General features: G+C 38.3%; 1 protein-coding gene and 1 pseudogene across 1 annotated transcript; both read right to left on the minus strand.

The window, feature by feature from the left end:
* Nucleotides 1-13,834: 13,834 nt before the first annotated feature.
* Nucleotides 13,835-13,985, minus strand: LOC116897565 (annotated as a pseudogene).
* A 21,279-nt stretch (nt 13,986-35,264) lies between these two features.
* On the minus strand, nt 35,265-37,400 carry LOC116895331 (HAUS augmin-like complex subunit 5). The gene has a single exon (XM_032896638.1). It carries the CDS (start codon nt 37,398-37,400, stop codon nt 35,493-35,495), a length of 1,908 nt encoding a protein of 635 aa, XP_032752529.1. The 3' UTR covers nt 35,265-35,492.
* Between the last annotated feature and the right edge of the window lie 34,689 nt (nt 37,401-72,089).

Below are 72,089 nucleotides of genomic sequence, written 5' to 3' on the forward strand. Positions count from 1 at the left end.
AACAACCTGACCCCACACTGCCCCCATTCCACCCCTGTGAGAACAATATTTCCAAATCTCCCACTGAACCCAGAACATTCCTGACATATCTCCAATGATGACATTGAAGATGAGTGTTATTATTTTTCTGTCCTGATTCACCAGATGAATGCTTTGTGAGCTGTGTATTGTTGGTTTTGGCTTTGTTTTGTAATTGTTCTTTTTTTTTTTTTTGTTCTTTTTTTAAGCTGGGGACCAACCCAGGCCTTAAGCTTTGTCCTAGGCAAGCGCTCTACCACTGGCTAAATCCCCAACCCCGTAATTGTTCATTTTTATTTGTTTGTTTACTTGTTTGTTTTTTAGTGGATTTTTCATAAGTAATAAAGCATGCAAGTCTAAATTACATCTTGTATACATGCGGTGAGGATGAATGGCTTGTGTCTAGGTATGAACGCAATATACATCTGGCTGTACAACATGCAGCATTTTCCTCGGGTGACTAGGAAAGTGATCAATGGGCAGGAGTAGTTTTAAACTTCTCTCTTTTTGAGTGTTGTTTCTCAAAAGGTGACATAACTACGTACTAAATCGTGTTAGGAACAGGTACCCAATATCCAGGTTACGTACCTGAAGCCCTTCTCATGTTAAAAGCAAAGGTACAAAGCTGGTCCTTTGTTTAATTCAATTTAGCATCACTGTGACAAAGACCCAAGTTAATCAACTCACAGAAAGGATTTATTGGGCTCATTGTTTCAGAGATTTAAGTCACTGATTAATGTCATTATTTTTGCCTGTGTATGTAGAGAAACATCCTGAAGGCAAGGTTTACATTGCAGATTCTTGTAAACTGTAGACAGAGCAGGAAGAAGGAGCCATCCAGGACAGTATATACCCTAAATAATTCATTTCCTCCAACTAGAACTCCCTTCCAAATACTCCGTAGACCTTATGCATTAGGATAGCACAAATTCAGCACCGAACTACATTCTGAGATTGACTCTTTCAAGTGAGGATATTTAGAGAAACTGATCATATGCAAACCAGTCTGTAATGGGGACCTGGTGTCAGCTGAGCTTACCCCAGGAAACAACTAATTGTCAGAAGAAAAAAACAAAACAAAACAAAACAAATAAAATAAAATAAAAAACAAAAACAAAATAAAACAAAACAAAACAAAAAAAACAAACAAGAATTCAAGAAAGACAGAGTGAACGTATCATTTTACTAAACCCTGTGCAGAACAGGATGAGACAAACAGATTAGGGAGTCCTCTGAAGGCCTCTGAGTTGGCCCTTATAGGACACAAAGGTCTTTCCATCTTATTTATGATCTCACCTACATGTTTGTTTCTGGCAGGTCTGTTCCCACCCTTCCCTGGAGAAAGGAAACATTGTCTTCTTAGGAAGCTTGTCTCTGCTCTGCATGACTACAAATTCCTTTTTGACTTGCTCTCAACTCTTTTTTATTTTTATTTTTTGTATGTTATTGTAGTTTTTCTGGGAAGTCAGTTCCATGAGTTTATATACTTACTCTCTGTTGCAAGCATATCATTTTGAGACACTTAAAATAGTTTAAATATAGATCTCAGAGTGCTGAGATAACACACTGAACATGGCAGAGTCCAAAAGCTCATGCTTCTTCTGAAGGACTAAAGTAGACTCTTTCCAGTCTTTTTCTATTTGATGAGACGCTTAATTCATATAACTAATTTATCAACTCATATACAACAGTATTAGAGGTACAAAACAAACATATCCACTTAGTAGAATGGATTGTTTTTAAGCAAGAACAATGCCTTGCAAAGAAAACACTAAATATTAAAACACCTGACCCAATACTTATGACATACTAGAGCTATGGAAACTCTCAGACCTTGGGCCACTCTGACTACTGTCTTATTTGTTGCATCATACATGGTCAAGCAGGACACCATTGCTTCCTATCCAAGCCTATTTATAATGAGCACTGTTCATTAGTCACTCATCTACCTCTCTGTGTACTCCATTACAATTTCTGTTTAAAGCACTCAACCTTACTACTTATCAGCCTGTCAGAAGCTGCTTGCAAAGCATCTAACCTATTATCCCAATGATCCCCTAGTAATCTGGGAGGAAGTTGTCTTAATATCATGTTTTTTTACACTATGCTTATTGGAAGACTATCATCACATAGATAATACCATCACATTTCCACATTTTATCTGAAGCTACTTGCATTGCATCAGCCTTGGAACATCTTAGTGGCTGAATGCTGGGTGACTTTGCTACTCTGTGTGCATCTCAGGGATTCTGCAGAAGAGGATTCTTCTTGGTAATGTATATGAAACCATTTTTTGTTTGTTTGTTTGTTTGTTTGTTTTCAGTTCTGTGTCTCTGAACCTTTGATGAGAATATGCCTGACTTGTGAGATGTCTTTCAGTCACACTTCAGATTGCCCAGTGCAAAGCATTTTATCAAGGTTAGTATGGGACCTTCTAGGGGCCACATCTGAGCATTGCAGCTTTCTCTAGCCTGCTCCTACAAATTCCTCTAAACTCTATCCATAAACGTATTGCAAAAGTTTCTCCAATATCAAGTATAGATGTGGTCAACAGGCTAACTTTTTCTTCTAATATTATGAGCTAATTTACTACAATTACAAAGAACTGTGAAATTAACTTATGTGGACACAGGATGGATACATAAACACACATGCGCGCACACACAAACACACACACAGATGTTTTGGTTTATGGCATCTAAGGGGATACAAGATGGCAATATTAAGGAGCACACAATAGTATGTAGTAGCTCATACTATGTAGTAGGATATGAAAAATTACATATTTACAGAGATAAGCTTAAATTATTGATTAACAGAAAAATTATTAAAAAGTATTATAATTGTTAAGCCCTATTTATTACCAAATGAAATTTTAAAAATCAAACTCTTAAAAAGTTCCAGTGGTTGCATGTAGATTATAGTAGTATATTGCTACCAAATTAAAATGCTGCAACATAGTGATGACACGATATTTAATAAGACTGGCAACAGTGAATGCCTTTTAAAAAATTATTTGCAAATTGTAGTTGATATTTTATTCAAGAAAAAACCCAAAGGCTAATTTTTTTCTATACTATATTTTCAAATATTTTATTAATTTAACTGGCAAAGAGGTAAACTGTAGCCCCATCTTCTCAGCCTTATTCAAGACTAGTAAGCCAACCTCATTGCATAATCTACTACAAAGAAAATGAAACAGATGTTTTGAAATGACTGCATATTTAAATCACTAATCATAAAGAGGCAGTCACCTTCATTTTCATGGTTATCATTGTAATATTACTTTTCCAAATGTCATTAGCAAGATCATCTGTCAAAGAGACAAAAAAAGCAAAAATCACATCTATTCCATCTGAATTCATTAGCATTTCAGTAAATGGTTGCTATGTACCACGGCTCAATTGTGCAGCTGACTTTCATCTAGAGAAATGGTGCCCATCTGTTTGGGCCTATTTGAAATAGGATCACTGAAGCAAAAGAATTTATAATTGCAAATATTAACTAAATTCAATATGAGTTTTCCACTACATTGATCAAATTAGAGAACTCTTATGCAAATGTGAATGTTCCTGTGCAGAGTTTTCCTTCTAGAGTAGATGTTGTGTAAATATACACTAACTTATTGGGAAACTAGAACAAAGATTAGATTTATTATGGTTAATTGGTCTTATATATGAATACAAATGTTGTGTCTATTCTATTTTCATTGGACATTTTATTTATTTACATTTCAAATTTATCCCTTTTTCCGGTTTCCTCTCTGGAGGGTCTTTCCTTCAGTCTTTGCTCCACATTTTGTCTCTGTATTTCCTCTTTTGAGTATTTTGTTCCCCCTTCTAAGAACTGGAGCATCCATACTTTAGTCATCCCATATCCTCTCCCCCTGCTTCTATGAGGGTGCTCCCCCACCCACAAACCCAGCCACTCCTGCCTCCCACCCTGGTGTTCCCCTAAACTAGGGTATTGATCCTTCATAGGACCAAGGGCTTTTCCTCCCATTGATGTCCAACAGGCCCATCCTCTGCTACATATGTGGCTGAAGCCATGGGTCCCTCCATGTGTACTCTTTCCTTGGTAGTTTAGTCCCTGAAAGCTCTCAGGAGGGGAGGCAGTCTGAATGGTTGATATTGTTGGTCCTTCTTATGGGGTTGCAACCCCCCTCAGGTCCTTCAATCCTTTCTCTAATTCCTCCATCGAGGACACTTTGCTCAGTCCAATGGTTGGCTGCAAGCATCCACCTCTGTATTTGTCAGACTCTAGCAGAGCCTCTCAAGGAGACAGTTGTACCAGGCTCCTGTGAGCAAGCAATTCTTGGCATCTGCTATAGAGTCTGGGTTTGGTATCTGTATATGGAATGGATCCCCAAGTGGGGCAGTCTTGGGAGGGTCTTTCCTTCAGACTTTGCTCCACATTTTGTCTCTGTATTTCTTCTTTTGAGTATTTTGTTCCCCCTTCTAAGAACTGGAGCATCCATACTTTAGTCTTCTCTCTTTGTGAGTTTTGCATGGTCTGTGAAATGTATCTTGGTTGTTCAATGAACAGTGATGGTTCAAATGGTGGTCAGCCTGTAGAAAAATGCAAATCGATCCATTCTTATATCCTTATACAAAGATCAAGTCCAAGTGGATCCACATAAAACCAGATACACTGAAACTAATAGAAAAGAAAGTGGGGAAGAGCCTCAAACACATGGGCACAGAAGAAAGTTTTCTGAACAGAACAACAATGGCTTATGCTCTAAGATCAACAATATACAAATGGGACATCATAAACTTGAAAAGCTTCTGTAAGGCAAACAATACTGTCAATAGGACATAACAACAACCAACAGATTGGGGGAAGTTCTTGACCAATCCTACATCTGATAGAAGGCTGGTATCCAATATATAGAAGGAACTCAAGAAGGTAAACTCCAGAGAACCAAATAACCCTATTAAAATGGGGTACAGAGCTAAACAAAGAATTCTCAACTGAGGAATCCTGAATGACTGAGAAGCACCTAAAGAAATGTCCAACATCCTTAGTTATCTGGGAAATGCAAATAAAAACAACCCTGAGATTCTCCCTCACTCCAGTCAGAATGGCTAAGATCAAAATCTCAGGTGACAGCAGATGCTGGCAAGGATGTGGAGAAAGAGGAACACTCCTCCATTGTTGGTGGGATTGCAAGCTGGTACCACCACTCTGGAAATTAGTCTGGAGGTTCCTCAGAAAATTGGACATAGTACTACCTAAGGACCCAGCTATACCAAGGACACATGTTCCACTTTGCTCATAGCAACCTTATTTATAATAGCCAGAAGCTAGAAGGAAGCCACATGTCCTTTAGTAGAGGAATGGATACAGAAAATGAGGTACATTTGCACAATGGAATACTACTCAGCTATTAAAAACAATGACTTCATGAAATTCTTAGGCAAATGGATGGATCTTGAAAATATCAACCTGAGTGAGGTAACCCAGTCACAAAAGAACACACATGGTGTGCACTCACTGATATTAGTCTAAAAGCTCGGAACACAAAAGATACAATTCACATGTCTATTCTTCTAAGTAGGTAATATTGTGATCAAGTTCATTTCACTTTCCTTAATGTTCTAATAACAAATCACATTGAAACTGTACGAAGCACAGTATTGGAGAACTTCCCAAGTTACAACGGGATGCTCTGAAATTCTAATAAAACAGTAACAGACATGCTTGCCTCTGTTTAATTTCACTTTTTATTTTAAATTAAAGTGTCAATATTGTTAAGGTTCAACGAAAAAGTATTAAAATATGAGCATTGTGTTTTGCATTTGTCTATCTTGTGTTTCACTTTGTGTTACTATATAGATGAATGCAGAAAGCCATGCTATAAGACACACATTAGCATTTGCTCACTATTCTTCAGTTCCACAGATATCTTAGTTAGGATTTCCCCTGAATTTTTCATGGCTTCACAATCTCAATGTTGCTCACCTTCACTGAACCCCTAAACAACTTTGAAATAAGGGACTATTGGGGGCCAGCCTCAGCAGTGAGCAGGTGCAGAGAGGATGAAAGGATAAGATGAGGGGAAGATTGAGCAGACACCAAGACATGGGTGCTTTGCAACTCAGACTGATTGGTAATCAAAAAAAATTCTCTATTTATACAGACTTCAAAAACATCCATGATTTTAAGAGGCAGAGATCATATCATTTTGTCCTGGGCATATTTTTTTTTCATATGCCCAGGGTTAAATCTTAAATATAGATTGAATACATTTTATTATCATTGAGCCCATTCCTAAAATTCTACAAATCACTTCAGCTTAAGCAAGCATATAGTACAGCAGCCTGTTTTTAGCTTTTTGCCTTCTCAGGCTTAGGAACCGTTGTAGCTGTCATTCAACTTTTATTGTATTTATGTTGTCGTAAGACTTTGTTTATTAAAAGAATTCCTTTGTTCCTAAATTAATTGCTATTATAGCAACCTGTTATAAACAAACCTTTCAAAGAATGAAAAATCCTAATACCATATTCTTCTTATATTCTTTAGAAATTGTTCTAATACCACCTATCCATGCTGTTAGAGTATCCCAATAATTTTAGCTTTCATTGATGCATTCTTACTAGGGCTTAGTGTGTACAGTCTTTTATATTTAGGTTATACTTTTAAGAAATTCTAAGTGTGCTATGGAAGGAGTTCGGTGCTTTGATCTGCTGTCATTTCTCCTGTCCTGCTGAACCTTGTCTGCCTCCACTGGGTTCATTCCACTCTAATTATTTTGCTTCATGAGTTTGCTTTGGGGCAGATAACAATCTTGAAGTCCCAGGTAGGGTCAACTGAGGTTACTTCCTTGAAAGCAAGAGGTAGTACATTCAGAACTTTCTCAGGGGAATACAGAAACATCTTTCTCCAAAAAGTCATGGGTGAATCATTATGTTAATAACACCCCAAGAATGTAACATGCAGACTCAGACTAGAAGTAGAGAGCATCAGGTCAATGATCAGAGCATGCGGTTCAGCTTGGCAGGTACTTTGTCAAATGTGCTGGCTTTTTGACTCTCACCGTTCCCCTAGGAAAAGGCTGTGCCAAGGAACCACACAAATATCTAAGACACATATTCAGTCATTAGAAATGGCAGGCTATAATGAAATCTATCCAAAGATTTTTTAAAACTAATGAATGTGATAAAAAAATAAATGAACTGCAGAAAGAAAATTTGTTGCAGGGTGAAATAAAGGAAAAGTCCAGGACTTAGATATTTTGTAAGAAATGTTATTGTTTTAGGGATTCTTTATTTTAGTTATCTTTTCCTGAGAATGTAGTCTAGAGAAACAACAGAGGTAAATATATATTCTGCCATTATATTTTTAGTTATTTTTAAAGATATAATTGTGTTTGTTTATTGATTGATTCATCTTATCCTTAGAGGGAGCACCATCAACCCAAATGCCGTGGCTTAATTCAGACCATATATTTATAAAGGGGTTATATGTATTATAGGGAAAGTTTCTGGTAAATAGTTAATAGTACAAATCATTGTGGCTTTCTTAGACATCAAAGTGGAACTTTGATGTTATTTTATCGATTGTCTGTATTCTTCTATATTTATCTTCCACCAGCTTCCTTAAAAAGTCCCCAGTTTCATAATCAAGTACTTCCCAGCTTCTTCTGTATTTCTGTACCTTGCCTTCCCTATAGAGTACACCCTTCTCATTTACCTGATCAGATCCCTTGGACCCTGTTAGTCTCTTCTTTATAGGTGCACAGTTCTTCTATTCTTACCTCTGTTCTCAAGCTCTCTTTCTGTATAGGCATATAATCAGGCATTGAATGTCCTGAAAAAAATCTTTGTTTATCAATTAATCCTTTTCTTTCCAACTGCAACCCAGTTCCATTTCTGTACTGCTTAACAAATTGGTTAATGTTCAGTGGTATAAATTGTGTCTCATATTTTATAATGTCTTTACCTGTTTGGACTCATTGAAGGCAGTACGTGAAATAACCCAGTCAGTGAAACTTTGATTGGTACATGTCATTTGTGTTTTGTGTTTTATTTCCTTTAGTAATTTAATGAATATAAAAGGAGAGAAGAGGAAAAGAGAAGGAAGTAGATGAGAAGACAAGAGTTCAAAGGTGCAGAAGATGAGAGAGTGATGACTCATTGCAATGAATATTTGCAAATGAAGATGTGTGGACAGAAGGATATACTGTGGGACACACCAGTACATAGTACAGAATCCATAATGAGATGTTATTTATGCTTTTGGGTTATTGTTGTTGGTGTTGGTGGTAGTGGTAGTCATTTGTGTTTTATTTTCGGGGGAAAATACAAGGGTGAAGGGTGGATATAAAGGGACTGGGAGATGATTGGGTCTGGAGTGCATGATGTAAAACTCACAGGAATCAACTAAAAGTTGAAAGAACAAAAAATACACAGTACTGAAAATAAATTATAGATAATACAATGTCTAAATATCTAATTCTTGTAAATTATAATTATAAGTATTTTTAAAATATTCACACTATCCAAAGCAATATGAGCATCTGATAGAATGCCAATAGGATTTTTAAGAGATGTAAAGAGAAAAAATATAAAATTTGATTGAACCACACAAAAGTCCTAATAGTTTAGTCCTTGTGGTAAGGGTATAAAAACAGAGACAGAAAGAGACATTATAACACCTGACTTTAAAGAACAGTGCAAAGCTCAAATGATAACAAATTGTGGTACTGGAATAAAGATTGCCACATAGACAAATGGAAAGGACTTTTAGTGTAGAAATTAATACAGACATACGCAGACATCTGACTAGTGACACAGATAGCATGAACAGGAACATTCTCTTCAATATGTAGGAGAGAGGAAATAATTTGTTCAATTGAGGAAACTGAATGTAGACATGATCCCTATGTCTACATATAAAATACACATAAAGATCTGATGAACATGGATGAGCTCATAAGGAAGCACAGGAAACCTTGAAAATAATAGTAAAATCATATTAGGGTGGGGTTGGCGACTCATTAAGGCTCCTTGAGACAGGAAATAATTTTTATTCAATTCCTCAAACCACAGCTAATCAAATCTACAGCTCTTTACCATAGTGCAAAAAGTTTCTAGCTAACAAACTAAACAAAAGATGCATAAAAGGCTGATGAGAAAGAGAGACCCATATTTCTGATTGAATTGAAAAAAAATGCTGATGTTGTAGAGAAAGTATAGGTTTCTTTGTGCTTTCCCTTGACTCTATGCCTACATCTACTGCAGCACTATTTACAGTGGCCACAGTGCAGAATCAACTGGGCTGTACATCAATATGAAATGAGTATGAAGTATTAGGAGTGTAGATAATGGAACCACGAAACTGTCGTCTATAATGACATACATTAAGTGAAATATACAAACACAGGAAGAAAAAACCACCTTTCCATTTGTGGAAGTTAAATCATGGATGGCATAGTATTAGAAAGCATAACCAGGGGTTGGGGATTTGGCTCAGTGGTAGAGCACAAGGGAAAAAGAGGAAATAAATAGATAGGAGCCATCAAACACTTGGGGATGGGTAGATCTTAACAGAACATTAGGATCATCATAGCCTACATCAATTAACTGTATATTTTATATTTCACTTTATGATTATGTATATGGAGCATGGTGTGCATGAGTTACATATCACATATGTAGCTGTCAGAGAATAATTTACAGTGTATATTCTCTTCTTCCAGCCTGTGAGTCCTGGGAACTAAAATCAGGTTCTTAGGTTTTACCCACTGAACAGTCTCTCTAGTTATATGCTAAAGGAATGCTGGTGAAGAAGAGAATAGTCTTCCACAGAGAGGTGAACACTAACTGGTTTATTTGATATCATAAACCTTCAAAAGGTATACACATGTAATATTGTATAGTTTGAGTGGGTTAGATTTATATATTTAGGAATACATATGTATATATCTGTATGTATATAATGACAATTAATGAAAATAGAGGCTCTGTATTTGGAAGAGAGCAAGAAGTGGTATATGGGAGGACTTGGTGGAAGGAAAGGGAAGGGAGAAAGTATGTAATTATATAATAATCTTAAAATTAAAATAACTAAGAAAATACAAGATATGAAAATATAACATAAACAAAACAAAAACAAAAAGAAACTAGAGAAGAATCTCAAGGTTCTCATCAGGGAGCACTCTTAACAATACAGGAGGCATTGACAAAAATTTCTCTGATTGTCCATGATACATTGTAAACATGTTTTTGACTTGCACCTATAAATAAGAATCAATATTATATGTCTATTAGAAATCAAACAAAACTAAACAAAAATAAACCACCACCAACAACAAAACAAACAAAACACAGAGGATCACGTGGTTAGCTGACTGGTAGACTACTTGCCAGCTTTTGGATTCAATACTAACATGAAGAAAAAGAAACAGAACAAGAGGCTGAAAAGCAATTCTTAAAATCACTTTTAGAGTATAACTGTTTCCTTATTTGTAAGGAAGTGAAAAGGAAGAGCTGCACTAGCACAAAGGTCATCATACTCAGGTATGGACATTTCATAAAGGAAATATTACTTGGAACAATTATTATAAACTGACAAAACTATAACCAAACAAACATGCTTAAGCAAATTGTAAAAGTCAAATGATACATATCCATTATAAATTTAAGACAAGTAAAGGGAAATATGAATCCCACAAGAACAGTGTTGTAAGGCAATCAACTTCTATAACAACTCCAGCTTAACTGGATCTGCCTGTGTGCCCATCCGTTGGGTCTTTGTCTAGGAGGTCAGCCTCAGGCACCTTGTTCCAGAGGCTACAGCTCAGGCCAGTAAGAATAAGCACCAACCAACTGTCCACAAGGCCTATGAGGTATGCCACGTCAGTCAAAACAAGGCCCCAGAGCTTTCCTCTAACAGTTATAAGTGTTATATGTACATATAACATACAGATAAGGAAACTAAAAAATTACATAGATTGAATTTTAAATGTTTAAAAAATAATTTATAAACACTTAATCATTAAACGCAGTGTTTCGTCTTTTTTTTTTTAGTATCTATGTAGGCTTTTATTTTTAACAAGATTTCTCTTTTGAGAAGAAAGGGGAGATGATTGTAAATATTTATAGCAACCATGGCCCTCTCAGGCATAACTAAGGTTGGTTTAGATTGTTTCTTTATGAAAAAAATTTTTCTTTCATGCTCAATATGGTTACTTCTCCCACATTGCAACTATGAATTTTCTTTCTCTTACTGCAGAATATTGGGATTCGTTATAAATCCTGGGTTTATAGCCAGAAGTTTAATGTCTCCATACACACAAAAGTAGAAACACATAATACATGTCACCCTAATTTACAAGCCCACCAGCAATTCTAACCATCTTCTTTCAGAAATTGGAGGGATTGACAGAACAGAGACGTACATTTCAGCCTTATCAGATTAAATAATCATTGTAGTAGGTTCTGGAAAATAGAAGCAGATTTCAATCTTGAAATTAAATTACCTTGCATTGATTTTATTGGATTGTATTCTGAGAGCTGACCTAGATTTCTGACAAAACAGCTACTAACTAATGCAGTACAGAACTGCTCTTCTTTTAACAAAATATTGAGTGTATTTACATAAAATATACTTTGGAAATGCAGTATGGGAAATATTTATTAAATATAACTCTCTTTAAAAGTTATTTATGCTTGTAGAAGTCAAATTATTTATTCATTTGTTTTAACTTTACTGGTTCTTTGTGAATTTCGCATTGCACACCCCAGTTCTGCTCATGTCCCCCTCCCCTTGTGCCCATCTTCTACCCTTGCAACCTCCAGTCAAACAGAGAGAAAGAAAGTTTCATTGTACGCCCTTTTTCTTACACTTTATTTGCAAATTTTCATTGCAACAACTTGGTCTAGTATGAGGCCTCTTGTTTCTGTGACTCTGTCAATACTGGATCCTCACTGGGACTCCTCTCTGATATCCTCCTGTCAGCTCTCCCAAGCTCATTCCCTCAGGGTTGACTTACCCATGTCCCTGCCATGAGGGTCAACTCTACTGTGATGTCCAAGTGAGGCAAAGGGTCTGCTCTCCCACGTACTGCCACAGGTGAGGGACAGAGGCAACCACCCAACTCTCCTGTCTACCACCAGTGCAAAGGGCAAAATGGATGGGAGGCCACTCTAACCAATGCCATTGTGGGTGAGACAAGTGGTTCGGCCAGCTCTCCTATACCCATACCCTCAGGGTTAAATTACCTACAAAGTCCATAACCAGGACCAACTCTACTATGCTTCCCAAAGAAGTGTAAGGCTCATTCTTCCAAATGCCACAGTAGGTAAGGGGCAGGGACAGCTCTCCTGCTTTGCTGACCTTGGGACCAACTCTTCTGCCTGCCATAGGTGGCAAGCGTTTAGCGAGTTGGACATCTTTCCTTCACTCTCTTTACCATAAGGCAAGCAAGTGTCAGGGCCAGATCCTTCTATGGTCATATCCTTGGGGCCACCTCACCCAGACTTGGTTCATGTGCAATTCCTACAAAGTGTGGGTCCTGCTGTCCTGAGTACTGCAGCTGCTTAGGGATAGGGTCTGCTCTCCTATTATGTCCACAGAGCCAGCTCTCCAAGGATGCTTAGATGAGGAGTGAGGGCAATTCTTCATAGCCCTCAGACATCAGCATATGCCTGGGCAGCAGCATAGACTAAAAACATCTGCCTGGCCTTTGATGGTTACAGACCCTGCTGCTGCAGTCTATGGACCATGATGACACCCAGTGGTAGCACAGGCCAAGATCCCACCATGGCCTTAGGTGTTATCACTGGCTACTCATGTCATTCTACTCCTCACTGCCTGTGAGTCTCCAGTTCTGCCTCTCTTCATCATGCCCCACCCTTCTCTTTCTCTTTCTTTTCCATTTCTCTGTCACATACTTGCTCTTCTCAGTGACTCCCAGGGTGGTTCCCAGGGTCTCTGAGTTTCTGGGGCCATATCAGGAATAGTCTGCACGAGCGTCATACCCAACTGTACATTATTACTCGGTGTCACCCCACATCCACTCTCCCTTCAGGATAGCCAGTCTTGCTGTGCACTGAGCTGGGCTGGAGAGAGGGAGGGAGGGATGCTTAACCAGGTGTGGGTGAGACCGTTTCAGTCATCGATGAGAGTGCAGGCAAACCTAGGGATAGCGTCCAAGAACTAGCATGGTTTATTTAGCAGAAAGGGGAATATTTATGTCCCTGGTGTGATGGCCAGGCTCTCTGAGGCAAGGTTTGTGTGATCATGTACCATTGGCCAGGGCAATGGTGTTGGAAAATGCTTCATCTGAATATTCAGGAACTGTAAGTTGGGGGAGGGGAGGAGGGGAAGCTTCTGAGGTCAAACATTGGATGATATCTGTCAAGGCAATCAATTCTTACTCAGCTTAGTAGGGTAGCCTGCTTTATGACACCAGGTTGGCTGAGGAGAGGGAATCGACTTCTCCCATCCTCATATTTGAGCCTTCCATCCTTCTTCCTTCATAATCCTGAGCCTTTATGGTCCCACAGCTCTGGACAGGGGTCACCTTGGGCATTGTTTCTCCCCAGGCCTTTGAAGCACCAGAGCAGACTGATGATCATCTGGGGCTTACTCCTTACTCAGGCTGCCTGCCTGACCCCAGGTCTGCCTTGGGCTCACTTCCTCCCACAGCCCATGGTACCAGGAGGGGTTCTGTAGTCTCCAGCTCTCTCTATACCCTGGGATCCTGTTCAGGCATGAGCAGCACTAGACTGGAGGTTGTCACAGGGTAGCTACGTGTTTGGGCCCCCTGTAGTGGTCTGGTGTTCCTCTCAGGCTTGCTTTTTCAGGAAAAGTTAGGCTGCTAAACATTCAGACGTTTACAGGTCAGAACACTGACGGTAGACATAGCCTTTCTCCTCTCTGCCACATACCGACTCATGTGACAGACATGAGACATGATCCAACACAGCAGCCACACTTGCAAAGCCTTTATGGGTAGGTCAGGTTATTTACTTTTAAATGGAGAACTTCATATATGCATACTAATGCATAGACTCACAATTGCATATAAAAAATTTCAAAATGACAAATATTGTTTCAATGCAATATCCATCGAAAGGAACAAAAGCAAGTGTTACCATTGTTTTTTTGACACAGGTGAACTCTTACGGGTCCCTATAAGAAAGTGAAAATATTTGTTCAGATAGGATGAATATAAATATGTATTTCTATTTTGTCTTTCAAATAGATGAAAAGCCTGAACCTTTTTACTGCAATGGTAAACTTTTCTTTATCTTTTGTGAAGTATAAGTTGGCACACAAATATGTCTAGGACTATAACATATTCAGAATGATGCAAGATATCTTATAAGTGATGGATGTTTCAGAACAAGTGACTTCTGACACTGCACAGTGTGTTTAGTGCAGGGGGATCAGAGTAGATGAGGGAAAATTGACAAGGAGAACAGAAAAGATGCTGGGAACAGCTGACTTGTGGAGTCAAATAAAATTCTAAATTTCTAAAAGTGGCTTGTAGCAGGACAGGTCACTGCTCTGAACAGTAGTTTTCATGTGATGCTCAGAAGCTGGGAGTGTGAATGCCCACTCTCCAGTGTTCTCCTAGATCATGGCATCAGTGTCTAGTGTCAGGGTCAAGAGAGCCATAGGACTGTAGGGAAAGGAAGGAAACTGTCTTATCAGTGATAGTGAAACCCTAGAGTTCATAGCATCAAACTCAATTAAACTCAAGTTCCATGGCTTAGTTCTATATGTAGACCTTTGGGACTAGCAAGCTCTAAGCCATGAGGTCTATTCCCAGCACTGCGTATAACCAGTCACTAATCACAGCACTGCATAGGTGAAAGCAGGGGACTAGAAGCTCATTTTAGGTTGGTACCTATATTTCCTTAGGTTTAGGTGTAGCTAATGCTACTAATTTGAGTACATATCAGTTCAAAAGATTGTATGTACATAGAATAATAAATAAATGGATGAAGCAATATGGAAAGCATTTTGGCAAAAAGTTAGGAGTTTTATTCAATATTGTATATACTTGGGTCTAATGACTTTGGTAACAATCATAATGGATAATTTGTCATGGAGGCACACTTTACTCAGTGATGTGTAAGGCTGTTTGCTTTATTTTGATAAACTTTCTAACATGTTAGCAAGCTCACGTTGACCTGAATGACACAGTCATAATACAAGACACTTCCTAAACATGAATATGAAAGTGCCAGTTTTGCTTTTAAAAATTGCATTTTAATAAGTTTGTGTGTGTGGGGGGGAGACACTGAGTATCTCTGCACATGTATGTGGAGGTCAGATGACAACATAAAAGAATTGATTCTCTCCTTAAACACGTGAGTACCAGTCATTAAACTAAGATCATCCGTCCTGGCCAAAAAGTGGAGCCACCTTTCTTATCACAGAAGGTATAATTTATAGACTTAATCAGTAACAGGGTATGTTTGGTTCTTGAAAGATTAAGGGCAACCTCATTCTCCATCATACAATAAGTTACCAAGTAAATGTAAACCCAAAGCCATCACATGAAAAGTAAAAAATGCTATAGTTAAGTCACTATGATTAGTAAGAACCACAGAACTCACATCTACTCTTTGTAAGACAGCCTGAGAAGCTTGGGGTTTATGTGCTCTTTAATAGGAAGGGATAAGCTATAAAATGGAGATTCTAAAGACAGAACATTACTAGCTGGAGAAGATGGCCTCTTCAGTTTCCATATTGCCAACAGCTGTGAGCCACCACTCAGGTCACTCGCTTTGATTCTTGGATGCCTCCCTTACCCAGTTTCTGTCTCATCCTGGAGATGCCCTTCACCTCTCCACCCCTGTCAGTTGCAGGTTTCTATTAATTCTCATGGCCACCTGGCCATCTCTCCTATCCCTCTCCACACCTGAGCCTGAATCCCCTCATTCCCCTCTCTATTCCCTCCCCCACCCAGTTCCCTCCCTCCATCTGTCTCTTATGACTATTTTATTCCCTCTCCTAAGTGAGATTCAAGCATCCTCTTTCATGCCTTCCTTCTTGTTTAGCTTCTTTGGGTCTGTGGAGTGCAGCGTGGGTATCCTGTATTTTTTGGCTAATATTCACTTATAAGTGAATACATACCATACATGTTCTCTTGGGACTGGTTACCTCACTCATAATAATGTTCTCAATTTCCACACATTTGCCTGCAAAATTCATGATGTCTTTCTTTTTAATAGCTGAACAGTGTTCCATTGTGTATGTACTTAGCATCCTGAGATGACTATTCAAAGGTTCACATAAGACGTGTGTAACACAGTTTTGTCAAAATGGGATAAGGACGATGCGTAAAGGTAAAAGCAGGAAGTTCTGGCTTAAAAGCAGTGGGTTTTAATTTTTTTGTGTTTTATAGTTTTTTTGTTAAATGTTATTTTACATTTATGTTTATTAGTCATGTACCATTGGCTCTCAATTGAGGGACATCTAGGTTGTTTCCAGTTTCTGGCAATTATAAATAAGTCTGTTATAAACATAGTTGAGCAAGTGTCTTTGTGGGATGGTAGGGCATCTTTTGGGTATATGACCAGGAGTGGTATGGGTGGGTCTTTAGATAAAACTATTCACAGTTTTCTGAGAAAACACCAAATTGATTTCCAAAGTTACCAGTCGGCACTCCCAACAGCAAAGAAGGAGTGTTCCTGTTGCTCCACATCTTCCCCAGCTGCTCTATCTCTTGAATTTGGGTATTTTTTGTTTGTTTTGTTTTGTTTCTATCTTCGCCATTCCAATGGCTGTAAGCTGGAACCTTGGAGTTGTTTTGATTTGCATTTTCTTGATGACTCATCATTTTGAACATTTTTTAAAGTTCTTCTTGGTCATTCAAGATTCTTCTGTTGGAAATTCTCTCTCTCTCTCTCTCTCTCTCTCTCTCTCTCTCTCGTCTTTTTTTGTAATTAGTCATTTTATTTGTTTACATTTCAAATGATATCTCCCTTCCAGATTACCCCTCCACAATCCCCCCATCCCATCTATCCTCTATCCCCTCCTCTTTGCCTCTGTGAGGGTGCTCCTCCACCCACTAATCCAATGCCACCTCACTACTCTAGCATCCCCCTATACTGGGGCAACAAGCCTTCACAGGACCTTTGATGTTAGATAAGGCCCATCCTCTGCTACATATGTATCTGGAGCCATGGGTCCCTCCATGTGTGCTGTTTGATTAGTGGTTTAGACTTTGGGAGCTCTGGGGGTCTGGTTTGTTGCTATTACTCTTCTTATGGGGTTGTAATCTCCTTGAGTTCCATCAATCCTTTCCCTAGCTCTGACACTGGTGTCACTGGGCTCAGTCTGATGGTTAGTTGCATCTGCAATTCTCTGTTTAGTTCTATACCCCATTTTTAATTGGTCTTTTTGACTTGTTGGTATTTAACTTTTTGAGATTTTTTTAAATAAATTTTGCATATTAGCTCTCTGACCAATGTATGGTTGGTGACCATCCTTTCCCAATAATGCAGGGATGGGGGATGGAGCAGAGACCAAGTGAATGGCCAAACAATAACCTGCTCAACTTGAGGCCCATCCCATGGACAAGCACCAATCCTACACTATTAATAACAGTATGCTATGTTTGCAGACAGGAGTCTATCATGGCTGTCCTCTGGGAGACTCCACCCAGCAGCTGACTCAGACAGATGCAGACAGCCACAGGCAAACACTGGATGGGGTTTGGGGACTCTTAGAACAATGGGAGGAAGGATTGTGGGTCCAAAGGGGATAAGAACTCTAAGAAGGCCAACAAAGTCAACTAACCTGGACATTTGGGGCTCTCAGAGACTGAATCACCAACCAAAGAACACAGGCAAACTAGACCTAAGGCCTCCTGCACATATACAGCAGACATGCAATTTGGTCTCCATGTGGGTCTCAGATAACTGGAGCAGAGGACTATCCTGAAAGCTTTTTTTATGTGGGCTATGCTCTTCTAGCTGGGCTGCTTTGTCTGGGCTTACAGAGACTTGATGTTCCAGGATGAGGCCTGGATGACCAGGGGCAGGTGGCACCTGTTCAGAGTAGAAGTGGAGGGTGAGAGGGCAAGGATTCTGGGAGGGGGTGACCAGGAGGGTGATCAGGAAGGGACCAGGAAGGGTGAGAAAGGATGTCAAATAAATAAGTAATAAATAAATAAATACTAAAACAGAAAAAATGGCACTTGTCCTAGATCAGCACTTGGGGATAAAGACACAGCTGTGTACCTCACAGGCAGATGTGAGAGTACTACCAAGAACTGTCACGCCATAACCCACCATAGCCACTCGTGAAAAAGTGAAGTAGACCTAACTCTTTAAAGTATAAATAGAGCTTTTTCTCTAAACTGTAAGAAAAGTCTCACTCTATCCCTAAGGGATATCTTTCTTTATGTAAGTTTATTTTAAAAAAAAAATCCTAGAAGCCAGAAGAAAGTGAAAGCCATTTACAAATAAAAACCAAACACAGAAGCACTCAGCTCAGAATGGTGTGCTATTCAGAATGTGTGAGAACAGACTTCAGCAAGGCTCAGCAAGGCACTCCCACTCAAGGGAAAACAGAATTTGTCATTTGGCAACTGTCTTTCAGAAAGACTGCAGGAAGTGACCTGAATGAGAAGGTAAGACAGAAGGAATTGAAGCAGCAGTAAGAAAGTAGTATCCCATAGAGCAAACATATGAACAAATAGTAATGTGGTCTATTTTCAATTTTTTATAATTTAAAACATTCTATTGAAAATCATTGTAATGTAACAGTGAATGTGTTGGCAGGTGTGTTTACGACATTGCACAATTATATTAAAACAGGACATTCTAAACGGTTGTGAGGAAAGGAGAGGCCGGGATTCAGCACCTCACTTGTAGTGGCGGGTGACTGCAGCAAGGAGCACGTTGGGTGCGAGGGGTCGGCCATGTTGTCAGCCATGTTTTTATGTACAGCTTCCTAATCACACACACAGCGGACTGTCTATGTAACACATCAAAGAGCAGGAAAGGAGGAAAGTTTAAAACAGTTAAAAAAAATTGAAAACAGTTAAAAAAGGAAATAAGGGAAGTAAGCATTACCATCCATATGAGATTAACGCAAGGATAACAAAAGACTGGAGCTGGCAATAAGATCCTAAACAAGTCAATTACATACTATTTATAAAAACATTCATTTAAAACACGATATAAAGAGGTTCTAAGTTTCAGAACGGTTTGTAGCATAAATATGAATGAAACTCATGCTTGCAACGTGATATAAAGTAGACATAAGGAAAACAAAATTTGCAGTAGAGACGAAGGTTAAAAGGTGGAAAACAGTGAGCGAGTGAGCAAGAGAGAGAGAGAGAGAAGAGAGAGAGAGAGAGAGAGAGAGAGAAAGAGAGGAGGAGAGGGAGGAGGGGGGGAGGGGGAGGGAGGGAGACCAGACTGGATGAACCGTGTACAGGGATAGACGAGCAGTGCATATGTCCGGTGTCAGCGGTACCATTCGTTCTTCTTCTCCCTCAGCAGCCTGTGCTTTGCATCCGAATAAAAGTTCATCAGTAGAGAGTTCCCTGGTTTTCTCAACATTTATTTCTCTATGTTGTGCAGATGAAGCATGTAGTGTCTTCAGCAACAAGGATTTGACTATATGGTTATGCGAGGCAAGCAAGAGTAATGGTAACAGACTGACTTGTTATTCGAGTCTCCGGAGCCACCCTTACCAATAACTCACAGCGCAGTAAAAATTGACAGCATAAAAACCTGAACTCCATTACGGTATATGTTCTCATATTGTAATTCACATAAAATAAAAGGCAGTGTCAGAAGCTTGAAGGCTGGTTACAAATAAATAGACTCTTATTAATTTTGTTGTAGTATTGATCGTATACTTGAATGTGTCCTTAATGGGGATGGGATAATGCTGAACCAGTGCTTAAGAGCACTGCTTTCTTTTCCAGAGAACCTGGGTTCATCGTCCCTGGGACTCACAGGCCTGCTCACTGCCCCTCAGTATCTCCAGTCCAAGGAGGATCTGCTGCCCTCCTCTGGCCAGTATGAGCACTGCAGACAAAGTAAGATGTACATGCAGCCCAAACACCCCATACACACAAATAAATAAATAAAATTGTCTTAAAATTTAAAATATTAAAAGTATATACTTGGCATCCTGAGATGACTATTCAAAAGTTCACATATGACGTTGTGTGTAAGGCAGTTTTGTCAAAATGGGATGAGGACGATGCATAAAGGTAAAAGCACAAAGTTCTGGCTTAAAATCGGTACATTTTAATTTTTTGTGTTTTATGGTTTTTTCTTCTAGAGTTTTAAATGTTCTTCTACATTTAAATTGCCACCCCTTTCTGTTTTCCCCTACGGGTCCTCCCATGTACCTCCCACATTACTTTTGAAGTGATTACCTCTTTTATTTATTAGTGTGTGTGTGTGTGTGTGTGTGTGTGTGTGTGTGTTGCACAAAGACATGGCAAGAAGAGAATCTTGCATGTACATATGTGTGTGAAAGGAACCTTTATTTGCCTGATGTAATTGTCATCTCAGAGGCGCGTTGACTTTGTCTGCTAACCTAGGCCCGGTTCTGGAAGCTTCTCACCTCTGTACAATCTTACCTAGGCCTAGAATGTTTTCAGCCTCTGAGACTTGTTGCTTAATAGGCTTTCTAGTTCTTTCTGAACTCTGGCTGGCTGATTCAACTCAGCTGTTCTGCTCAACCTCCTCTCCAAGGTAACTAATTCAACCTGGCTCTTCTTAGCTTCTCCTGAACGGCCCTGCTTAGCCTCATACTAATTTTGGCAATGTTTTCTAATATTCTGGCCCCTCATTCTCTGGCTTGTTCTGTGTCTAGTTTGTACTCTCTCTGCAACCTGTCTGTGTAAAACTGTCCCCTGTTCTTTGTACTGCTGTCTCTTAAGTCACCTCTATTTCCTCACTGTTCTCTTGAGAGTTGGGCGTATCCTATTCTGTCAAATCTTTCTCCATTTTATCCATTTGGTCACTGACCTCACTTTCAAATATTGCCACAAACTAACAACTGTTTGGGATTAAAGGTGTGTACTAAGAGTGTGCTTGTATTCCAGCCAGAGGGATTAAAGGTGTTTGCTAAGGACTGAGCCGCAACTAGAAAGAGGGGCCTTCAGTAAATAACACAATTTTGGGGTTCGTGGTTTGATCATGTAACATGGGTGAGTGCATAGCTTCAGAAGTGAGACTTCCAGGGAAATGTTACAAAGTAACATCATACAACTAGAACGTGCCAGGGAGCAAACATACAGGAATACAGAAATGGAGCTATTCACCAAAAGTGTGTAATATTTAAACAACCTAAGAACTATAACACATGCAAAGAATTAAAAATTTCGGGAGACGACATCATTATCCTCATGAGTGTTGCCCTGACATTTTGCCTGCTCTGCTTCACATTCTGTATGTGACAAAGATTCCCTTGGGGGAAGAGAAATCAGTGAGAATTCTCTTCCCATCACGCATTTATATTTTCCTGATATGGTGGCAGAACACATTTTTACAGGAAAGCCACCCGAGGGCTGGGATGGCAGCTGTCACCACCATACTTTGCACGTTGCCTATGGAAGGTACACAGTGCCCTGGAAATCAGCAGCTCTGCCCTTTCCCTTTGGGAAAATGTCCTTCACACCGATAGATGTGTACTAGAAAAACAAACTCTGTACACTGGTACACAGGAGCCCAGCCTCTGACTGTGTGAATGAAAACATGGAAGGCCATTGTAAACTAATGAAAATGGTATCAGCATCAGTGTTCGTTCCAAACAAACCATGCTTGGAATTTTATCCAATTTATACTTTCTATGCTATGTGAGCAAAATTGAAGTGAAAATTGAAAAATTAAAATGATTAATTTGATATACCTAAAGAGGACTATTTCGTTTTTGTTTTCTGAACAGGAGACTTTTCAGATAAGCACTCTTTTCTAAAGACTAAGTGTCTAGTAGTTTGTTGGTAAATGTAAATTGTGTAAATAAAATGATTTCTTTTAAACTTTACAGTAAAACAAGACAGTTCAGCTTTCATCACCAGTAAGAAGGGGAAAATTTGTACTGCAATGCATGTAAGCTTCGGAAACTAAGCTCGGGATATATTAATAAAACAATTCTATTATCAGGCTTTGTCCTCTGCATTATTAATTCATAGCCAAATGTGACATTTATCTGAATATGTGTGTTTTTACAAATAAAATGGTCTTTACACGGTATCATACCATGATCTGAAGTCTTGGTCTAGAATTTGCAGTCTGTATTGAAGATATTGGCTAACATGACAAAATGTGGTTTCTGTATTATTTATGTCCGTATATTTTAATATATTTCTGTATTATTTGTAGTTTATTACTCAAATTTTTTGTTTTATTTAGATGGCAAAGGACAAATGTCATAAGGCAAAGGACTTTGATGGAGAATTTGCTTTATGTGATACTGCACTTTTAAAGTTCTAGGACATGTGTTGTTCTCCCTGAATCTAAGAGTATATGATATTTGAGCTACCCAATTAGAGAAAAAACATGCTCACAGCATTTGAGTAGCATTAGTGTTGAACAGGAAGTAAATTGCAGTTTGCTGTGTGCTCTTCACCATCTGGATAAGCAGTGGTGACCAAGGTTACAAAGCCAAGCTTTGAAGGTAATGTCAGTGTTACAAGTGCCTTAACTCATCAACAAATAAATCCGTCAACATATACTTATATTTTGGCAATTCCATAAGGATAAACAGTTATTTTTGTATATTCTTCCACAGACTCTTTGTCCTGTGCTTTATGGGTATATTTGGAAACCCATTTGTTTTGTTATAAAGATTAGGAAAATTATGAATACAGGGAGACTATAAATTATTATTATAGCAGTATAAAGAGCTGCAAAGAAGTTTTCCTGGAACTCTGTATAAATTAGATCTTATGAATATATATTTCTGAAATAGAAGAAAATGTAAATGGCTTAATGAAAATATAAATAATACAACTATAATTGTCCAAACTACATGTCACCCATGGCAGTTTGAAACTGTGTCTGCCTGTGTAAGTAAATACAATTCTAGTGTGAATCATTAGGCTTCTAGATTTTTGTACTTTTATTGTTCTGGTGTAGTGGAGCTTTGATATTAGTCATCGGCAAATATTGATTCTACTTTAAATAATTTTATCCTGTGCTTGATACTTCCTCAACCATATGACTAGCCATTAAAACTTTTACAGTGTCATACTAGTGCGATGAACACCAATGTTGCATTGTGTCTCATTTTGATATGTTCAAGTCTCTTTTACTTCCCAGTTACTGACAACAGAAGGTCTTCTGAATCATGAGTGTTGAACAATGCATCAAATTTTTATGTAAGGGCTTGAAAAATTGTTACTAAAACTACATTCCGTACACAGAATAGGACTCTAGGTTACATATGTCTTAACTCATTAATAGTAATAACATTCTTTGAGATCATACCTAAACTTAGCTTAATTATTTAAGATCATATAGTTATTTTTGTATAAATTCATTTTCAGAGTCTTTATGGTGGTAATGTGTATGATACTATTCTGGAATGCAAATATGAATCATGGCAAACATTTTGTAATAGTATAGCCAGTAAATTTAAAATCTATTAATTCAAGTAAAATATAGTTTTTAAAACAGTGAAAAAAATGACTAATATGTTATTCGCCATTGCTGATATATTTTTGTCATAAATTAAAATAATAGACTTTAATGTGATATGTTAGTTGCGAAGGTGCTACTTCTGTAATTCCAGCACTCTGGATGCTGAGTCAGGAGAATTGCCACAAGTAAGTTCCAGCCATCCTGCCGTGCTCATTCAAACTCTGTCTCAAACAGCCATGAGAAACCCATCTATAGAACATTTTTTAAAGGTGGAAGAGAATAAAGGTCTTGCATGACAATCATGACAGCATCTCCTGAAACACTAAGTGAAGCGGCTTCACTGTCAAACACGATGAGATGCTCAATGTAATAATTCTAGAGAGAGATAGCCAAGCAAGCCATCTCTGCTCCGAGAGCCTTTCCGAAGGCTGTGAGCCTGGGCTCCAAGCATCTCTGGCTGCTGTCTCGTCCACAGGCTGCCAAGGTGCATTTCCAGGACTTAACTGCGATCTACAAAGAAGCTATCTGTATTTCTGAGAAGACCTGAGCTATGTATCTGTTCATTTGGCATGGAAGATTTCGAAATTTATAGAATGCTGCCCAACCATTTCTTGGTTGTGTTGAATTTGTCAGTGGCTACAGAATAGGAAACTGCCTGTTTCCCCTCCTCCTATGAGGTTTGTTTGTTTTGATTCCGATGATATAAATGTGAGAAAGACAGATGAGCAGGAGAGAACATCACATCTATAACCCGCACTGGTTAGGCAGAAACAGGTAGATCACACTCTTGCTGACCAGTCAGACTAACCTCCTGGTAAGCTCTAGGATCTCTTAGAAACTGCCTCAAAATGTAAAGTTGGGAAATTAGACACAGTGTAGGATGCTACATCAACATAGAATAAACGTAATAGAACTCGACAACTTGACCTTTGGTCTGTAGATACTTATGTGCATGGACATGTGTACCTGTGTGTACACACTTAGACACACACACACATTCACTCACTCACATGCACACATATGCTTGCGACAACATGTTAGTGGGCTGCTTCTGTTTTTAAACTGCATTTTGCTTGGATAAATAAATTTGTATATTTACCCAATATGTGTGGGATTAAGTCTGTGGTCAAGGTGGTCAGTTCTGAAAGCTGAAAAACTTGATACTAGTTTTTTTAATATAAATGATGTCATAATGTCTTTCATGTACTGGTATTAGGGGGGATATTTATTGATTAAGATAATTTAGAATAAAGCAGTTATAAAGAGATACTTTATGTCCAAAGGAAAGCCATTTAATAACTGGATAATGCTAATATTTCAAAGTAGAATACCTAAGAACAAGCTGAAACTGACGTGTGGTAATGAACGACTGACGACAAAGTGGATATTGGAGGTAGAAATGTAGATACTGATTGTGAATTATTCAAAAATGTTTTATTTTTAAATAAAAGTGAATTTATTCTATTGGAGAATGTCAGGTAAAATGTAATTATTTTAGTTATGGATGAGAGATTTATGGAAGCTCTCTGCTACTGTTGCCCTTCTCGCCCTCTATCACAGAGGGTGGCAGTTTCTTTCACATCCAGTTGAAAATGGACTTGAGGGTACTTCTGGCGCCACTGCTCACATCACACACATTTGCTAGTCGCGCTTTTTCTGGAGACACACATTCCGCACACAGCTCTAATCTGCTTTAGGACTAACGGGTGAGAAGGTGAAGTTTTAAGGACGTGGTTTTTTATTAGGTGTTCTTAAAAAAAATTCACTGTGGAAAGAGAGAAAGAAAATCTTCTGAAAAGAGATTCTTCAGTCAAAATGATTCTGATTCTAAGATTTTCTCCAAATTTCTACAACTTAGAGATTTGCAGTTAGGTGACAATCATTCCTAGCTTTTAGATAGGAGATAATTACTTCAATTTTAAAATACAATGGCTCTCCAGGGGTAGAAAATTATTTGCTTCCAGCCAGACAGAGGCCAAGAAGAAACCAGTGAAGTACAAGGGCAGAGAAGAGAATCAGAAAAGCCGAGTTTATAACTGTACATAATTAGTGTTATAACAGATTTTTATTTATACATTATTAGTAGTTTTCTGGCAGATTGACTATGACATTTTAACCATAGAGTTCACTTTATTTGTCCTGAACAAGAACATTAATTGCTGTGACAGCTTTATTTTCTTAGGTATTAATTTGACTTTTCCCCCTAAAGATCAAATTCCATTCAATTATTCTATTCTATCATGGCCTAACCACCTTTCTAAACTTTTCATTTCTAAAACGAAAAAACTGTGACTTTCCTTTTTTTTATTGACTCACATTTAAAATCCACCCTCAGGTGTGCTATTTTACTAATTATAGTCATTAGCGTTCTTTCCAGTGCTCTATCAATCACCCTTTAATAGGATTTCCCCCTCATTTTGCCTGCTACCTCCTGTTCTTCCATTAGGCAGATACAGTAACAAAAATATTGCTGACACAGGAACAACTTGAGCTACAATTATCCTGCCCAGTTCTCCTGGGGAAAAGACCACTCAGGCTCCTTTTACTTATTTTTTTATTTTCTATTTTTTTAAATTGAAAATGTTTTTTTTCACAATATATTACGATTATATTTTTTCCCCTGTCAAAAATCCTCTGAGATCCTCCAAACCTTTCATCTGAATCCTCACCTTTTCTGTCCCTCCTTAAGGGAGAAAAATACTAACAGGGATCTAAAGAATAACTCCAAAACAAAATTAGATAAAACGACAAAAAATCAGAATAGGGGGAAAAACTAGATGGCAAGGTAGAAAGAAAATCCACAAGGAACACTTATGAATACAGAGACACAGACATTTCCACACACAGGAATCAAAAGAAAAATGCAGAAAACCACAAGAAGCCATAGTATGCAAAAGACTTACAATGTTTACAAAAATAGGCAAATAAATAAATAGATCGATGGACAAATGGACGGACAGACAGACTATGGACAGATGAATGCTCTTTCTAACATTCTGAGTTAAGGAACCTCAAAAGAGGCCATAGAGTTTGTTTTGTGTTGGCCACCTTTGGTTGGGCGTTGGGCATGTGGCCTGCCATTAAGAGTAGTTTGTATCGATTTGCATTCTTCTACATGCTGACCTCCAGTTGAACCAGCACCATTTGCTGAAAATGCTATCTTTTTTCCATTGGATGCTTTTGGCTCCTTTGTCAAAAATCAAGTGCCCATAGGTGTGTGGGTTCATTTCTGGGTCTTCAATTCTGTTCCATTGGTCTATCTGTCTGTCTCTGTACCAATACCATGCAGTTTTTATCACTATTGCTCTGTAATACTGCTTGAGTTCAGGGATAGTGATTCCCCTGGAGGTCCTTTTATTGTTGAGGATAGTTTTAGCTATCCTGGGTTTTTTGTTATTCCAGATGAATTTGCAAATTGTTCTGTCTAACTCTTTGAAGAATTGGGTTGGGATTTTGATGGGGATTGCATTGAATCTGTAGATCACTTTTGGTAAATGGCCATTTTTACTATGTTAATCCTGCCAATCCATGAGCATGGGAGATCTTTCCATCTTCTGAGATCTTCTTCAATTTCTTTCTTCAGAGGCTTGAAGTTCTTATGCATAGGTAGCAATGAATAGCCTAGTAAGAGCACCAGTGGAAGGGGAAGCCCTTGGTCCTGCCAAGACTGAACCCCCAGTGAACATGATTTTTGGGGGGAAGGCGGTAATGGGGGGGAGGATGGGGAGGGGAACACCCATATAGAAGGGGAGGGGGAGGGGTTAGAGGGATGTTGTCCTGGAAACCGGGAAAGGGAATAACAATTGAAATGTAAATTAGAAATACCCAAGTTAATAAAGATGGGGGAAAAAAAATAAAGATGAATCTCTAACAATCAAAAAAAAAAAAAAGAGTAGTTTGTATCTTCATTGTATCTCCCTCAAGGAAAACTAATTTTTCATTTGTAAGTGGTTATCAGTTGGAGATAGCTTCTGGTTTAAGGACAAGAGGGTTCTGCCTACTGCCCTTCTCAAGGCTAGGACCCCATTGGCACACGCCTGTGCGGGCTCTATGCATGCTGACACAGTCTCGGTGAGTTAATATGAGTGACAGTCCGACCACGTTTACAATTCTTTGCTTCCGAGGTATTCTCCATTCCTTCTGGCTCTTTAAGACTCTCTGCCTTCTCTTCCCCAAGGTTCTGTAATCCATGAGAGGAGAAAAACGATAGAAACGAGCCAGTTAGGATTGAGCGTTCCTAGCTCTCCCACGTGGTCTGGCAGTGAGTCTCCGTCTCTGTTCCCATCTACTGAAGGAGGAAGCTTCAGGATGGCGGCCGAGCGAGGCACTGACCTATACCTACAGCAGAATGTCAATACGAGTCATCTTCTGGCTATTTTCCTTCAGCAAAGCAGTATTATTTGGTTCTCTCCTAGGTCCCTGGCCTATTTAGTTTTGTGTTCTTGAGCACCAAGCAGTGTCAAAGATGGGTTTTAACCATGGACTGGGCCTTAAATGTTACATATTTATAATAGGTCACCTTTGAAGACCAATTTGGAGCAGTGTTGGTGTTTGCCTTTCTGCTGCGGTAGAATACAGAGTATATTCCAGTACAAGAAGATTGCCATGTGTCATGTTCACCCTTCTTTAAACACATTCAATATTTTTTCTACTTTTTGCAAATTCTCTTTGATATTATGCATTTTAATTCTTATTAAGAATACTCTGGAAATAAACTCAGATAACATTCAGAAATTTAAAGAAACTATAAATGATATGAATGATAATTGTGGAAGGAAAAGAAGCCCAGGCCATAAGGCCATTAAATATCTTCAAAAATAAAATCAGAGAAGATAATTTCCACAAATTAGAGAAAGGATATCTATCAAATCAAATATAGAAAACAAAAACATAGAGCCAGAAAAGAAATGCCTCGTGTCAGATAATGTTTTAAATAATAAATCTTCAGAAAAAAAAGGATATTGAATGGTGTGAGTCAGAAAGACCAAGTAACATATAAATTCTGAGAATTTCAAAGGCCACAGCGGCCTGGATAAATGTTCCACAAGGTCTGAAAGGCCACAGAAGCTATTCTGTACCATTATATGTAACAAAGGTACCAGCCCTGATCAATTGAGAAATAGAGTGTCCATGAGAAAAGTAAGTTGTATTTTCCACTAAGTCAGATCTACAGAGATTACGGGAAAGAATACTTTGGTTTGAAAAGACCCAAGTTACTAAAATCGAACTCTAATAACCAACTCACTTACTGCTGATAGGTCAGAAGATTGTCTGTCACTGTGGAAATCTGTAACTATTTTTTAAAAGCACCCATAAATAGATCTACCACGAGCTCAGCTGTGTCAGTCTTGGCATGCATGCAAAGAGCTCCATGCCTACTATCCTATAGTAATACAGTGACAACTTACTATCCTATAGTAATACAGTGACAACTTAACCTATGCTTATTGCTGCTTAGTCACGAGAGCCAAGGGACAGAAACAGGTCATCTATCCATTAATCAATGAAAAGTAATGAAAATGTGGTATGCCTGTATATAATGTCCTAGTTAGTAAAGAAAGGAACTCTGAAGGCCACTGCTAAATGTGTCACTGTACCCAATCCTAAGAGTGAAGAAATTGAGATACAGTCAGGTAAGCATCGTGTCTTCATTCATTTATTCTAGCTTTCACTCTTTAGTTTTGATGTCTCGTTTGGAATACAGCCCCCGCTCACACTGTTAGGAATTCCACAAGAAAATCAAGCCACACAACCATAACACACATACAGAGGGCCTAAGTAAGTCCTATGCAGTTCAATCTCTAGGAGCCCTTATAGGCCCAGGCTAGTTGAATATGTAATTTTTCTTGTGGTGTTCCCACCGGTTCCTTCAATTTTCCCCCCTTGTCCTCTGCAGGAGTCTGACCTTTGGCTAATGTTTGGCTTTGTGTCTCTGCATCTGTTTCCATCAGTTGCTGGATAGAAAACGATTCCTAATGACATTCTCCTACACTCATAGATTGGTGTCTAGCCCAATTGTCATCAGGCAGGGACCTGTTAAAGGGTGTGTGTGTGTGTGTGTGTGTGTGTGTGTGTGTGTGTGTGTGTGTGTGCAGCACTTGGAAACTCATCCAATTCCAGTGACAGCAGAAATGTGCTGCACCTGATGGTGGTAGGTGATGATGTAAGCTGCTGGCACTTTGTCACCGAAGGGCAAGCTGGTGGAACACTGGGTTATAATATGTCTGGAGTAGATTTGAAAGGCATCTCAAGCACATCAAAGGATAAAACACTGTGGATATCAACCCAGAGAGGAAAGGTGATGTGTGTCGTTCGTTTGCCTGTGTGTGTATAAAGTGAATGCCTGCCACTTTGTCCATGTAGAGAAGAGATGGCAATATGAAGGAGACCCAAAGGAACAAAGAGACTCAAGGCCTCTCTTTCCAGGAACATGTGATGTTTACTTTCTGCGTTTTTCACTACTTAAAATGTTTATTTGATAACAACATGAAGAAAACACTCTAGTATAAAAGCCAATCCTATATTGTCATGTAAATTAATTCTAGTAGTATCGTGTGATAGGATCTCAACTCCTTTACTTGGAAGTTCCATCCTATAATAGCTGTGACAATGGGCGTGTATACATTGGCGCGAAAATAGAGTTAGTCCTTACTTAAAAATTGGAAGAGCGAAAAAAAAAATCTTTTTGTTTTTTCGGTCTTAATGTTCTCCTTTATTTTTTATTGGGTATTTTATTTACTTACATTTCAAATATTATCCCCTTTCCTAGTTTCCCCCCTGGAAACTGCCTATCCCATCCTCCATCCCCCTGCTTCTGTAAGGGTGCACCCACTCCCACCTACTCACTCCCACCTCCCAGGCCTAAAACTCCCCTACACTGGGGCATCAAGCCTTTCCAAGACCAAGGGCTTCTCCTCGCATTGATGTCCTACAAGGCCATCCTCTCCAACATATGTAGTTGGAGCCATTGGGTTCCTCAATGTGTACTCTTTGGTTGGTGATTTAGTCCCTGGAAGTTCTGGGGGTTCCGGTGGGTTGGTATTGTTGTTCGTCCTATGGGGTTGCAAACCCTTTTCAGCTCATTTAGTCCTTTCTTCAACTCCTCCATTGGGGTCCCATGCTCAGTCCAATGGTTGGCTGCAAGCATCTACCTCTGTATTTAAAATCGGGAGTTACCCTGGGATTTAGTTTTGAAAGATAAATGCAGGCTCTTTATCTCTCACTCTCATTGTAAAAATGAAAAATAAAAATGAAAAAAACAATGAAAACACAACAAAAATCAGAAGTTGAGTATGTACTAGGGAAGTGGGAAGGATCTGGGAAATCTAGGGGAGGGGATAGACTATGACCCGAATGCATTAGATGAAAATATTTTCAAATAAATGATAATATTTAATCAAGATGAAACCATCCAGGTATATTTTATCTAGTGATTAGTCATTGTGAATATCTTATTCAGTAAGATAAATGTAATTTATCACTGTAGAAGAGATATTTTATTATATTACCTGAAAGGAATAACAATGCATGTAAAATAAACAATAACCATGTATATGTAAGCACTTATGTTTATATATTTATGAAAAAAATCATAGGTTGAAAAATAAGTCATCTGTTTTACCCAGCACGAGCCTTTGTTTTAGTAACTGACTTACTGAGTAAAGGGTAGCGTCCATGTTCATTAATATCCCCACGAGGTCGGCGGATTACATAAACTCATAACATCAAATTCTTGATGGTCGGAATCATCTGCAGTATGTCAATTGCTTTGATTTTTTAATTATGTTTGTAATATTTGGTTTTTAAGTTATGCAAGTCTCAAATACTGACAGGCACAGTAGGGAAAACACAAATGAGTTTAAAAGGCTGTATTTACCTACGCATGTGGCTGTGTGTGGGGCAAGTCCCTTTTGAGACAGGAACTGGGAGGTTTTATCATCCTTCAGCAAAATGAAATACAATGTGAAGATGTTGAGCTGTGACGTAGCTCTTTCAAATACATTTTATGATTTGTAAAATATTTTATAGGGAACTGTATACTTGTTACTAAAATATTAACAAATCCTGAATATGTATCCTAGATAAAATGTTGATTGTGAAAACCTGTTTATTATGTAGAAACAATCAAGTTGAAAGTTTTTCAACTTGTCTAGTACAAGAGTCTACTCCACACTGTATCAACAAACTTCCCCACTGAGATCAAGGAATTCACTGCATTGAACTTTAGGACTAGAAAACCGGTGTCAGTAAGGAATGATCAAGCTCGGTAGTATTCCCTGCAGCTCTCGAAATTCTACTAACACATGGCAGTATAATTAATTATATTCATTAAGTTCCCCCAAAGGATGCTTGGGTTTCTTTAAATTTAAGTACTACTAATGTGAGGTGGAATCTCAGGGTTGTTTTGATTTGCATTTCCCTCATGACTAAAGATGTTGAACATTTCTTTAGGTGTTTCTCAGCCATTCGGCATTCCTCAGCTGTGAATTCTTTGTTTAACTCTGAACCCCATTTTTAATAGGGTTATTTGTCTCCCTGCGGTCTAACTCCGTGAGTTCTTTGTATATTTTGGATATAAGCCCTCTGTCAGTTGTAGGATTGGTAAAGATCTTTTCCCAATCTGTTGGTTGCTGTTTTGTCCTAACCACAGTGTCCTTTGCCTTACAGAAGCTTTGCAGTTTTATGAGATCCCATTTGTCGATTCTTGATCTTAGAGCATAAGCCATTGGTGTTTTGTTCAGGAAATTTTTTCCAGTGCCCATGTGTTCCAGATGCTTCCCTAGTTTTTCTTCTATTAGTTTGAGTGTATCTGGTTTGATGTGGAGGTCCTTGATCCACTTGGACTTAAGCTTTGTACAGGGTGATAAGCATGGATCGATCTGCATTCTTCTACATGTTGACCTCCAGTTGAACCAGCACCATTTGCTGAAAATGCTATCTTTTTTCCATTGGATGGTTTTTGCTGTTTTTCAAAAAAATCAAATAAAAATAGGTACGTGGGTTCATTTCTGGATCTTGAATTCTGTTCCATTTGTCTATCTGTCTTTCTCTGTACCCATACCATACAGTTTTTATCACTATTGCTCTGTAATACTGCTTGAGTTCAGGGATAGTGATTGCCCCGGAAGTCCTTTTATTGTTGAGGATAGTTTTAGCTATCCTGGGTTTTTTGTTACTCCAGATGAATTTGCAAATTTTTCTGTCTAACTCTCTGAAGAATTGGATTGGTATTTTGATGGTGATTGCATTGAATCTGTAGATCGCTTTTGGTAAAATGGCCATTGTTACTATGTTAATCCTGCCAATCCATGAACATGGGAGATCTTTCCATCTTCTGAAGGTCTTAAATTTCTTTCTTCAGTGTCTTGAAGTTCTTATCATACAGATCTTTTACTTGCTTGGTTAAAATCACACAGATGTATTTTATATTATTTGGGACTATTTTATAGGGTGTCTTTTCCCTAATTTCTTTCTCGGCTTGTTTCTCTTTTGTGTAGAGGAAGGCTACTGATTTATTTGAGTTAATTTTATATCAAAACAACCCTGAAATTCCACCTCACACTAGTAAGAATGGCTAAGATCAAAAACACCGGAACAGCAGATGCTGGGGAGGATGTGGAGAAAGAGGAACAATCCTCCATTGTTGGTGGGATTGCAGACTAGTACAGCCATTCTGGAAATCAATCTGGAGGTTCTGCAGAAAATTGGACATTGAACTACCTGAGGACCCAGCTATACATCTCTTGGGCATATACCTAAAAGATGCCCCAACATACTACAAAGAGACATGCTCTACTATATTCATAGCAGCCTTATTTATAATAGCCAGAAGCTGGAAAAAACTCAGATGCCTTTCAACAGAGGAATGAATACAGAAAACATGGTACATCTACACAATGGAATACTACTCAGCTATCAAAAACAATGACTTTATGAAATTCATAGGCAAATGGATGGAACTGGAAAATATCATCCTGAGTGAGGTAACCCAATTCCAGAAAAACACACATGGTATGCATCCATTGATAAGTAGATATTAGCCTAAATGCTCAAATTACCCTAAATTCACAGAACACATGAAACTCAAGAAGGATGACCAAAATGTGAAGGAACACCCATTCAGAACCTGTCCCACATGTGGCCCATACATATACAGCCACGAAACTAGATAAGATGAAGCAAAGAAGTGCGGGCTGACAGGAACTGGATATAGATGTCTCCTGAGAGACACAGCCAGAATAAGGCCAATACATAGGAGAATGCCAGCAGCAAACCACTGAACTGAGAACAGGACCCCAATTGAAGGATTCAGAGAAAGGACTGAAAGAGCTTGAAGGGGCTTGAGACCCCATATGTACAACAATGCCAAACAACCAGAGCTTCCAGGGACTAAGTCACTATCCAAAGACTATACTTGGACTGACCCTGGGCTCCAACTGCATAGGTAGCAATGAATACCCTAGTAAGAGCACCAGTCGAAGGGGAAGGCTTTGGTCCTGCCAAGACCGAAGCCCCAGTGAACGAGATTGTTGGGGGGAGGACGGTAATGGAGGGAGGATGGGGAAGGGAACACCCATAAATAAGGGGAGGGGGAGGAGCTAGGGGGATGTTGGCCTGGAAACCAGGAAGGGGAATAACAATTGAAATGTAAATAAGAAATACCCAAGTTAAAAAAGATGGAGGGGAAAAAAAGTACTACTAATACAATGCAACTTTTCTTAAATTTCTCGATATTTATCTATGATTATTTGAATGAGATGTCCCTATGGTGGTTAGGATAAGAATGCACCCCCCCCAAGTTTGTATATTTGAATGCTCAGGAAGTGGCATCATTTGAAACAATTAGGAGATATGGCCTTGTTGGAGGAAATGTGTCATTGGGCACGGGCTTTAGTGGCCCTCTGCTTCTGCTGTCTGTGGATCTGGATGTACAATTCTCTGCTTTCCCTCCAGCCCTGTATCTTCCTGCTGATTTGGTTACCTGCTACCATGTTTCCTGTTATGCCGATAATGGATTAGCCTTTGAGAGGGTAAGCAATTCCTAATTAAATGCTTTCCTTCTTAACAGTTTCCCTGGTCCTGGTGTCTCTTCACAGCAATAGAATATTGACTAAGACAGTTCCTCATAGTTTCAGCTATTTCCCAGGGTATGTCATATTGTTGGAGAAAGTGCATTTCTGGGAACAGACTTTGTTGTTCAAAATCCAGATGTCATTCCCAGTTTGTTTTCTATTTCAGGATGTGGTTCAACATGTGAGTTCTGAGGTCTTAGCTTCCATCTCTAGATTTTATGACTCTCTGTCACCACGTGTCCCTGACTTGAAGATAGTGGACTCTTATCTCTCTGGAACAAATAACTCAAAATTAATTCTTTCTTCTGTTAGGTGCCTTGGTAATGGGTTATTTCATGATACCAATAAAAATAACTAAAAATATCTCTGACAGATGATTACACTGTATTTAGCAAACCATTTCATGACTTTCACTTTACAGAATAAAAAGGCATGGTGTACTTTCCAAATACCCTTACACTTTCAATATTTTCATTAACTAACTTAAAAAATAGCAAATCTTTGAGGTAATTAAGACAGTTTTTAAATAAGGTGCAATCTCACCACTTAGAATTTTAGATACCAACACTTTTTAGCATTGTTATTCATTTTTTTTCTTTCAAATACTTTATTGAGGGAAGTGAAGTTTGGGAGTTAAATACTATCTATTTTTGAAATAGGGTCTCACTATGTAGCCTAGGCTGTCTTGGAACTTGCTGTGTAGCCCAGGCTGGTTTGGAAATCAACAGCAGTCCTTGTCCCTCAGTCTCCTGAGTTAGAGACAGTAGGTGCACAGCACGGAGCTAAATTGCAAGTCTTGACTCTGCTCCTAGCTGCTTCTTCATTTGTATGGCTGTTGCAGCGCTACCTGGGCCTTCGCCCAGCGCTGCTGCCACTGGGACAGGGACAGGCCCTGACGGAGCTCCTCAGAGAGGGCTGCTTGGCCAGGCTGCTCCCACCAGTCCTCAACGATCCCCTGTAGCTCAGGGATTTGCTCCAGTGCCTGCTTCAGCAGGTTCAACAGCTTCTTCAGGGTCTGCCCCATGTTTTCATTCTGTTCCTTTTCCTGGGACTCCTGGATCTGCAGCAGCTCCTGGGTGGATGGTCCCGGAGGCAGACTGGTCTTCACACTGAGATTTCCTCCTCGGAGACCCCACTGGTCTTGGAGAAACAGAAGATCTTGTCGGAGAGAGGCCGCCCTTGGAAGCAGTAGTTCGGGCGCTTTCCCTACAGGCAGTCCCAGGGTGTGACTCAGCAATAGGAGGCTGGAGCCCCTTGGGGTAGTGGGGTGCAGCTGATGGATAGATGGTAGAATCCTGGATAGCGGCTTCAACCCTTTGACTTGGTATGGTGGGAGGGGGCCCAGGATAATGTGGGGCAGGTGTTTGGCTTCTTCCTTCAAGCATCGAAGCAGTTCTTGGCTCTGCGGTGCCACAGCCTCAGAGGTGGGAACAAGCTTCTGCCGAATCAGGGCTAGCACCTCCTCTGGACCCCGGCTCAGGGGAGTCTTGCTAGCTGAGTTTCCCTTGATGAGCAGACGGATCCGTTCCTGCCTCTCCTCCACCAGCTGCCGCCACAGTAGGATCCTCTTGGCCTGCAGCTCCCGCAGCAGAAGCTGCCGGTGCCCAACTGCGCTCTCCAGTTCCTGGCTCTGGGCATGAAGAGCCTTGAGCTCTGCCCACAGGCTACTGCGCCTAAGCTCCAGCAGCAGGACTTTCCTCTCATTGGATCCCAGTGAGAGTCTCTCCATCTCCTCAACTAGGCCCTGGAGGCGGCCAGTCAGAACTTGTCTCTCACTCAGGAGTGCACTCCTCTGGGTAACTAACGCACCTACAGCCTGCCAGCCCTCCTGGATGAGATGAACAGTGGACGGCAGGACCTGGCTGGAGCCTGAAGAGTCCGGTGCCTGGGGCCTGGACAGCACCTCTTCTTTGAGCCCCTCTTCTTTGAGCCCCTCCCCATAACACAGGGACCGGATCTCTGACTCCCGCTCTGCAGCCAGGTACTCCAAGGCAGCCAGGATGTGGCCTGCAGGGTGGTTCGTCAGCAGTGACTCAACTGAGGTCAGCCACTGCTGATAGGATGTTCCGACATGGTCATCACAAGGGCTTAGGATGCTGCCTCCCCTGGCCTGGGGAGTCAGAAGGTTCTGCAGGAATTGAGTTCGGAGGGAGCAGGCTGCTCGGACATCACTCAACACCTCAGGCTCTAGGGCCGGGGCTGCTGACACCACAGGTCCAAAGGTCACATCCACTTTGGCTTTCCTCTGCATGTCCTGCAGACGCTTGAGTTGATTCTGCAGCCGCTGCATGGGGTCTTGCAACCGGCGGTGCTGTCTTCGTACAGCCCCAGCCAGGGCCTGGAGGAGAAGAGTTTGGCGCTGGGTGTCTTTCAGGCTCTGCAGTGCCTGCGTCATGGCGATATCCTGAGCCTCAGTCTCTTGATCCATCAGCTCCAGGCTCTGGTCTAGCTCTTGGTTCTCTGCCCGAAGGCGGGCCACAGTGGCTTCCAGCTCCAACTTCCGAAGGATCTTTGGATTGTCCTGGTGGCCATACCAGAGGAGGTTTCCCTGGATCGTCTTGATACTCCTCTCACTACGCACATGCTGCATGATGTAGGCCCAGATGTCAGCACCCTGACCCAGACATAGCCTGCGCAGCGTCGACTCCCGGGGGCGGGCTGCTAGGGGCACTCCCATCTCTTCAGCAGCCCAGTGACTGAGTTCCCGCTCTTCCTGCGTTAGTTCCATGGCTGTCCTTGTTATTCATTTTTAATTAAGAAATACGACTATATTTTAATAACTGCTCTTGGATTTTATTAGTTTTCAAGTTATTAAAATTAATTTTCATTAGCATACTTCAAAATTTTTCAGCCAGACTTGTGGATTCATAATTATAATTCCAGTTCCTTGAGAGATTGAGGCAAGATCACATGAGTTCAGAAGTATTGAGCTGCCTTGTACCAAGCTGATCTCTTGACCATACTAGTTTGAGCATTATTATGGTAGTGATCTCTGTATGATTAGGAAAAACCATGCTGCCTTAAGTGAGGTAAACAGTTCCAGGTTAAAAAATATCTTTATAGATGAGTATAGAGGAAAAAATCTAAACAATGTACAGCTGAATTCTTTGCGCCAAAAGACATATAATTTGCGCAATCAAATAAAATATATCTGGTACAGAAACAGCAACCCGAGTCTTGATTTGATATCAACTTATATTCCTGAAATTTGAATGGGCCAAAGAGAAGAATGAATGGAAATGTGCTGGCAGCAACTCGCATGGCATTTTCAAGTTCTCGCTTACAGCATTAAAGTTTATATTTCTACTAGCTTGTAAGCGAATCTATCCCAATTCTACATTCTGAGATTGGGGAATTAGTCATAGATGTGTGTCAAGAAACCACTCTTCTAACTGTGAGTCAGAATGGCATCAAGTTCTATTAATAATCTGACACAAATAAGTCCCTACAGTGAATGGAGAGCCACATGCTATTTGGAGATCTGTGGAATCAAACCAATTCAATATCAGTTTCTGATGAGATCCCAAAGCTCTGAAGCTCCCTTTCCACGTGGAGTCATCCTTGCAATAGAATATAGATCGCTTTGAAAACAAGAGGGAAAACCTCAGTGAGGTAGGAGAGGGCTATCACTATGAAACATGGTCTCTCCTTCATTCGACAGGTGCTGGGTTCATAAACTGTCATAAATTTGGACATTCTTGAGGAAATTCTAGAATTTTGTCTTCATTACTCTGAAATTTTTCAGGGCCTGTCTTTTCACAGCCTCCAAGTAACACATCTTATTATCAATGGTACAGACTCTTTTAAGCTTAAAAATGGGAAAAAGGAAGGAAAGTAAATGAAATTAGAAAATAAAAAGCAAGTACATGTATGCTAATCTTTAGAAAAGTAGACATCAAGACAAAACTACTAAGTGATGATGAGGAATGCTTCATATAGAGAAATCTATCAGAATGATATTAGAATTCTGCACATGTACATACCATGCACAGGTGGACTTAAATCATAAAAGAGATGCTGTTAAGTACTATTTAATCTAAAACCATAAATTAATCTCAATACAACAATACTAGGTACACACACACACACACACACACACACACACACATCTGGACAAAAATAGAGAAGCACTGGAGTTAAATGACACTATAAATAAAATGTGTGTGGCAGATATTTATAGAACATTTCACCCAAGTGTTAAAAAAAGCACACATTGTACCTAGACCATAGAACTTTTGCTCCAAAGGACCTCATATTAGAATGCAAAGCAACTCTCAAACATAAAAAGTAATTTAAATAACATCATGTATTCTACTTGAGCACAATGCAATAAAGTCAGATATTAACCACAGTAGAAGGTATAGAAGTGCAAAAACCCATGCAAACTAGGTGACTAGGTGATAATTGGATCAAGGAAGCAACATCCAGGAGGAAAATCATGTAAAACTTTTTCATCTATTAAAATTATCATGTGCATTTTGTCTTTGTTACTTATAGGATTTATTGCATTTTTATGTATGTAAGTTAAACAAATCCTGCATTTCCAGGATAAAATTAACTTTATCATGGAGGATGATCTTGACACATATTTACTTTGCTATTATTTTGGTGTTAATAAGGATATTGTGTTAATGTTTATCATTTGTAGGGTTACTTTTAAACATTATTTTTAATACTAATTTTTTGTTTGTGTGCTTTCCTTGAGTGTTAAAGTAATACTGATTTAGTACAATGGGTTTGGAAGTGATCCTGCTATTTATAATTTTTGGAAGACTTTATGAAAGTTTTTTTTTGTAGTTCTTGGGAAGTCTGGTACAATTCTGCGAATCCATCTGTCTGAACATTTTTTAGTGAGAAAGCTTTTTATTATTGTTTCAATGTCCTATTTTGTTATAAATCTCTTTAAATTGTTGGTCTCTTCTTAGTTTGGGAGTTAGGATGAATTAAGAAATTCATCTATATCTTTTAGATTTTCCAACAGGCTTTTAAAATATTCCCTTATAATATTATATTCTATATTTCTTTGGTGTCTGTTTCCTAGATAATTTGAGTCTGTTTTTACTCTATTAACTGGAAACAAAACATTCAAATATATGAGCCTATGGAGGCTTTGTCTTTTAAACCACCATAGTATGTGTGTACGTGATTCAGTGTAGAAAACTTCCCTGTGTTTCTGAGTCAAATGTACATACTTTGGCATTTAGGTAGAATGTTCTGTAGATAACGGTTCTGTTCATTTGATATAAATACCACTTAATTTTGAGGTTTTTATATGTAATTTTGTCCAGAAGACTTTTCTATTGTAAAGGAAGAAAGTGCATGTTGAAATATCTTACTATTATTGGGTTTATGTTCATCTGTATGACTTTAACACAGCTAATTTTTCTTATGAAATTGGTTGCAGCTGCATTTGGTGAATATATATTTAGCATTGTCACATTTTCAAGATTAACCCATCCTTTGTTTAGAATGACGTGCCCATTCCATCTCTTCTGACTACTTTTTCTTTTATGTTTATGTGGTCACATATTAAGAAGGCATTGCCTTCTTGCTGCCACTGAAATAATGAGGTTGCTTAGAATGTTATAGCAAGAAACATGTAACTTGAAAACTTAAGAGAGGAGGGAAGAAGAAAGCAACAGAAACATCTGCAACTATAAGTGGGTAAAAGAAAAAATTTCCACAGTTTAGTGCATCGCAGGAAGGGAGCGATTGGCCATGACAAATAATACAGAAAGGACAAAGCAGGTGACTCATCAGAACTGGCAGATGGAGTAATAGTACAGAGGTCATTGACAGCTACCAACGGAACAGTGTGTGTGGAAAGATGGAAATGCTTATATAAAAGGCAGTGACAAGCAGAAAGGACCTGAGTATTCAAATAGGTCAAGTGTCATGTAGGAATCACGCAGATGTCACTGATATAATAAACCTGAAACTCAGCAGACATAGGAATTGACTCAAGACATTCTTCATCCAGACAGAGTAAGAATGCTCTAAGGGAAGTCAGAGAGATTTGTAAAATGACAGAGATCCAACCGGCCAGCACATGCTGAAGCGTCATGGGATTTATAGGCAATACCAAATGATCAAATTCAGTTCAAAATTTGACTGATCTGAATGGTGTTACTAAACTTATGAAGACCAGTGGATAAGTGCATGGAGTCACATACATGCTCTTTGAAGAGACTCAAGATCTGTCTCACAGATCCCCTCAATCTTTGCAGTGTGATCCTTCACAGTTTAAGGGCACGGTTGCCCCTCAGCTATACCATGGAAGCAAAAACTGAAAATCCCTACCAAAAAGGCAGGTGCACCTCACATGCGTCTGATTAAGGAAATGCCATTAGACACCAAAGATGCACACAATTTTAAGTTGCTTGGTATCAGCAGAATCACTGCTAGATTACGATGACATGCTGAGAAAAGTTAATAAAAGTCATCAAAAAGGACTCTGTAGTAAATCCGGCATATTTATGTAGAGTTACAAATATATAACTTGTCTCCCTTGATAGGGATGAACAGCCCTAAAATTATCAACATGAGTTATTGTTCATAAAAGCAGTAGTGTATTAAGGATTAACTCACATAACTTAGAACAAACAAACCAGAACACATCCTGTTGTATTTATAAAAGATATATAACGAAAGAGGGGATATGTTCTGTGGAAGTGTAGTCAGGTATGGGGAAAGGAGGTGCCTCAACAGGCCCATGCTGAGACATCCCTTCCCTCGGAGGGACCAGCCACAGGAGGGTATAGTATAGAATAGTTTATTCAGGGCATGGGGAGGGGAGTTAAGAGGGGAGTGGACAGAGACAGAGAGAGAGAGACAGAGAGAGAGAGAGACAGAGAGAGAGAGAGAGAGAGAGAGAGAGAGACAGAGAGAGAGAGTAGAGAAATAGAAGAGAAGAGGAGGAGAGGAGAAGAGTAGAGGCCATCCATGAGCACATGGAGAGAAGGGGGAAGGGGAATGGGGAGAGAAGGGACCAAGGAGCAAGGGAGAGCAAGAGGAAGAAGGACAAGAGAGTGAGGAGGGGCAAGCAGCCCCTTTTACAGTGTCAGGCATACCTGGCTATTGCTAGGTAAGTGGGGTGGAACCTACCTGGCTCTTGCTAGGTTACTATGAGGTGGAGCTTAGACAGAATGCTAACATTTCCTGAAACCAATGAAATGCCAAGAATATAAAGGCACCTGTATCAAAGCAAAACATGCTTAGGGTAGCGTTGAATGCAGTCTCTCAGTGGGATTGACTTTCTCTTTCTTCTCTCCTTAGATGTCTACAGCAGATGGCAATCAACCACTGACATCTGAGGACTCTGTAGTGCTTCTGCTTTTTTTTTTAATGAATTTACTTATTTATTTATTCATTTTAAAATGTATATGTGTCCTATTTGCATGCAAAATGTATATCCTGCGTGTCTTGGTGCACACACAGGCAAGAAAAAAAAAGTACCAGATCCACTGGAATTGGAGTTCAGATGGTCGTGAACCACCATGTTGGTACTAGGATTTGGACTCATGTCCGCCACAAAAGCTAGAAGCACTTTAAACCACTAAGCCACCTCTCCAGGCCCTTCAGAGATTTTCACAGGAAATAATGCTGCATTTGCTGATGCTGCCTCTGAATGTTAAAGTTGTTAGGTGTTAAACGTTTCTGAGGATTTGCTTCCTCACTCAGTTTTAACTTTCCTTTCCCATGAATAAGGAAAATAGGAACTTCCTGTAGCTCAACACCTGCATAGCAGAAAACTAGATTAATATTTACTGAAATGTTTAGTTGTCTTAAAATATCACCATTTTTCTTTGCCAATATTGATTTTGAAAAACAAAGGTCAGAGTCAGTAGAAAGAAGGGTGGTTTTTTTGCTTGTTTGTTTGTTTTGGTTTTGGTTTTGGAATTATTTGTTCACTACATTGCATAAAACAAAGTATTGTGACACCTGTAAAATGGAGCATCAGACAGTAAATTAAAGTGAGAACATTGAAAGAAACACTCTGCCATGTTTTCTTTTCCTAATAATCCTTACCAGGAGAAGCAGGGCTTCAAGAAGGCTTTATAATCCTAAGTAAAAGCAGGACTTTCCTCCTGCATCCCTCTTCCCCTCCTCCATCGTCTGCAGTCACCCTTTCTCCTGCTTCTCAGTTTATCTTTTCCACTTTCCTTCTTCTGTGGCATCTCTGTGGAGTGTTGAGACTAATTCTTTAAAACGTGAAAATGCATAGCATCTTTGTGTGAATGAATAAAATCGAGAAAGAAAACATATTTGAAAACCATAATAATTAGATTTAAAAGGAACATTGTAAACACAAATGTTTGTGGTACTTCTTTAATGCCAACCCCTAAATCTGGATCTTAATGTATTAAATGAAAACTGGTGCCAAACGGCCCCCAGGCGAAGGATGGGGCCACCCACCCACCTCAAAGTTTTCAACCCAGAAGGAAAGACAGGGACAAAATGGAACAGAGACTGAGGATGGGCCATCTGGTGAGTGCCCCACCTGGGGATCCATTCTGTCTGCAGACACCGAACACTGTTGCTGTTGCCAAGAGGTGCTTGCTGACAGGAACCTGATGTGGCTGTTCCTTCGGAGGTTCTGCCAGCAACTGACCAATGCAGATGTGGATGTTTGGAGCCAACCATCAGACTGAGCTCAGGGACACCCGATGCGGGACCTGGAAGAGCGAAGTGGGGGATGGCAACTCCATAGGAAGGACAATATCGGCTGGCCAGACCACCCAGTATTCCAAAGGACTAGACCACCAACCATGGAGTGTATAGGGAAGGATCCATGGATCCAGATACATATATGTAACAGAGGATTGCCTTGTCTGATATCAATGGGAGGGTAGGTCCTTGGTCCTGTGGAGGTTTGATACCCCAGTATTGAATGATGTTCAAGGGGTGGGGCAGGAGAGGGTGGGTAGGTGAGGGAGGACCCTCATAGAGGCAAAGGAAAGGGGGGAGAGGGAGGATGTGGGGTGGGGATTTTCGGGAGGAGTAACTGGGAAGGGGGATATTATTTGAGATGTAAACTAATGGAATGATTAATAAAAAAAAGTGGTGCCAAACCTTCCACTAAAATATACGTTTATGAAGAGTATTCATTATAGGCTGCACTGTATTAATGTTTTGTCTTGTAATGGCCTTGACCTGTATCCTTGTAGAATTTACTCCATTTCTCATACTTGCACTTCTTTACGGATCAAGCATGTATCAGTGCACTGTCTGAATAGTTAGGCATTACTTTGTTATTTTCCTTTTCTACACTTATAGTGTGGGTGGCTTTGCATCCAGAAGGACCCAGCATAATCTAAATATGTAGAAGTATAAGTTTACCCAGGAGCATACTGAGACATGCTGAGTCATAGGCGACACAGAGGGATATAGGAGACACACAGGACTTAGCAGACACACTGAGATAGGTGTCGCAGCCCTAGGACTCTCGGAGAGTTAATACACTGAAGACATTGAGCGTAGGGTACTCGTGTCATCTTACATAAGTTGCTACTTACTGAGAGGGTGCTGAGTTATTTCATGTTCTCTACTATTTTTACATGGGGCCTCAGAGAAGTTTCTTTTAGAAGTTACTGTAGAGCCCAGAATTCCTTGGTTTCCTGATCTACTATAATTATAAGCAAATGACACTAGGTTTGATTTGCACGTATTCTTAAATTCTAATTTTCTACTGCATATATTCCAAATAGTATTTCTGTATTATTTATTAAGGCAAGGTATTTGTTTTAATGTATTTCCATATTCATTATAATGCATTTCCTATATATTATTTATTTTATTAGCATAGCAATAAATTGTATGAGTTGAACACTAAAAACACATAACATTAAAGTTATTTTTAAAGCAGAAAAAGGAGTAAATTTAAGAGTTGTTTTATAGAAATTTAAGAGGAAATTTTAATACACATTCAAGTGGTGCCTCTCCTATCACATAATTACATGAATACTGATAGCATCCCTGTCTTGTCACAGTGGCACACTCTGCCCAGTTCTGTATAGCTTCACAGAAGTGGCTCTTCTAGCAAAGTCATAGCACACGTTCATAATTTAATGGCAATGGTATATAATAATATTTAGTAGTGTTTAAGAATCAATCTATCACCATAGTGCTAGATTTTATACCACACAGGACATATACATTATCAAGTCCGGTAGTGGTCTCAAAGATTAAAGCTCTGTACCTCTTTTTTTTTATAATGAGAGATCATGGAATAAGCAAAAATCGGGTCACCAATTATTAGAAAGGAATATTTTCACAGGTTTATGAAATGAATCATCTAAACATCTTCTTCACCCATCTCTTAATCATATCAGCAAATTGGATGCTGTGTTTTATAGTTAATGCAAAGTTACTGACTTTGTTTGTTTGTTGCATGAACTCTGGACATTTAAAACAGTTGCAAAGTTTTAACCTTTGAGAACTCTTCTGATTTCATAATACACATGTAATGTCTGATACAAAATCTAGCACTGGGAGGACAGACTGACTTGGTCAGGTTGTGAATGAACAGAGGATTTAACACATCACAGCTCCACAGCCTTCTCAGTTACCAGAGGAAAAAAAATGAATATTTTCAACAAATTTTGCTATCAAGAATATTTTTATCAATAATAACTAAAATGTGGTATATAAACCAATCTTACCTGCTAAATCCAATGTATTTCTTTTAGTTTGTTTATTGGAAAGGCTGAAAAGAAATCACTCGAGCTGCACAGAGATTTCTATCTATAAGGCTATGGTAAAGACCCATAAATTCTCTGACAGTGGCATCTGGAAGAGTTCAAGACAAAACCTTGTGTAATATAAAATTCGTATGGCGCTCTCTTGGAAATAAGACTTCAGGTGGAATCAGAATATATTCCACCTGTTCATGCAAAGAGTACTCAATTAATCTTCCTCAAACCCTAATGGTATATAGAAGCTAGAGGAAAAATGTATGCAGTTTCTTATGCTTTCGTATTTAATCACTCTCATCTGTCTTTTCTTCTATATTATACTCATATTTTAATGCGCAACACAAACTTTATATCCACTAAATTTTACATTCTATCCTTCACAGAGTCATTCATTATTTTTGTGAATTAACTATAGTAGGTTAAAAATATTGGAAACTTGGAATGCTGGAGATCTTTATTGTTTATTTTATTTTTAATGATCAGATTATCTGAGATCCTAGGAAAAATACAGTGAGACACAAACAAACACAGATAAATAGCCAGGCATATTCATATATGTATATTTACTATATGTAATAAAATAAAACAACTTAGATTTTATATACTTGTAAATACATGAAGCTTGACAATGTACATTTGTGGAATAAATGTAATATTATGGAAGATATTAAGATAAATAAATGTAATATTATGGAACATTATACTTAATTGTGGACATCATAAAAATTGCTTCATATAAAACAACAAGGATATTACCTGTCATCTTTGCCATGCAGTTTGTGACTTTTACTAACTATGTTACTTAACTTCATGGCCTATTCAGACAATCAATTATTAGTTTAAAATAAACATAAAATAAACTTATTATGTAATATTTAACAAATTGTTTCTAAATGTAGATCATTTAATAACTCACTCCATTCTCAGTTTAGTTTTATTAAATTTATCAGACCATAAATATGTGAAGCAAATGATAGGACTCATCATTAAATAATCTGTTCAAATCTACTCAGGCAAAAATATATATGAAAAACATAAAATATTTCCAGATTATTCTACAAGGTTCTAAAATGTACACTTGAAGAGCAGTACAATTTATTTGAAAGAAAATAAAATGTATTTTGTTGCAATTTACTAAATACATTTTAAGAAATGAATGCAATAGAAACATATTGGGAGGTAAGAAAACTGTGACGCTTACAACTATATAAATTATAGGAACAAGTTACTATTAGAGCAAGCCAAACCAAATTGGCCATAACTGTTAGAGCAGAGGAATGAATATACAAGAAAAGTTAAAAAAAAAATCCAAAGCTTTTGTTCTAGAAAAGTCCATAGGTACATTTCAAAGTGGTGGTATGTCTCCTCTCCCCTCCCTGAAGAAGAGACTTTGGACTTTTATAGAGTTTACCAAATCAATTCCATTTGAACCTGTAAAGATGGTTTAGCACTTAATGAGGATCTGGTTTGAGTTCCCACACCCACATGGAAGTTTACAGCATAAGGATAGCCTTGTCTAGCTCCTGAGAGACACTGACAAACATGCAGAAAGACATTTGTACATACACAAAATTGAAAATAATTTTAACATATACCGATATACACGTAGGAAAAATCTTTGCACAAATTTCTAAAACAATTTTAACAGTCTTATTTACTTACTAAAGTCAACCAATTGAGAGTGTTGAGAAAACGTATATTAATTTGCCTAGTATGGAAATTTTAAGATTATTCAACTTTTCCAGTCCATTAATAACCACTTTAATGAATTGTGTCTCTATATTTAATCAATCTCCCATGAGTTTGGTGTTGTACATATTCAATTTCTTTGGTTTAGTCAACTCTTAAACATCTTATTAAAAATTATAAGGATATTTTCCTAATTTTATCTTATGAACAGACAATTTTTCTTTGTAAAAGTGATGACGGTTTCTTTGTATCGATTTTGCTGTCTTATTTTCACTGCATTGTTTTCATAATTTCAGCCCTTTGGAGACTTTAAAGCACACCTCTGTCCACAACTAGAAACTGCCAGATCTTCCCTACGTGGATGTTCCTGGTTCCCTTTCCTTATCTAATAGTTATGATAGGAAATTTCTTTTATTAAAAAAGATTTATTTTCATTAGTCTTTTTAATGTGTGTGCCTCTGTGTGAAATAATGCCCACAGAGTCTTGAAAAATGCATCATGTCTTCTGGATGTGAACCCATAGATATGGGTACCTCTGTACGGACAGCTGTAGAAGCTAGAAACTTAACCAAAGTTCTCTTAGGGAGTGGCAAGTGCTCATGACTATTGAATCACCCTTCCTGCTTTAAGAAACAGCTTCTCTTTAGGGAAACTCTATTATTAACTTTTCTTCAACTCATGGGTTTTATTTGTCATAATAAAAAAGTTTATGTAAAATTAGAAACTGATAAATTCTTTGACTCAAAAATAAGACTGAGTAGTAAGATTATTTCTATGTCCTACATGTTTGAAAACAAATAATATTATTTATGGTGTTGTACAAATAAGGTTAAATACATTTAATAAAAATGTTCTCACATGCACCACTACACCAGAGTGCAATCAATAGAAACCGTTCTGTAAGCAATATATTCTCTTTGGCCCTTTGTTATGTTTATATGTATAAAATGAAAATTCTTAGTTAAATTAGGTACTAAAGAGAAGTATTTGTTGGTTATTAGGACTTCCATAAGTTCTGGCACTGACATATGCTATGAAGATGGAAAGTTGTGCCTATAAAGAAGTGAGAATTCTGGGCACGCACTTACAACAAGTTCATTATACCAAATGTTTTGCTTTAATCATTAGTTAGAAGTAGTTTTAATAATGCATGAAAAGAAAACAGCTCATCAAAATGTTTTGTTTGGCTTAAATTTATTTGCAGTGTAATGCTGACTTGTTGAAAGCTAATTGCACATAATTGTCCAATATTCACAGATGTTAAGACCCTAGGGAACTGTAACCCAATCGACATTTTAATGATGATGTTAAATTCTACATAAATACATTCTCATTTTTTACATAATATAAAAAAATCACTAGTCTTTGATCACAGCACAAATATTTGCTAAAACACTTTGTGTTCTAAAAGAACACAATTCGGGGCAATTAGGAGTTCCATTTCCAGCACAGACATGGTGCTCACAATGATGTGTAACTCCAGTTCCATGAATAGGTCACCCTCTTCTGGCCTCCATGGACACTGCATAAATGTGGAACACAGGCACCCCAAACACCTAAAACACCTAAAATAATGAAATAAAATTAAAAAATCAAGTGTAACAATGTGTAAAAATGTGCACATACATATAGAATGTATTCATTTCTGTATGTTCAAATCTTTCAATTCAAAACTCCATTGTCATAATCAATACAATGTACATATTCTCAATGATATCTGTAATATTCAGAAGGAGTGGATATAGTTCAAGCATTCATTGACTAGCAAGTACTATGTGTTTTTCAATGTGTTGATGTTTTAAAGTTCTTAAGTAGGTTATAGTTCCTTTAGAGAATTCTAAAAACTAGCATTTCATGAGACACTTATAAAATACTGAAAAAATGTCACTGGCTAAGATAACAAGTTCCCCTTCGCTTACAACTGGTCCTAGATTCATGTCCCCTTCCCTCACGATACAACATTGTGTCCTTGGAACATATATTGGGTTCAGTCTGTGCTGCCCATATGCTCAGAGAGCATTGGCCTTTCTCTCCAATGTATTCAACCTCTCAGGGGCACTGTCTTATAGAAAACTGACTTTCCCTTTTCTATCAGCTATTATTTGCCAAAATTCCTTATCCGTGGGTGGGATTTCATTTCTATCTCTGCTCTCCATGGTGGCGTTTGATTGGGACTGAGCTTCTAAAGTACACGCTGTCACAATCACTATGAGTTCATATGTGCATCTTAATGTTTTTAGAAAACATTGTTTGCTTCATTCATTCACCTCTAGCTCTTACAGTCTTTCTGCCCTGTCATTCACGATGGTTTCCAAGCCTTGGCAGGGCAGTCATGGTAGATATGTTTCATTCTGCTTGAAGCATATTTTCTCGATTTCCTTCCTATATATACAGAAACTCTTGTTTTACATAGAACAGAACTAGATGCTAATACAGGGATAATTCATTTCTTTCTGCACCCAGTGAAAGCTCCCATAACTTACTGCTGTCTTCTTCTATCCTATGCTCTGAGGTCATGTGAGAAATTATGGCAGAAACATGAAAAAGTCTGGAAGCGAATGAGCAGCATCATTGCTCCTGTATCCTGGGAATAGGAAGCTGAATTTCCTGAGCACTGAATGGGATGATGGGCAGAGGTACTGGGAGAATATAAACATGCAGACATACACTCTGGGAGGATGATAGGAAACATCTTTAAAAAGACACTACTCTACATGCTTCATGGGCGTTTTGAAAAATACAATTGCAATCCTGATAAAATAAATACTTTTTCTTTATTTCTTCCAATTCCCAGAATCTTTTCTTTAAGTGTATACTTCAAGCACTCTTAAAAACCGTGCTGCTGTTCCACAGGGCTCCATGTTCTCCTTATGCTTGCCTCCTTCTGAAGCCTTGATGATTGATGGTTGATGTATGTGGTCAAATGAAGACAGTTCTTGGTCAAAGCATTAGGCGTACAGATCAATTGATTTTTCTTCTACGTTCTAAAATGAAACGTCCCATTCTTGCAAAGTGTCCGAGACAAAACACTCCATCTGGTTCCATTCACATTTCTAGTTCTCCTTCACATCAGACAGAAGTTGGTACAGACTGTACCACTCTTGCTGTGTATTACTTGAAAGAAACCATTGCTGGTAGATAACAGCTCTTGGTAATAAGCCATTTAATGCAGTTGTGTAATAGACACTGATAAATCAAATCATGAGGACCAAGGCTGCTGGAATTGCACTATTGTTCTGAAGCTCAATGTTAACATAAATTGAGCAGTGTTTGCCTGTATTCTTTGGAGTATTTCCTCCAAATCTTAGCAACCTGTCCCATTTGTGCCACCAGGCGATTGCCTATAGCATCTTACATGGAATTTTTTAAGTGGACAACTCTTAACACCTCTCAGAGTTCCATTTCATTGTGTCAAATACCTTCGATTCAGTGATCATCTCTTTGTGTAAAATTCTTTGACGACAAAGCACATTGATAGGGATTTTTCATTTTTAGTTCTATAATTGTAATTTCTGCTTTACACTGAGGGATCTGAAATTACTACAATGATTTGAAACTGTCTTTTATTAAATAAATTAAGCCAAGCAACTCTTATGAAGCAATTATGCAGGATAAAGACTTCTTATTCTCATTTTATATTACATTAAACTGAGATATGTAAATATAGGTAAAAATTTTGAGATGCTTTTTTAAGAAAATAGGTATTGATATTTTGATGACAAGAGATGTGACACCCAGCTATTCAGTGTTGCTTCTGATATAGGTACATGTAGTAAGATATTTAAGTGCATAGCATAGATACTTAAATTATTCAACTATCTACATAAGCACATATTGTCTCTATTAGTGGTGTATTCCTCCCTATGTCCGAGTGAGCCAGCTTAATAATCAGCTCGCTGTTCTCAGTCTGGTATCTGGGAGACACTCCATACCCCATTTTTCATCTTTATTAATTTCGCTATCACTTTTTCAATGTATACATGTCAACCTCTTGTTTTCGACACAATTCTTTGTTGTTTTTAAATTTATATTTAATTTATTTTTTACACTCCTGATTTTATCCCCCTCCCAGTCCACTCTGACTGTTTCACATCCCATACCTCTTCCTCCCATCTCCACAAGGATGTCCTCACTCCTCAGACCTCACCCCTCACAAGACCTCCCCACTCCCTTGGGCCTCCAGTTTCTTGAGGCTTAGGTGCATCGTCTCTGAGTCCAGTCCGGGCAATCCTCTGTTGCATGTGTATTGGGGACCTCATATCAGCTGGTGTATGCTGTCTGGCTGGTGATCCAGTATCTGAGAGATCTTGCCAACCCAATTCTTAATGGTTGTAAGATTCTGCTAGCATATGGGAATAGCTTCTATGGCATCATCTGGTTCTAATCTAGTCTTTCTTCAAAATACTCTTAATAATGACTTGTATTCAATCAAGGACTAAATATTATAAGACATTCATGACTAGAAAGGCATCTGTATTTCAAGGTTATTAAATGGCAAGATACAACTAAAGAAACAATAGTGGCATTGTGTTTGACCTCATGTCTTGGAGGCAACCAATAAAGTCTAATAGGAGTTAAGAATCATTCAAAAGGTGGGAAATAATGCCTGAAACTAGAAACTTACCCAGCTACCCAAGTCTAGTGAGGTAATGGGTCTTGGAGCACTGACTGCTTCCTCTTATCTAAATCATCCTAATTGTTAACTGCAGCCTACAATTTCTCCATTATGGATATGATTCCATACTGGTCATTGTTATGGTTCCTAGGTGTCACAACTACATAAGACTATTGATTCTTTCCCTATCATATGAGCTTGCATTGCACCTTTTTCTCTTTTTTTGAGACTATGAGAACTAAACTGCAGAACAGAAGCCTCCAGGTCAGATCCACTGGGTATGTACAGATTTTCCTTGTCCCTTTCATGTGATTTTGGCTTGAATCCTGCTCTATCAAGATGACTATGGTTATACATCCTTGGTTTTAGGTCTCGTTTCATTTTCTGTCCTTTTCTATACTTCAATGTTCAGTCTATCTTTCTCAGTGAACTGAATTTGTTTACACACACACACACACACACACACACACACACAGAGAGAGAGAGAGAGAGAGAGAGAGAGAGAGAGAGAGAGAGAGAGAGAGAGAGAGAGCGAGTCTGTCATTTACTGCATTCTTCCAATTTGTCTTTTTTTTTTTTTTTTTTTGGTTCTTTTTTTTCGAGCTGGGGACCCCAACCCAGGGCCTTGTAGGTGCGCTCTACCGCTGAGCTAAATCCCCAGCCCCCAATTCGTGTCTTAATTGTAGTGTAAATACTTTGTAATTAGCTATGTTATGCTATTGAAACTTTAGCACAGACTTCTTTCTCCACCGCAGCATTTGCTGTTATAGCTTTATTAGGATCTCTCCTCATCACCAGTTTTCAACCTACTAGGCAAGCATCTTGTCCCTGGAGCCCTCAGGAAGGTGCCGGTCCTATTTTTGTGTGTCAGTACCACTTGTACACCTTCTGCAATTATGGGCTAGAGTTCCTGACCTGACTTAAACGTGGCTAGGCTGGAAGGTCCTTCTTTTGCTTTCTAAGTTAAAGATGTAGCAATTAAAAATAGACTGTTTTGCTTGAGAATTATTATATTCCATATGTTTTCTAAATTTATCTTTATTTAGGCACTGAAAACATGCTACAGAAGCTTTTATAAAGTCTCTTTTATTTTCCACTTAGGACTTGGGTAAAGAAAAACGTGTATACACAGGTATACTTAGTACTTTCTCAATCTAAACCTTACTTTAGATGCTCCAGTAATGTCCTTTTCCTAAAGGGTTTTCCTTATTGTACATTTTTTGTTCATTTATTTTTCCAAATTATATGAGAAAATGTGTGTGTGTGCACTTGCACCAGCACCAGTCACAATAAATGTGTGGCAGTCAGAAGACAATTTGTGGGGAATCCTGTCTCTCCTTCCACTATTTGGATTTAATGGGTCCAACTCAAGCGATCGGGTTGAGGGGTAATCCTGAAGACTTGCACTCTCAGCTGTTGCTTTATTTTTATCATTATCATTATAAGTATCATATACTGATAATGATATAATTATATATCAATATATTAATAACATAATACAATATAGTAATTTTAATATAATAAAGTAATAAAATATTATTTTATGTGTATTATATAAATATTTATGTATTTATTTTATCATATAATTATTTTGTATAAATATTCGGTGATTGTCTAAGAATAATAATAATAAAATAGTATCTAATTTGTTAGACGTTTAAAAGAATACTCTATTTTCATTAATTCATTAAGAATTTCTTACAACACATTTTTATCATATTAGCCCTCTCTTCATTGTTCTCAGCTCCTCTCAGATCCAACCTTTTCTCCACACCCTACCCGTACCCTTCTCTTCCTTCTTTTATTGTTTTTAGAGGATAGTATCTTGAAGCAGCCATCCTGGTCTTTTGGCTCTTAATTTCTTTCAGTATTTTTCCCGAGCTTTGAGCATAAGTGTATTATTGTAAATGTATTATTCGGGGACAATAATAATATTTGAATGTATTGGTCCTGTTCTCATGGCCATGAGCATTCCTGGGGACGGGTTAAGTGTTCTTCATGTTTGTTAGTAAACAGTCATGCCTCTATTCAGTGTCCCTTCTATGTTTTGTTTCCCTAGCATTTTAACTATAGTATAATAGTGTGAACTTTTTGGTTATTGTTATATTTATACTCTTGCCTATCAGGAAGAATGAGACATTTTGACCTCAAAACTGTTGAATCTTTAATGAACCCTGCATTGCAGGCAATCAATTCAATCAATTTCAGGACTCTTCTGTAAACCCAAATCTGTAGAAGCCTGGCTCTTGGCAAAATAATTACAATAATGAAAAAGAAAAGGAGGAGGAGGAGGAGGAGGAGAAAAGGAGGAGGAGGAGGAGGAAGTAAAGCAAAATCAAGCATTAAAATTTTAGAATTAATGCCTGAGTAGTTGAGGTACGATGTCAGTAAGATCCTAGCCATGTGAAGTTTAGCTTTTTATCCAAACTTGTAATCTGGTCAAAACGGGAGCACCGAGATTATATACTTGCAAAACGCATGTGTATGTGTGTGTGTGCATGTGTGTGGTGTGCAAGTGTGTGTGCATGTCTGTATGTCTGTGTCTCTGTGTGTTTCAGGTTATTAGTAATTTGATTGACTTTTTAGAACATAAGAACAAATTTAAACTAAGGGTATTCTAATGTTCTCATAAGAAACACATCATTTCCTATAAATTTTATGTGTGAAATCTGAAAACCAATTTTGCTGCACCTTCATCAGTCATGTCTAAACTCGTTCCATAGAGTTAAACTGTATTTACTATGAAGTTAGTTTAAATGGTGAGTGTTATTTATTCTGGGCTAGGCAATTCAATAGCACAAAGAACTGCAGGTGTCTTACTCTCTCTTTATTTAACTGTGATCACATCCAGAGTGAAGGGCTTTTCTGTGCCTTTAGATTCTATAACTATTGGATATAAGGATAATGAATGGAAGGGAGAATATGTATCAGAAATGGAATAATCTAATTTAGGGAATAATTTTCTTAAATCTCATAGGTGATATATTAATAAATTTATACACATGTCATACTCATAAGCACATAAACTTAGGTTATATTCACTAAAATTGGATATCATCAAAATATAATTTTTTGAAAGCATTATGATTTTAAAAGATGAACTTTACAAAAACTTTGTTATACAAATGCAAAATAGTAAAAGGAGACTGTTTTTTTAAACTTTTTTTATTGGATATTTTTTATTAAATTTCAAATATTACTTCCTCTCCTGGTTTCCTGTCCATCCCCTCTCCTTCTATAAGGGTGTTGTTAGTATTATGTCTAAGCTCCACCCCCACAGTTACTTGGCAACAGCCAGTTTTGCCTGACACTACAAAAGGGGCTGCTGGCCCCTCCTCACTCTTGCTCTTCCCCTCTTCCCCTTTGTCCCTTCTCTCCCCATTCTCCTACCCCTTCCCTCCACTTGCTCATGGCCGGCCTCTAGGCCTCTTCTCTTCTACGCTTCTCTCTTGTCTCTCTTCCTTGTCTTGTCCTTTCATTAAACCTTCTATGTGGATCCGTGTTGGCCTGGTGTGGTTTGTCCAGACATGAGCCAAGATTTCCAGTTATTCCCCCTCCAAAATATTCCCCTACACTGGAGGGTCCAGCCATGGCAGGACCAAGGGCTTCTTCTCCCATTGGTGCCCAACAGGGCCATCCTCTGATACATATGCAGCTGGAGCCATGGGTCTGTCCATGTGTAGTCTTTGGGTAGTGGTTTAGTCCCTGGAAGGTCTGGTTGGTTGGTATTGTTGTTTTTATGAGGTTGCAAACCCCTTCAGCTCCTTCAATCCTTTTTCTAATTCCTCCAATGGGGACCGCATTCTCAGTTCAATGGTTTGAGGCCAGCATTCGCCTCTATATTTGTCATGCTCTGGCTGAGCCTAGCAGGAGACAGCTATATCAGGCTCCTGTCAGCATGCGTTTCATGGCTTCATCAATATTGGGTAGTTTTGGTGGCTGTATATATATATATATATATATATATATATATATATATATATAGTCTCTGAATGGCCATTCCTTCATCTCTACTCCAAATTTTGTCTCCATAATCCCTCTTATGAATATTTTTGTTACCCCTTTTAAAAATGACTAAAGCATCCACACTTCGGTCATCCTTCTTTTTGAGCTTCATGTGATCTATGGATTGTATCTTGGGTAATACAAGCTTTTGGGCTACTATCCACTGTCAGTGAGTGTATGCCATGTGTGCTTTTCTGTCATTGGGGTACCTCACTCAGGATGATATTTTCTAGTTCAATGCATTTGTCTATGAATTTCATGATATCATTGTTTTTGATAGCTGAGTAGTACTCCATTGTGTAGATGTACCACATTTTCTGTATCCATTAGTCTGTTGAAGGGCATCTGGGTTCTTTCCAGCTTCTGGCTATTATAAATAAGGCTGTTATGAACATAGTGGAGCATGTGTCTTTGTTGTATGTTGGAGCATCTTTTGGGTGTATGCCCAAGAGAGGTATAGCTGGGTCCTCAGGTAGTGCAATGTCCAATTTTCTGAGGAACCTCCAGACTGATTTCCAGAGTGATTGTACCCCAGTTTGCAATCCCACCACCAACAAAGGAGTGTTCCTCTTTCTCCACATCCTTGCCAGCGTCTGTTGTCTCCTGAGTTTTTGATCTTAGCCATTCTGACTGGTGTGAGGTAGAATCTCAGGGTTGTTTTGATTTGCACTTCCCTGATAACTAAGAATGTTGAACATTTCTTTAGGTGCTTCTCAGCCATTCAATATTCCTCAGCTGAGAATTTTTTGTTTAGCTTTTTACCCCACTTTTTAATAGGGTTATTTGGCTCTCTGGTGTTTAACTTATTGAATTCTTTGTATATATTGAATATTAATCCTCTATCAGATGTAGGATTGGTAAAGATCTTTTCCCAATCTGTTGGTTGTCATTTTGTCCTAATGACAGTGTCCTTTGCTTTACAGAAAATTTTATGAGGTACCATTTGTTGATTGCTGATCTTAGAGAATAAGAATTTTCATGTATTGAAACTTCTATGATTTGTACGTTAACTTGGCAATATAATAGCATACATTTTTCAACATTAAGTAACAAATTATTTTATATTCTAAATAAATTGCATTTTCTCAAAGTACTCATTGTAAGTATGTCCTATATTGATGCTTCCTTATGTTACAAAAGTAATTAAATTCTGATATTTAATCAAAATATAGTTGATTATCTTGTAAAACTGTAATATATCTTATTTGACGTATTTTGCACATCTTAATTTTGTTATAAATGATTAATATTTTAATTAATACAAGTTGTGTAGATTTTACAATTTGTTAATAGTAAGTAATTGAACACATTTACAAAATTTTACCAATATAGAATCCTGCAGTGTTATGTTATCCCTGCTTATGTCTTCTGATCCTCAGCTAACTTGGTTATGAAATTGTGTTTCTATTTGGGTTACTTTATATTTTAGTCTAACTGCATAAGGTTAAAAGGTGAACTTTATATTTGGTTGTTTATGATTTTGATGCTAAGCAGATGAAGATGAACTGCCAAGGAACACTGTGTATAGGAAAATGATAAATGACTCATTTGGAATTCTATAGGCACAGTAGTGCCAGGCCCGCTGAGGGATCTGGGAGCCTACTCTTTTTAGAAAGAGGTTTTATTGATTACTGAAAGACAAGGCACATTTTAATCATTTCCACACACTGTATTGCCCTAAGGAACAAAAATGCATTAAGTAAGGATGATAAACTTTGTTGAAAAGCTAGCTGCTTAATCGTTTCTTGATTTACAGCCAACTGACACTTTAGAAGATCAAAAAGGGACTTTAAGGAATATCAAATTTAACTTGTTTAGTTTTAATTGCTAACGTGCTGGTCCTGCTAAGGTGTAAGTGTGCATACAACTAAATTATTTTTTCCCAGATAGAGTTTTGATGTTTATTTTGAGCTTTTGCCCTAGAATATATTTTAATAATCCCAATATTTACTTTTTATTATTTAAACTGTCTTTTTTACAAAAAGTTATTTATTGAAAGAAATGTCTTATTATTTAGTATGTTTTATTGACCATGTTTAAAAAAACTACATGTGGATTTAGAGTTTGAACACATAGTTTGAACACATTTTTCAGTGTACCTGTATACACACACACACACACACACACACACACACACACACACACAAACACACACACACACACACCCTGACTCATGTTATAGGTAGATCTATTGTGGTTCTGCATTCCTTAGGGGTATCTAGGCACTGTTACTCACTGGGCAGGAAAAGATGAAGCAGATCTCAGTTTGGCACTAAATGCTGGAAAGAAGGTATTCTGTAAAGATTTCCATGCTATAGCTCTTTTAAATAATATTGAGAGAAACAGTTCTCTTCGACAATATTTAGTTAAAGTTTACTGGGGGTGGACAAGGGCTATATATGAACCTTGGAGAGTGGGAAAGGGCTTTCAGGGTGAATGTAGGTCATTGGCTGGAGTTTTAACACACTGAGAATGCCTCATTTGCATAGAAAAACATTCCAGGAACCCCAGGTACTTTACTGGGCAGCTTCTTATCTGGAGAGAGAAAATTGCACTTGTAATTTTGCCAAGAACTATGTGACCTTCCTCAGGTAGAAGATGTGGAAGTCATGCTCCCAGATCAGGAAGAAAAGAGGAAACCCCACTAAGAAAAGGGAGTCCTTCATCTTGCACCGAGCTCAGGATAGCTGTCTGGACAGGGTAGACGACAACCTTAGTAGCTGGGTCTAACAATCTATGGGTGCAGAGACCTCTATGATTTATGTGGACTAATATGCACATTTTAAAAAATACTTCATACATTCCAATGACAAATATTTCTTTTGATAACTGTAATAAGTGTTTCACCCATGCAAAACAAACTCATGTCACTAAGACCCAAAGCAATTGAACAAACCTTAAATAATTAATTTTTGTGGATTTATGGAACAAAAATTATGCATATAACACATTTATATTGGTCTGTTATGTTGGGAATTATGAAATCATAAAAAAGATATCATATTGAAATTCCTTGTTGTTAATGAACTAATGATTTGAGAATCTACTTAACTTCTCCAAGTCTCAGTTTCACATTTGTAATATGAAAATAAATACAAACTACATCATAGGGTAAAATAAGACTATTATATTAGCATATTTTAGTAGATGTTGAAAGATCCCCAAAGGGAGACCCTCACTCAAGTCTCGGGAAGTTGCGGACCCCAGATACACGAGAGACCAATCTTGATGCAATGAGCAGAGGCGAGGTTTATTACGGAGAGCTCTGGGTGGACACGTATCCCACTCAGGAAACAGAGGTGTCGACTCTGACTGGCTGGGAGAAGGGCTATTTAAAGGAAGAAGTCACAAGCCCCAGGAGATGAGGGGATGTCAAAAGAAAATACCAAAAATGTACAAGGGGGAAACTCTCAAAGTCACAGGATTGTTCTTAAGACTCTAGGGTTTAAATCAGGGGAAAGGTCAAGCCCTCATTTCCTGAGAACAGATCTTGATTCCAGTCCTTTAGGGTAAATGTTTGTCAGAGTTGACGAGGCATCTGCATCTGAAACACATCTGGTTAGGCTTCGACCCAGTTTCCTGGAATACTATCCACACAGGACACAATGGCTGGAACATTATCTGTTAGGGCACAATGGGGCTTGAACAAACATCACAGGGCAGAACAGAACCGTTACTCATTTACTCATCCAGTGACATCAGAGGGGTCAGTGAGTCTGAACCAGTCCTCCTGCATTTTAACCATCTGTCTTCCTGAGTCAGATCCTGTTGCTGAGTTTTGAGCTAGTTTAAAACTCTATCTCTCAACGTAACTAGTATATATCAGTATATTTAAACACGTTTTAGAAATGTACAGACTTGCGTGTAATTGCTAGCAATTTTTCAATGCATGTGAGTTGTTAGATTTCAAGGATGTCTCATTGTATGAATAACTTGAAGTCATTAAGATAATAAAAAATGTAATCTGAATACGGATTGTAAATCCTTTTCCAGTGTAATATTTCATGATATGGATTGTACTGTTATCTCAAAATATAGTTCACAGATAAGATGCTTGATGTTCTTCCTGTGGACCAGAGTTTAGCTCCCCACATACACATCATATGGCTCACAATGACCTGTAATTATAGCTGCAAGGAATCCATTGTCCTTGTAAGGACTGTATGGGCATCTGAATGTGCACACGTGTGCGCGCGCGCACACACACACACACACACACACACACACACACACACACACACACAGAAAATGGTAATAAAATTTAAAAAATAAAAAATAAACAAAAGGAAAGTTGGTAGAAGAATTTAACTGAGATTTTCTTGGCGTAACTGAGCTTCGTATTGAGTAAAAACATTTGGCTCAGTAGATTTGCACACTGGTCCTCATCAAACACTTTGCTTTCTCTCTAAAGACCAAGGATGTTTAAGGTCTTTTACTTGTGCTTCAAATATGAAGGGATATTCAGCCCCTGCTTTGGTAGGATTGCTGAGACAGGATTTAGAGACATATTGCCCTGGCTGATTATCGATTTTGTTTTTATGTTGGCTTGATGGCTTTTTCAATTGAAAAGATTGTAATTATGTGTGCTGATATTAGGTTTTATCTTTGTTGGATGAGTGCTTTGTTCCTTGGTTTCTGTTTCCTCTCTGGTTCTCAGGACACTGTAGTGGCTATGTGTTGCCTGCAGGACAATCCTCTGTGATCTTTACAAGTGTGGCAACTTGTGGTTCCAGGTGAAATACGTTTCTGGGTATTGGGATGTGAGAATTAGGAATGGGAAAGGACCAGGGTGGGGGCTTGGAAAGAGTGAGAAAAGGAGGGTGTTTCATCAGGTTCTGCTTAGTGGTCCCCTGGGAAAGGGAGGAGATCACTGAGTGATGGAAAAGCACAAAGGAAGGTCTGCTAGAGGCTGGAGATGAGACTTGGGGGACCTGACTTGGAGGAATGGCAGGGGTCATGAGGATCTGCAGTTAGTACATCGTCTTCCCTGGCAAAAATGATCTCTGGGTACCAAAGGCGTTTAGAGGCTGAGATGAAGCAAGGAGTTGGGGGAAAGAATTGAGGAGAGGAAGATCCATGGGATCAAATGGAAATAGGGGTGCAGCAGGATTTCTTTTGCAGAACTGGCACAAGACTGGGGGATTTGATTTGGAGGGAGAGAAGGGAAAGTGAAGGTGTGCAGTTAGCCCATCTGCTTCCCTGGCTGAGTCCTGTGTGCTTGCCTCCTTGGCAGGAGTGACCTCTGGGTTCCCAAGAAACAAAAAGTGTAGCCCAGGTTCCTGCTACCTCCATCCTCCTGCCTCTATATCCTTCAGCAAATCATAATGGCTTACAACTACACAATTGGCCTCATCAATTGCTTTGATTATATAAGCTAAATACTGTGGACTAAACCTGTAAGAACGATTTAACTACTACTTATCTCACGAAATGCTCAAGATATCAACAATTCAGAAACGATTGCTTTCTGTTTAAAAAATATTCATTTTTGATTGTGTGCCTCGCAATTCATCAATATATTGTCAAGTAACTTTTCCAAACATTTTCATTGGCCTTTTGTCCAACACTCTAGGACTCATGCTCACAAACACATCCCCCCCCACCTCCATCCCCATCTATCATTGTGACAACTATTGAGCTAGCTCAGAGACCCATAAAAAGCTGCATTAGAAATGAAAAAAAAAACTCAGAAGAAAAATGTTGAAAATGAAAACTTTCCATCATTTTTACACAACCTCTCTACCTGAGTTTTCATGCTTTAAGAGAAAAGAAGGAAAAAATAAAGAGGCACCATGAGACATGAGATGTGGACAGTCACCCTTTCAGCTCAAAAAACTCCCCTGTCCACAAAGATGGTTTTAAATGTTTAGGTTTACTTCATTATTATCATAATGTTTATATAACATAGCATATTGCCTGATTTCTTCTGTGATTTGTTGCTATTCAGAGTCCACGCCATTCTCTCCTGATGCGACTTCTGAGCCCACAAGCTTCAAAGCACACCCAAGAGCTTTGTTTTATCAAAAGAAAGAGAATGTGTGTCCGTAGTTTGTCTCTCTGTGTGTTTGCGTCCTTTATTTTTTATTTTTTATTTTGTATTTTTATTGTTGTTGTTGTTGTTGTTGTTTTTGTTCATTTGTTGGTTGGACTCATCCTTAGTGAGGTGACCCAGATCCATAAAGGCACACATGGTATGCATTCACTTATAAGTGGATATGAGCCACAAGGTACAGGATAGCCATGCTACAATTCACAGACCCAAAGACACTAAGTAACAAGGAGGGCCCAAGACTGTGGATACTTGAGTTTCACTCACAAGAGGAAATAAAATAAACATCAGGAGTGGCTAGAGAGAGGGAATTAGATAGTAGGCCAGGCAGGGAGGGGAATTGGGCTGAGGATCAGGTGAGAGGACTGGGAGAGAAAAGGGAAATCAGTGGGGGGTAGGGGGGATCTCTGAGGCAAGCCTGAGACCTGGGACTGAGGAGGTTCCCAGGAGGATAGGCAGGTGGCCCTGTTTGAGATTTCAAGCAGCAGAGGATATGGAGGTTGAAGTGGCCACCTCCTGTAGCCAAGCAGCACTTCTAGTGGAGGGAGGTGTTGTAGATAGACCAGTACAGCTTGTATTTTGATGCTAATTCCGCTTCCCCAAAAGAGGCTTCCTGGGACAAGGCGTGAATCACTGGTCAGGTGACTTCCTGTGACCCTTTCCCTAATGAATAAAGATTTCAAAGAACCAAACACTGCGCAGGAGTAGGCGGGACTTCCAGGTTAGAAAGGGATAGAGGAGAGGCAAAGAGGAGAAGCCGGAAAAGTACTTGCTTTTAGACGGAGACAGCTAGCGTGGGAGGCCAAAATGTAGGTAGGGGAAGCCTGTTGGGATCGGCTACTGATGTTAACTTAAAATGACTTACAAATTAGGATGGTAGTTGTTGAGCCCAGCGATTATGTTACCTGTTGATTCTAAACTAAGTTTAAGTGGTGTTTTCCTTCCTGCAGCTACTCAGCAGTGTTCCAGAGAGAGCAGTATGGCAGCAAAGTGTGGGTTTGAGAGAAGTGCTAACCAACCGTGCTAACCAACCGTGCGAACTGGGAAGCCTGGGACTGGCATGACAGGGACCCACCATGGGAACTTAGCAAGTCAGGTGGCGATATTTCAGAGCTACCAGGTCAGAGAGTCTGCAGAGAAGAAACGGGCTGGCTTGCCTGCCTGTGCCTTGCCAGCAGTAGCGTGGGATTCAGTTTTTGATATTTCACGCAACAGGGAGAGGGACACAAACCCACCCACAAAACCGTCAATCCCAAATTTGCCCTGCCTACAAGATGTGCAGGGATAAAGATGGAGCAGAGCTGCCAACCTAGAATACCGTACCAATTTACCTATCTGCCAACACTGAAGGAGAAAGAAAAAATCTCCACGCTATAAACAGGATACTCAGAAGGTGTGTGTGTGTGAGCGGAGAGGGGGGGGACAAACAAATTTGTCAAACTGCATGCAAAAAAAAACACAAGACAAATCTTTGAGATATAAAATCTCACTAATTGTTAGAACTTTTAACAGCTTATTCAAACTACTTATTTTGTTCTAAACACAGAAAATCTCTATTATAAAGCTAACTTTTAAGCCAAATTCGCATTGAACAGTAACAATTCTTATTGTGCTCAAATTCCAGTTAGGAAATACAGAACTTTTATGAAAACCACGGATAAGAAAAAAAAAAATCTTTCTAAGCTTATCACACTCATTTTGTAATATGTATATATTTATTCAAATGTATGCATTGACTTTATATAAGGCATGGTATCAAATGCACAGCGAAGGAAGGTTTAATTTACCACATTTCATAAGTACAGTCCCTTGGGGATGCTACTTTGTAATTATAGAACTTGTTCCCCTCGTAATAGTTTCCTACATAGCTGGTTTATAAGTTTTCTTTTTATAATGGAACACATTTTAGTATTCAGAAACACCAGGAGTTGTAATTACAGCACAGGGATAAATTGTTTGCTCTACATGCATGAAGCACTAGAGTTTCATCCCAGCACTCCCAAAAACAAAACAATGAAACAAAACTTCAAATCAATCAAGCAAATAAACAACTTACAAAGGGGCTAGGGAGAGGACTCAGTAAAGATCTCATACTGTTCTTGCAGAGAACCAGAGTTCAGTTCCCAGCTCACATGTTTTTTTTTTAGGTTTGTTTGTTTTCTATTTTGTTCTGTTTTGATTTTCCAGTTTACATGTTTTAAGTAGAGCACAGATATTTTGTAATTACAGCTCAGGCTTTTTATTCCCCTATACTCAGTGAACAATTGCAAATTTGTACAAACCTCCCCACAGACACTAGAACCGCACAAAATCCCAATAAATTTAATTCTTTAAAACATACTGTAACAGTTTCACTTCAATCTCCGAGATGCTAACAGGAGTAGAACCTTTAGTTTATACTGTTGGTGGAGTCACTGGACTACTCTGACCAGACATTCAAATGGAGTTTTCTCATTCCAGTACTGGAGTCTTTGTTAGTCTTTGGTCCTTGTAGGGAGCAATGTTGACCTAAATAGCATAACTCATAACTTTCTGAAAACATGCATACCCATATGCACTATATTTTATAACTATACATACATTTATAAATATATATTTCAAAAATGGAATTTTCATTTAGGATCCCTAGTTCTTATCGAGCTAAACTTGTAGTTTTAGAAAAAAAAATACTATTGTTAAAGTCAAGTATAAGATGATTTCTTCGGTTTACTCATACTCGTTTCACAATATATGTATATCACACATGTGTCCTTGCTTGTATCAGGTAAAATTCTTGGTAAGTGTAAAACATTATGTTTCCATGAGGCTTTATCAAAAGAATGTCTCATTATCTGTGCCTTGTTCCTCCTCCTCCCTTGACCATCCTATCTTGTCCCTAGTTGGACACACCCACATTCCATTTTCCACTCATGCCACATGTACTCTGTTATTTTTCAGAGAAGGTTAGATACTGCTAATAAGTATCTAGAGTCCAGACTACCCAGAGGATAATGTCCACCTCCTGGTCTCTCTTGGTCCTCCAGACTGACAAGCCATGTGCTCCAATGGGAAATCTAACAGAATCATGGGAAGTCAAATAGAAGAGCTTCTGTTCTCACCTGGAGGCATCTTACTCCATACCCTGTTCTAGAGAAACTGGCTCATCTCAGTTTATTACTCTTCTATTCAAATTGCCAGGAAAAGGAATCAGACTAGATGTCCATCGTCTCTTGAATGACCATTGGACAGATGGTCAGTTGACAAAATAAAATGTTATTCAGCAATTAAGAGATAAAGCTATAAAATTTACAGGTAAACAGATGGAGCTGAAGGAAGCAGTCATTCACAGTGGGGCAACACAGATACTGACAGAAGAACATTACATGTTTTCTTTCATATTTAGACCTTAGCTTTGAATCATTTGGTATACCCATGAAGGTTAGGAAATAACTCAATTTCATGGAGAAGAGTTTCAAAGTTAAGGAAATCGAACTCACTAATTTGAAGGATTGAAAGAGAATAACAAAACCGAAAGGGTTAAAGTTTGGTAGCAGAGGAAAGGGGATAGGACAGAGTATGGGGAGGGACAGTAACACTAATGGACTTTCCAGAAAGACATTATATGGAAACCTATCACTGTAGACACTTCCACATTTATGGAATATTAGGTAGCACATTTGGTCTTTCAAATGAGAAAAAAACAAGAAAATAGGAATGTAGGGAATGAGAGGGGTGAGTGGATGAATTTGATAAAACAGTTTGCCTGATCTAGGGTAATGCCTCCAGATGAGAGGAGAAAGAAACTTTTCTGTTTGGCATTCCTTGTTTCTGTTTGTCTTTCCATCAGGGGATATTATTTGTCAGTTAAAATGAGTTATTCTATAATATGGCAGCAATATCTCTTTTAAATACCAAAGGTTAACAAATTAAAAGCTAATGGCTGACATACTTCAGAGCTGTTGGCCAGTGTGTGTATACATATGCATATTCATATATAAAATATTGACGTATATGTATGCCAATATGCATGTAATTTTACATATACATATATATATGCCATTTTAGATTTTGGATTTTTAGATTTACATATATAGTTTGTATTCATACATCTATGTTCTTATAGATAGATATAAATAGATATCTAGAAATAGATGATAGGTAGGTAGATAGATAGATAGATAGATAGATAGATAGATAGATAGAGAGAGAGAGCATTAAAATGGGTTACTCTATAACATGGCAGTGATATCTCTTCTAAATACCAGTAGCTCACAAATTAAAAGCCAAATGACAAATTAAAGTTGAAGTGTTTGGAATGGCTGACTTATATCAGAGTTGTTAGCCAGTGAGGTCCAGTAGTCCCTCAATAACTGCATGATAATGCCATTTCCCTTGACTACACCCCAGAGCTTGACTCCCAGACTTTATTGATAAAGTCACAACATACTTCTGTCATAGACAGTGGAGAAATGGAGCTGTGACAGACCTGAAAGCGTCGTTACTACTGTCTGGCTTTCACAGTGCAGATGAAGCTGTGTAAGCTACCAGAGGAAAAAGTAATCATTTATCATACTCAGCTATGAACCCTGGTAACTTCAATAATTATTGGCCTAGAAAGACATTCTCACTGATGGGATCAGGGCATGAACATTCTGAGAGTGACCAATACCTTTCTTACTGAATCTAAATCCTGTTTCATGATATGAAAGTCATATCCGGCACCATTATTGTGACAAGAAACTATGCTAGACATGTCATAGTCTCTAGTGAAAAACCTACTATTGTTATGCTGTTAAATAGACTTAGTATCAAGCTGGTTCCTAGTGATTTATAATTATATCCTCATATCAATGCACTTCTTAACTCACATCTGAGAAGCTTTTATTTACAGTTGATGGTGACTGATACAGAGCCACAACTGGCCAACCTGCAGAGAATGAGACTGCGAAGGGCTCAGTCTCATTTATTCCTTACTCCCATCCCCACCTCCAGGCTCAGGACTCTTTGTATAGGCAGGAACAGAATGTATCCAAGACACACAGTTGATGAGTGGTTACAAGGAAACAATTATGTTTTGAATATACCAGGGCAGCTACACATATGCAATAGCATTAGTTCCACCAGCTTGCATTCTACCTATCCAAGCACAAAACCTCAACATAGAAAGGGAAGTCGGGCAAACATCCTACCCTTAGCTGTGGAACTACTGTTAATTGTTAAGTGCTTGGGATAGAGATGCAGTTTTCTGGAAGAGTGAAGACACTGCCAAGATTACCGCACTCCAGTGGAAAACCACACACCCAGGAGTATTGGGCAGCATAAATGGATCTTTAGGGATTAAATGGAGGGGAGCACAGGTATGTATTTATAGAATGACAGGGGTGGATATGGAAAGAGTAGGGGGAGTAGATGAGTTTCATTAAAACATTTGCCTCAAACTTTCACCAAAATCTATAGATTTTGAAAGAATAATATGCAGAAAGTTTATCTTTTATATGCTTCTGGTTGAAATATAAATTTGTGAAGTTACTTTGAAAACCATGAGTTTTCTCAAGAATAAATATATGTGTGTGTGTGTGTATACATATATATATATGTATATATATATGTATATATGCATATATATGTATATATATGTATATATATATATTATATGATGTGATTCAGATAAGCACATCCTAATTTCCTACTTGTATGTGGGATAAATACACCTGTAGAGTAGGAAGTACCCTTTGTTAATTTTAGCACTGTCCAGGAAAGACAAGTAATAGGATCTGGCTAAGTACCCATAAAAATGAATGAATAAAGGGAAATATAATACATTTATAAAGGAGAAAAATGTATTTATCAAAAAGAATGAAATTATTTAATATGCAGGAAAATGAATGGAAACTAGGAGAAATATGACAGAGTCAAAAAAGCAAGTGTTCTGTGTTTTCTCCCATGTGAGAAGCCAAGAAATAGAAAAAGAAAGTATATTTTCACAGAGGCAGGTGCTATTGGAAAGATGGGACAGTAAGGAAGTGTATAATACACAGAGAAATTATGATCAATGGCCGTGACATATTTGAATGAACATGTTTTAATGACACTAGTAATTAAGTCTTAGTATAAATATTTTCTAGTCTAATGTCTCTGTGATTATGAGAATGCTATTGAAGGAAAACCATGTGCTTTCTAGAAATCATCAGTGAGTCATCTTTTTTTTTTTTTTTTCATAGCTGGGGATCGAACCCAGGGCCTTGCACTTGCTAGGCAAGCGCTCTACTACTGAGCTAAATCCCCAACCCAGTGAGTCATCTTTTATCATTGAAACCTGATATCAAATAAGTATGATTTGTTTCTGGGGTGATCGAACACATTCATGCTGTGTTTATGATCAGAGATAAGATTATAATCTGATAAACTTTACATGGATGAGAATATATGATTAATAACCTTCTCATGGCATGAGAAACAGCTATCTGCACAGTCCAATACTAAAGTACTACTCGCCCACTACCAAAGAAAAAGTAGATGGTAAAAATTGTCTTAGTAATGTTACTATCCTGCTTTATCTGAAATTAACTGTTGTTCTAGATTTACAGTTATGCTCACACAGGAATATTTGTCACATCTTAGTGACTTTTCCAGATATGCGTGTGTATGTCTGTGTGAGTTTGCATGAGGGTGTCTCTTTGTGTGTGTCTGTGTGCGTGTACGGGTTTTGAACACATTCCATAAAACACAACTCATAAAATGAACATAAAATGAAATGAAAATGATGTCTTATGACAATATTTTCCAGGTGACAGCTAATTATTAATCATGTGTCCAAGAGTATTAACAAATCGTTTTAAGATTTTAAGTTAGTTTTGGCACAGCAGTAGGAAAGTTACGAATGCAGGCATGAAATAAATGTGTGAACATCTCTGTGTGAGAGAGTCAATCAATGGTCCTTTTCTAATTTTAAATATATACTGGTTTTGTGGTAGTACACTCTGTCTCTCTCACTTGGTTCTTTGTGATGATTTTTGGTCCAGGGAACATTTTAACTCAAGTGCACGCACACACACACACACACACACACACACACACACACACACACACACACACACATTCCTGGATGGGGAAAAACTGACGTGGACTTTGTGAAACTTTTGAGAATGCAAATACTTGAAAGCAGAAAATAGTGACTCTGCTTCCCTGTAAATCTTTCTCTGTTTCAGACACAAATGACAAATTTTGAAAGTTATTTGCAGAATACATGGCACAAAGTTCCAAGGCCTTCTGAAACAATTATCAGTGGTGTAATATTGATGGTATAGAAATGGAGTCGAGACAGACCTGGAACTTCATTACTACTGGCAGGTGAAGCAATGTAAGCTACCACAGATGCAATTTCCTTTATCTCTATTACATAAAATGTTTGACTCAATTTTTAAGCATATAATTATTATATCATATAAGACTATTTTAAAATTGTAAATTTTTAAAAAATTGTAAATAGTACTAAATCACAGTTTCTCAAATAAGAAAATGCTATTTTAGTATAAAGCTAAAACTTTTGGCTCTAGGCATGAAGCAATGACAAGACGAGTTTTTTCATCGCTTTGACAAAAATACATATGGTTCTTCTTTTAAGGAATCCTCCCCTACATAACTCACCCCTCAATTTGCCCCCCAACACACAGTACTAGCCCAGTTGTGTAGCCAGTTTTCAGTGCTGACGTAGTATTTGAGAGCATGAAGGAGGTGGAAATAATGTCGGTGACTCTCAGTTCTTTGTATTAAGGGGAAGCTATGGCCCTCAGAGCGACTAACTGTGCCCTACACAAGTAATTCCTTTCCCACAGCCTTTAGCCAAAAAGAGAGCTCATCGGATCCCCTGATCGTATTGCCAGAAGACCTGTGACAAATGCACAGCTCACAAAATTATAAGACAATTGTTACAGGGGTAATTTAATATGTTGAATTAATTTTTTTACAGAGGCACTAGAAGGTTAACACGCAGATTAAATTTTATTTCTTGTGAGAGAAATCTAATACCTTAGCTTCAAATTGTTTATTCAAAAAGTAATGGAATCATCTTCCCTCCAGAAGTCATCTAGGAGTGGTCCACAGACTCTGTGTATTCTATAGATAACAAAAGACCACATTTTACAGAACTAAAGCGAATCGTGTGTGCAGATCATCTGCTGACAGTAGCAGGGCTGTGATGACTATACTTGGCTCACTGGGGTCCTGACAGACATCTCAATCCTGCTGGCAGGGCTGCGGGTTTTGGCAGAAGCTGCAAAAGCAGCTCCGGGTGATTAAACATCTTGGTCTTTCTGTCAGGATCTCTTCTGGGCCATCTCTTATCACCATCATGTTATTTCTCACCACAATTTTCCTTTCCTACAAACAGGCACTATGAACTGTCAATAGAACAGCTTTTGTAGTCAAATATTTTGTCTTTCTTCTTAGATGGCAACGTGCTTCACATAACAAGTTAGTAAAGCAAAACGAATATGTCTGAGAACACATAGTTTGACATGTTTTTGAAATCTAAACTCCATTCTGTTTTGCTTACAATCCAGCTTTTGAATTTTCCTATTGGATTCAAAATGTATTTGAAATCTAGGTTAGGAACATTCTTATAGCACCAGCATTCAGCAGGCTAAGTCAGGAGGGTTGAGTTCCAGTACAGGCTAAGTTTACAGTGGGAGACTTAGAGTTCCTTAACTAGTTTGTATATAACACTCTTGGGTTTTTTTTTTTTTTTTTTTGTCCAAATAGGTACTGGAAAGTCAAATGGAAAATTGAGTGGTGTTACTGCTACACAAGACGTTGTCTGTCTGTCTGTCTTTTTTCTCTTTTGGGCCTTTTTACCATAATGTTAAATCTATTTTTTTAATATTCCTGTAAGCACGTTTGCATGGTGTGGCTGGATGTGTCTCTATTATTGCTTTTCTTTATAGCTGCTGAAATCTTTTAATGAATTGATCAATGTCACCAGGACATGCTTGAGGGAAGCAGTCTTAATTTCTGAGAATCATATCAGGTTATTTATCAAAACCCTAACTTAATGACTCCTCTTAGATATTTATCTTCAACTGACCCCCACCACATAGTCACTTTCAATGTGGTTTTGTGATAGTATAAACTGAACCTAGTTTTACACCATTTTTTTCCTGTGCTGTGGTATTTTCTGAATACTACTGTATTGTCGTGTTTTAATGATCCCCAGGCTCCATTTAGTTTTCAACATTATATAGTTGGTGATTTCAGGCACAGAACTGATTGCTCCAATAACTGGTCATCTTCTAATGTACAGAGCGTGTTGTACTCAACAGCGCAAAGGAGTCTCTAAAATTAGAGGAAAAATAACAAGATTTATATTACCTAGTATAAGTGCCATCAAATACTATATGTCTTAAATAATATCAACTTATCAGTAATTCAGAATGCTGATGTAACTCATAGGGGCAGATGCTGTAAAGTAAAGCTAATATAACCATTTAAGTACCTATTAACTGCTCTCCTTATGCAAACCTCTCCTTAGCCATATTTTATCTAGTATCTGTACATCCTACAAAACATGTTCTCCTGTGCCTCCGTGTGATGTATGCCTCCGTATGCAAAACCTATCTTCCTGTGTCTGTTCCAATGATTCTGTGGTTATATTGTACCATTTTCCTATCAATGTTTTTGAAACTTTCCAGTGCATTCTGGGTATGATGTGGTTCATAAGTACTCTTTTAGCTATTAAACTTTTAGATTCATAGTTCTCTAGAGAACCATAGCCACTAATTATGAAAATAGTTTACTTATTACATTGGAAGAATTTTCTTTGCAAGTCTTTTCTGTCCACAGTCTCTCACTAACATGATGTTCTGCCAATGTGAACAATGCCTATCGGTCATATATTGAGGCCTCTGACACCATGAGTGAAATAAACAGTGTTTCTTCATGCTATTTAATGTGACCTTGCAAACCATAAATTTTGGAATGTTCTGGGGAAATTTGGAACTTTTAGAAATTTGTACAGCATAAAGTAGACAATTTTATAAATATTGCCTACTTAGTAACACTAATGAGTAAGTAGAAACCAGAATCCCTGCAGGAATGTGTTCAGTGAATACCAGATCCATGAAGGTTTGGATTGAGAAAAGCATTTTAGTTGAATAGAACTAGAGGCCAATTGGGAAATATTATAGCAATTTATCTAGATTTTGCTCTAGTATAGCTGAAATACATATACATACACAAACACACACACACACACACACACACACAAATGGGGTTTCTAACTTTATACTGAAATTTCTGTTTTTCACAAAGATGATTTCATTTATTTATGTATATGCGTCTATGTGTAAGTATATGAGTAAATGAGTAATGAGGTATCTGAGTAAATGAGTT

This window comes from Rattus rattus, chromosome 3 (assembly GCF_011064425.1).
Source record: "Rattus rattus isolate New Zealand chromosome 3, Rrattus_CSIRO_v1, whole genome shotgun sequence".
NCBI classification, from domain to species: Eukaryota; Metazoa; Chordata; class Mammalia; order Rodentia; family Muridae; genus Rattus; species Rattus rattus.

Bases quoted from the DNA above. Each gene is read 5' to 3' on its own strand.
- LOC116895331 (XM_032896638.1), bottom strand. From the start codon at position 37,400: ATGGAACTAACGCAGGAAGAGCGGGAACTCAGTCACTGGGCTGCTGAA.